Source organism: Mesoplodon mirus, assembly GCF_964341445.2.
Source record: "Mesoplodon mirus genome assembly, chromosome: 2".
NCBI lineage: Eukaryota > Metazoa > Chordata > Mammalia > Artiodactyla > Ziphiidae > Mesoplodon > Mesoplodon mirus.
This window is the reverse complement of record NC_138977.1, coordinates 112,200,213-112,261,160: the sequence shown is the minus strand read 5'-3', so window position 1 is coordinate 112,261,160 and position 60,948 is coordinate 112,200,213. Positions and strand designations below refer to the sequence as shown.

Genomic DNA, 60,948 nt, shown 5'->3' with positions numbered 1-60,948 from the left:
TCTCAGCTATTTCATTTTCATTGTCTCTGCCTTCTTCTCTCTTTCCTTCTGTAACTCTGATAACATACGTTAAACCTGTTTCATATTTTCCAATCTTTGTCTCTGTTACATTCTGGTAATTTATACAGAATTTTGTCCAAATGGATTTGGAAAAGAACCAAATAGAGCATCTAGAAATGAAAATGAATTTTTGAAATCCAATAGGTGGGTTTAACAGAATATTAGACACAGCTAAGGAGAGGCTTTTAAAACTAGAATATAGGTTAGAATGTTTGCTTCTGCTGAGTAACTTAGGGACAGTACCAGTTCAGGGCCATGTTAAACTAAATTCTCAGCTTTAAGTTTTTTTGACCAGTGTGATTTGTGCTGCAAAACTTTGTAAAACTCACTGACTTGTGGTTATAAATTATCAGGGGCAAATTTTCCCCATCTCCATTCAGTGCCAAGGTTCAAAACAGGCAATCTTCCTTAACCCCCTTGGTGGGGTTGGAGTAGGAGTGCTTTATTTCAAGTTCACTGTTACACTGAGGGGTGGCTTTTTGGGATGTCAGCTTTATGGGCTAGGGTCTCCTATTTGACCCTTCTTTTTGAGCAAGCTCAGGACTTCCTTCTCTATCCCCCTTGTGGATTGGAAAATGAAACTCTGGGTTTCTGCCTTCACTTGGATGTTAAAGTTTTGCATAAGTTTATTAGTCAATTTCAGTAGGCAAGCACTTAGTCTTTCATGCTGCCAGAAATGAACAGGTGCTTAACTTAAACGTTCTTATATTCTTGACAACACTGTTCCCTTAACATTGTTGCTGAAGATCCATATCTGAGAGTCCTGGGTATGCTGAGATAGAAGCGTGTGGGGTTTGGGCAGCAACCCTTCACCTTCCTCCTAGTATCATGAATGCCTTTTTGAGGCTAAAGATAGAAATTATGTTGGCATGATCTAAGGTTACCAGCCTATAGGTGGATAGTAAGTTTTTCATTTAGAAAGTAGTTTTGAATCCCAACTTCGCGTGCATTTCTTCTCCTATTTTTTTTTTAAGATTTTTAGTTTTGTTTTTTTTTAATTTATTTATTTTTATTTTTGGCTGTGTTGGGTCTTCACTGCTGTGCACGGGCTTTCTCTCTAGTTGTGGTGAGCAGGGGCTACTCTTTGTTGCGGTGCACGGGCTTCTCATTGTGGTGGCTTCTCTTGTCGTGGAGCACGGGCTTTAGGTGCGCGGGCTTCAGTAGCTGTGGCACAGAGGCTCAGTAGTTGTGGCTTGCGGGCTCTAGAGCTCAGGCTCAATAGTTGTGGCATAACGGGCTTAGTTGCTCTGCGGCATGTGGGATCTTCCTGGACCAGGCCTTGAATCCATGTCCCCTGCATTGGCAGGCAGATTCTCAACCACTGTGCCACCAGGGAAGCCCGCTTCTCATATATGTTTATATCTTGGTTATATTTGACACTTAAGTGATTCTTTGGTAATGTTAGAATATATTTGTATTGACCAGGACTTGAGTTGTTCCTTTGAGAAGGGCACTTAATAATCCTTTGCTTCACTTTTCCCAGAAGATTCCTCTCTCTGTGGGAGAAGTGGCGTTCAGTTTCATCAGGGGTGCCACTGCTGGTACACAGCTAACACTGACCACTTCTAATGCAGCAGGCATTGCACTTTCTGCCATAAACATTACAACAACCCATGAGATCAAGAGTATTGTAATTCCACTTTAATCATGGGGAAGTGGAGGCTTAAAAAGGCAGACAACTTGTCCAAGGGTACCCAGCTGGGAACTGGAAACTAGGACTCAAATCCAAAGAGTTTAGCTCTCGATTCCTTGCTCTTCCACTTACCCTGTCTTGCCTCCCTGAGGAACATGACCCACGTTTTACAAATGTGTAGGTGTGATAGGTGTATAAAAATCTTAGTTTTGTCACAGAAGTCTCTGTGGCCTTAGTAGAGATTCTTGGCTTATCTTCCTGTCACATCTGATGCTGTTAACAGGTTTGTCCCTGAAACGTGTGTGTAAAGTGAAAGGTGGTAACCCTCGGTCACCCCATGGAGTTAGGAGCTGCACACTGCGCTGGTCGCTGGCCACACAGCTACACGCCAAGAGGCTTCTACACAGAAAGAGCTGAGGCTCTAGTGCATGAGACGGATGCCAACAGTGTGGTGTGGATGGTGGGGCAAGGCCGGAGGAGCACGAGCGCTACTCACCAGGAAGACGTAAGGAGGCTCAGAGAACGTGTGTGGGAGAACGGGGTGGCAAGTGTACTGGAGAGGTGCACGTGCACAGCATGTGAGTCTAATGCCCGAGCAGCAGCGTGCCCCTGGGAGAGGTGGGCAGGAGCCAGGTCCCGCAGAACCCTGCCCACCAGGAGAGCTTCTCCAACTTGCCTGGGCTCCCCGCTCCCGTGTTTCCCATTCAGCAGGTCTGTGCAGGGGCCCTGAGAACATCTCAGACAAGTTCCCAGTGTTGCTGCTGCTGCCAGGCTGGGACCCACACCTTGAGCAGCACTGCCTGGAGGGACCACCCACGGGTGAAGGACAGGGCCGTGCCGAGCCAAGCCAGCTCGCGTCCTGCTCCCAGCTCCGTATCCAAGATGCAGGCTAGATGTGCTGCTCCTTCTTCAGCTGAGGTAGGTAGAAACTTCCAAAAGTAACTTTACCAAGAAAGTAAGGATGCCCTTAAATGGAAGGACCTAAAAAGTGTTGTCACTTACCCAAAAGTCACTTAGGCATCCTCACAGGGGTCCTCGTTTGCTCCACAAACACCTGAGCACCTACTGTGTGCTGTTACTCCGCGAGGCACATGGAGCGGCAGCAGGTGATGAGGCCCCGCCGGCCTCGCCTTCCGTCCACTAGCTATTTAAACGTACGTAAGGTTAGAAGTTCTGTTCTTCAGTCGCACTGGCCACATTTCAGGGCTCAGTCCCTCTGTGTATCTAGCAGCACTGTACTGGGTGATGCAGTACAGAATACCCCCTCAGCACAGGAAGTGTTCTGCTGGGCGCTGCTGCTCGAACGGGCTGAGTTGGCCCTGAAGGAGCAGGGTCAGGTCTGGCGAGCTGTCGCGGGCAGACCTCATCCAGCCTGGGCACTGCTGACAGGGTGGCAGTGGGCGACAGGCCAGAGAAGAGCAGCGTCTCAGTTCTTTTCCTTCAGTGCCACAAGCTCTCGTGTGCCCCTCAACAAATCCCTTTTATTTAGTGCTCCCGAGCGTGACCCATTGAAACAGAAGGAGAACCGCGCAGCAGGCACTCCCCAATGTCCCCAACCCCCAGAGAGACCCACAGCACCCATGGACACTGAAGGTTCTTGTTAGTCCTGCAGTAAAGGAACCTTGACAGTCGTTTAAGGTAGGGTTCCTGAACTGACATGACCATGTAATTCAAGCTGCTAGTGATATCCTTCTGGATCTTTCTTTGAGGAAAGCAGCATAGAACATGCCTCTTGTACAGCTTTGTTTTGTTTTGCAATATTTGAAAAGCCCTCTTTCAGAACGTGGAGGTGAGAGCTGCTTGCTCCATCTCTGAAAGGCCCTGGCAGTCTCGTCCTCCCCCCTGGCCTGGGCATCCCCGTGCCTCCTGCCAACACAGAACCGCGCATAGAGAACAGGCACACGAGGGGAGCAACATGTTCTTTTATTGATGCAAGTACGTCCAGTCACACCAACAGTTGACATCCTTTATTATTATAAAGTACAGCTTTATACGCAGAGTTCATCTCAAAATACCAAAACATCACAGGGTATGTATCAAATTGGGAAAATAAAGTAGCAAATGTAGCACTGTGTCAGGTCGGTACTAGAACTGATGACCAAGTGAAGCGCACACTGATGAAAGCTCCTTAACACACGGACAGAAAAGGGTCTAACGTTGTATTCCAAATATATATTCTCAAGTTTTAAACCTTTCTCTCAAATACATAAACAAAGCAATATGTACTGTCAATATACAATATGTACTATCTAGAACGTCTGAAAAGTGCAAAAACACTGTGACAATACAGTGTAAATATCCTTGCTCCACCCTGGGCTGAGGGCGACATCAGCATCGGATCATGGAACCACCTCCCCCTGAGGCCTCGCCTTCACATCTCCAGGCTCTCCTAGGAGTTTTGGGAATTAGCAACTAACTGTCCTTACCCAGGCCTGCCAGCTGGAGGCTCCGGCGGAAGCCAGCCATGTGGAGAGAAACAGGGTGAGTAGTTCCAAATCTGCTTGGATGGAATGACAGCCCTGCCATGAGGGATATACAGTCGGCATGAATTGCCCATTTCTGGCCTTGGAGGGAGCAGGGCTGTCACTGTCCCACGGCTGGGAAGTCGGAAAATGGAGAGTACTCCTCGAGTTCGGGTGTGGAAAATACCTCCAAATGTTGGGCAGCTTTACGTGAGTGGGCTCCAGCAGGTACTGGCCTGGCTAACCTTCCATGTTTCACATTCCATTAGGGGAGCCCAATCCCCCACCCAGAGGGAAGGAGGATACTGATTTGTAAGTTGCTTCTTTTGACTTTGTACTTGAGTTTCAAGATGGCTTTATACGTCCCCATCCTTAATTGTACTTTGTATTCGCTTCATTACAGCTAAGTGTGTCAAAGTTACAGGCTGGAAAACGGACAATTCCATGACTCCCTCCTTATGTTATTTTAGATTTTCTCTTTTCCTAAAATGTAGGTGAAGAACAATTTGCCAGACATCTTCCAACAGAAAATATGCTGCCAGGTGTCCCCCTGCCCTCCCCCCAACCCCCATAAATCCCTGATAAAGGAAAATGAAAATGTAAACTTCGGAAAGCCCGTATTCAAGGTTCACTTCTGGAAGTACGCAAATGAGACCTCCGGGCCACCCGAGCCCTTCTTGCCAGAACCTTGTGTGCCTGCGCTTTGAGGGCAGAGCTTCCCCGGCGCCTCCAGTGGCACTGGCTGCAGGCGAGAACGGGCCCGCCAGTACCCTCTAAGGCACTCACCCCGACATCAGAGACACTGGCTGGAAAGGAGGCAGGGCTCACGTTGGTTTTGGTTGGGTTTTTTAAAATATTTTTTTGTAAGATGTTTGTTAATAATCAAAAGTAGAAAATAAAAATCTACATTTCATTAGAATAAGATGTTATCATGGATGCCATCTCCCATGATACTCTTTCCCCACCCCTCCCCAAAGCAGGGCCCTGCCCTGTCATAAACAAAAAGCTTTAAGTGCCAAAGGTTGATGCATGAAATAATTACTTCTTTTTTTTTTCATAAAAGTTATGTACAAAATGGACCCCAACCAGTGAGGCCTCATCTCAACCCATTATCACTCAAGATTAAAACTCGGTACGTAGGTGTGCTTAATCCCAGCGTCTGCAGGCTGCATCCGTGCCTTCAGGCTCTGTTAAGGAGAGTGGTCCTAAAGGTGAGCAGGGAACGAGGAAGTGGTCAGGCGGCCACAGGCACTTCCCCTGAGCAAGCAGAGGGCAGGCTTGTGCTACTAGGGGAAGGCCCAGCTGCCTAGAACCGCCCATTGAGGGAGGGGTCAGGGACGTTCAAACACCAAGCCCTCAGCCTGCACCGGGGATGCCTTCCTCTCCCCGGTGTGTAGAGAGGTGCCCTCGGCCGCCTTTCAAAAGAGCAGACACATCATGCCTCCCCCCACCCTGTCCTTTCCGTTCCCTGTAGACTCTGGTATGGGGCTGGTCTTGGGGGCTCACCGGACTGCTGCTGGAGTTCTCCTACCTGAGGGTCTTCCAGCTGTCCTTTTCCATGTGGTTCTCAGGACCTTCACTTTCGAAGGAGGCGATGAAGAGAGCTGAGAGACGAGAAGCCCCGCAGAAGCCATGTCCACACCCGGTCAGTCTGCCTCCCACCTCAGTTATCCCTTCTCAAACTCTCCCTCCCAGGGTGGAGCGAGGCCCGGGAACGAACTCCTAAACCAAGGGGGCAGCGACTTTGGGCCTCGGCTGGTCCACAGGCCTCTGCTGCGTGGGGTTCCTGGCAACCTGCCTGGGGACTCTGAGACGTTTCCTGGTTCTGCAACGCTGGCCCGACCACGTACTGGCTCTCTCAAGTGGCCTCGGGAGCCTGATCTTTTCTTGTCGTTATCCTTGACCTGCCATCCACCCACGGCCCACCCTCATGCACTCACCCCTGCGAGCTGAGCTTCCCCAGCGTAGCATGGGAATAACAACCCTGGGAGGGCACCCTGCACGAGTCAGGGTGACCCCTACAGTTTGCAGAGGTGGACCTCACCTTCCTCGCTGTAGATGGGAGCCGTCAGCAGGTAACTCTGAATCTTCTTGTCCTTCTCGAAGGGACACTCCACCTGTGTCCATGTCATGAACTCATGGATCTGTCTGGAGATGTCCCAAAATTTCTGAAGGGGCAGAAGACCAACTGGATGTTCATTTGTCACCTGAAGCTTGGAAACCCTGGTTAGGACAGGGGACGTAGGCTCTGGCTTTGGTCGGCTCATCATTTCCCTGGTCCCAGAGAGACTGGACGGTAGCCCTACAAAGCTGACTTCGTAGCCATGGAAGCACTCTGTACAACAACAGAGCCAGCCGGTGTCTCCAAGGCCATTCAGTCCTGCCCTCCACCTGAGCCATCGGGCTGCAGCCAGGCCTGTGCTTCTGCTGTGCAGGAACCCCAAGAAGCCCCTCATTTGTGACTCTAGGCTGAGGCAGGTGTCCCAGCCACACCCAGCACAGCACCACCAACCGGAACACCCCAGGATCTCACTCTGGGGCCCTGTGGCTCCTAGCACTGTAACCAGATCATCCACCCAGAACTGGGGCCACCCTCACACCTTGAGGTCACAGGGCACCCATGACCCGCCCTGGAGCCTTCAGTCCTAAAAGGCCCTTCTGCCACAGGGCTACAGCCTGGCAGCTCTCATGGCACAGATGGATTCTGCCTGTCCTAGAGCAAGGCCAGGAAGTCTGCCCTACCCTGTGCTGGGACAGCCTGGCCCCCTCCCCTCAGACCACAAGGGGGCTGAGCTGACCTTGAAGTTAATGTGTCCATTGGGCAGGTGGTTGGTGTGGATTTTGTGCAGGAAGTAGATGTCCTTAACGAAGAGGTTGAACACAGGGATGACGATCTTCTCCCGGCTGCTGTTGGCCATCTGGGATCTCTGTGTGGCCCCCTGCAGGGCTGTGCGGTAGTTGCAGAAGTTGCTGGATGGGTCCATGTGGTGCTGTGGGCAGACAGGAGGATGTGGTGGGCACTGCTCCCCCTCAGAGCTGCTCAGGAGGCCCCTTTGCAGGAAACAGCTCGGGGTGGCCCTGTACCGTCACCAGAAGAGGCCTCTTCTCCAGGAGTGAGCACAGGGGAAGGAAGCCCAGAGGCACGTATCTGAGCACTGGGCTGGGGCTTTCTGGGTTTGGGTCCAGGCATCACGGGGAAAGCTGTTCAGAAATCTTGAAGCTCACACACACCTCCCTGCCCTGCTAAGTCTGGGTCTCACCTCCTTCCTTTCAAAACCTTCCTTTGCTCTTGTGCTTTCATGGACACCTCCCAAACCTGACCAGCTCCACAAGACACACACTTGCAAAAACCGGATTCTCTGATCAAACACATCTAGTCAAGGCTGTAGACTCGCCTGTCAGCCCCTGGCCCCCCCCAGACGGTCCGGGACCATGGAAGTCGAACGAGGAAAAAGCCAGTCTCTGCTTGGTCGGCACTGCCCAACCTGGGGCTGTCGGCCTGCTTTTGCCAACAAACTCCTTGCTGATCTTTCCCCCGAGCTTTGCTTTAGGCGATGCCAGTTGTGACTCAGGTCCCAAGGGCCGAGGAGAGCATAGGCTACCTGCCTTCTGGGGGCACCGCGGCCAGGTCAGCGAGCATGCCCAACATCAGACAGCACTCGAGGCGGCAGGCCCTCAGCAAGGGGCCAGAGCGTGGTGGGACGCCCGGGCCGACTCGGGACAAGACAGGGCGCCTACCTCTAAGACGTCGAACTTGGCCGTCTTGACTTTGGACCAGGTTTTCTTCAGCCTCGCCACAGGACTGAGGTTCATGCCAGCTGCAGGGGGCGACAGCTAGGGTCAGGACGGGGGTAGGCGGGCCACACCGTGCTGGAGGGGGAGCCCCGCACACTCACAGATGATGGCCATCATGGAGTTGAAGTTCCCGATGTTGAAGCACTCTCGGGCCACGTCGATGAAGAACTCCAGCATGCGAGTCCGATGCTTCTTCTTCACCACCTGGAGGGCGGCCAGACGGCTCAGCGCGGCCCCCACTGGAGGTCATCCCCTCCCGCACCAGCCCCCGAAGGGCATTGCCCTGGGCCCTCAGAGGTGTCAGGCCGGGGGTGGAGGGATTCTCGCAGGCTGCAGAGGCAGGAAATGCAGCCGTGGCATTTTCGATGCTGGGCAGAGGGGTGGGAGAGCAGGCTGAGAGGACCAAGGGAGACCCAGATGAGCTGACAGGCCATGCTGGGCACAGGATGCCTCCCCGGATGGGTCTCTGTTGTAATTTAAGGCATCACTGTTGGGGGCTGGCACTTCCAAGGCCCTGGCAATAAAAGCTTCCTGTCTCCACCTGCAAAGTCCCGTCCCCTGCGGGGTACAGGGATCAGAGCCCCAGGCGGCACGGTGGGGTCGGGAGGAGACAGGGCCGGCCCTGCTGCTGTGTGCGCCGCGCAGCATTTACCCGGCACACCTCGGTGGCCACCAGCATGCTGAGGCAGTTGAACCAGTTGTCGTAGGCCTCCAGGCTGTAGGTCTTAATCAGGTCCCCTCGGCACTGTGGGGACACAGCAGGTCACAGGGAGCCCGAGGACCCTGCCCGTGGCTGCCGCTCCAGCCCCACCCTCAGAACCCTCAGAAGGAGCTGTGGCCAGAGGAGGAGGGGGGACAGCTGCTGGACTGGCCCCCTGGGCCCTCCCGGGTCTCCCAGGATGCCCCCACCTGGCCCTGCAGGGCTCCCCAGCAGCATGCAGCACCCTGCGTGGCCGTCCACCGAGGCCTGGGGCAGGCGCTGGGAGGCCAGACCTACGTACGTCAGGTTGTGAGGCCCGACACTCTGGAGGCGCTCAGGCATCTGGGCGAGGCCCCCACACCCTCCCCCAGCCACCCTGGAGCACGCCGCAGCCCCTCACCCTATGCTTGTCCCGAGAGTCCATGTGGCTGACAATCTGCATCAGGTCCTCAGGGTGGATGCTGCTGACCCTCTCCTGGGTGGAACGGGGAGACAGCCGAGGAGAAGTGACAAGCCTGCCACCCTCAGGCAGGCCCCACACGCAGCATGGAGGGCGTGTCGAGAGCAGCAGTCACGACCTCCCTGCAGGCATGCCCCTCAGCCATGGCCCCTCCTCAATCAGAGCACCCAGACAGTAGGCAGGCCCCCCAGGTGTACCCCAGCGTCTGGAAGGCCCTCCCCTGGGAGGCGACAGCCTCAGCAGTGGCTGCTATGTGCAGGGCCCCTGCCCAGCCTGGGCACAGGTAGGATGAGGGGACGGGGCAGGGAGAGCCGTCCCCCTTGAAACCCTTCACCTCTTCCCGAGCCACTCCTCCATCCTGAGGCCACTGCAGTCCCCATCACCCCAGCCCCTCCCGTTAACATGGGGCTGCCCTGATCCTGGGGACCCAGGTACCAAGAAGCCCTCTGCTCAGGTGGACACACAGCCGCCAGAGGCAGCGCTTGGGGCTACCAAGCAGGCTTCCCCTAACACCCCGGTCCGACGGGCAGGGGAAGGCCCTGTGGCGCCATGTTGGGAAGGCGCCGGTGTGAGCGTCAGTGAACACACCCCAGCCCGTCCTGTGAAGGGTGCACTGCAGCACTGACCAGCTCGATGTGAGTCAGCTGCTGGGCCAACACCAGGGGGTCACAGCACACGCCCAGGATGTCCTTCTGCGCGGCTGGCGGCTTGGCCTTGAGGATGGGCCCTTTGTCCATGGCCGGTGAGCGGAGCTTCTCACGCAGCTCCTGAAGCTGGCTCCGGGCAGCCAGGGACAGCAGCAGGCTCTGCGTCATTTGGGCGATGGCCTTCTTCACCGTGCCATTCTCCTGGGAGGGGCGGGGGCAGAGAAGGTGCTGGCCTGGGCTGGCAGCAAGACCTGCACCGTGCCGGAGGAACCCATCTCGTCTCCAGGGATGTGTCTAACTTTGAGCCCACGTCCCCTAGCCAGACCTGCCATGAGCACTTGGGCCTCTGACAGCAGGGTGGGGCACAGTGTGGGCTCCGCTGAGGGCTGCAGGGGAGGGTGACTCCACAGCCGTCCCGAGGAGAAGGGAGCTGAAGGCCAGGGCTAGGCTTCTGGGTCTGAAAAGCATGGCTTTCTGGGTGGCGGCCGGCTGAGCTACTTCTCATGGCCTTTCCACCGTAGGAAGGGCCCACGGTAGGGACAAGGGACTCCAGAAGGGCTTCCTCCAGGGCTAGGAGCCTTCCTTCCCTGGGTGGGAGCAGCCCTGGCCCTGCCCCACTCTCCCTGGGCTTTGGGCCCTCAGGAAGGCAGAGGCGCTGAGCACACGGAGCCCAGGCTCCCGCGATGGGGGCCGGCAGGACCAAGCTGTCTGGAGGGCCTGTCTCAACGCTGCAGACCAAGCAGGAGCTGGGAGCTGGGAAAGGCGGACAAGGCCCTCGCTAGGACCCCACTCCACCCACCCAAAGAGAGGGAGAAGCTGGGGCCTGGGATCACCCCACTCGGGCCACAGGGTCTCCCGCGTGCGCAGGATGCCGAGGGCAAGTCTGGCCAGTTGCTGGCCAGCTGAGCGGCCCTCACAGGGCTGAGGGGCAAATGGAGCCACCCAGCAGTCCTCTTGGGAGAGTGACAGCAAAGGGGACCACATACAGAGCTGTCCCTGAAGACCCACCCCTCCCTCAGACAAGGAACTCTGCCAGGCTCCGAGGAGGACCTCACCTCGTCACACTGTGTGACCCGGTGGGTGATGGCTTTCAGTTCGGCCATGGCCTTCTCGTCCTGGAAGTCGTAGGGGAAGGCCTCTGTCCACTCCTTCAGTAGCTGCACGATCTTGGCTGAGAAGGACTTCAGCCTGGCCTGGGGCAGGGGGCGGGGGTCGGGGGATAAAGCAAGGTCTGACCCTCCAGAGTGGGCGACAAGATGACAAGCGGTACAAGCAGCCCCAGTTCTGCAACACCCTCCAACCCGTTCCCCCACGGGACCTGTGTCCCCTGCCCCGACGCTGGGGGGAGGGCTGCTGTGTAGGGACATCCTCCACCCTGTCCACCTGCGGTTTTGTCATTCCTGCTTTGCTTCACATTCCCCTTAAGCCGGCTCTCTTTTTCACTTGAATTCATTTTCAAAGAACCTGTCCTATCGCTACCATGACACAGAAAATTAGTTTCATTTGCTGTCATTAGAAGTTACCCATAAAAAAGGACACGATGAAAACCAAGCAAAATCATTAACGTTAAGCAAGAGACCCTAGCCACCTTCTCTCAGTAAAAAGCAGGTCGGCAAGTGCTGGGAAGGGCCGCAGACACACCAGGCATCGTCTCCCCAGTTCCCACTGGCCCAGGTCCACATGCACATACAGCCCAAGAAGGGGGTGTGGGATGCCCAGCCGTGCTCTCCCAGCCAGTCCTCTGTGCCCAGCCCCGCACTGGCTCACGTACGCTAAACCATTCCTATGCCCGCCTTGGCTCCTGCCTGGCCCTGACCAGCTCCCCGTGCCCACCTGGCCACCCTGGACCATTCCAGCCCTGACTGCCCTCAGGGCCCAGCTCCTTCATGACCCAACTCCCCACACCTACACCTACCTGCCCCCCTCCACCCACCTCTGCTCTGCTGCCTCCACCCAGCTGACATTCCCCCCAGGTGCCCGCTGCACCCCGCACTCAGCAGGAACTACAGCCCTGCATTCCCTTCTCAGAGGCCCCGCCCTGCCTGTCATCACAGACGAAGGCGGGAGGGCTCACCCCAGGCTCCTCTCAGGCTTCTACTGTCCCCTGCTGACCCTCAGCCGAGAATTTCATCTCCCACTCACCCTGTTCTGGCTTTTCCCCACCCACGCCTCAGGAGCCTTTCCTGATCCCCGGGCTGCAAAGGGTGCCTGTCTCTGTCCCTGCCCAGCACACCCGCGGACACACCCCTCTGGAGAGGATACTGAAGAGGGCACAGGTGTCACAGGCCTTTGCTGCAAACCTCCAGAGACAGGAGGCCCAGCCTGGTAGAGGGGAAGGTCATCAGGAACAGGCCCTGCCAGTGCCTTGACAGCACGCCCACCACCCCTGCTTCCACACCAGACCCCAGGCCTGCCCCAGGGCCTCAGGGATGAGCTGGGGTTTCTTACCCATCTTGACTGCCCGAAGCCTGACTCAATCAGAAGACATGACAGTGAAAAACAGCCCTATCTGAGTCTCTGAAAACTCTAGCCTGAGGGTGCTGCCCGCCACCCCCCTTTGGAGGGAGCAGTGACCCAGGCTGCATCTCCACCAGCTGGAGCCGGACTCTCCCTTCCGGAGTGCCTGGCCCTGAGCAGGAGAGCCGGCAGGGCTGTCTGCTGTGGCCCTTCCCCGGGAGTGGGTGTGAGCACCCGCCAGCGGCAGTTCCATCCAGCGCCCTGGGAGGTGGGCGCCCCTGCAGACCCCCGGGAGGCCTGCTTCAGGAACGTCAGGAGGCCAGACAAGCAGACCTGCCCCCAGCAGGGAGGGGCCCAGGCCGGGCTCGGCCGGGCCCTGTCCTGAGCAGCATTCTCTCCCAAGCGTGAGCGAGCGGGGAAGCCAGGGGCACAGAGACGGGCAGCAGCCCGGGGGCTCGTCTTTACCTTATCAGATCCGGCCTCCAGCTGCTGCCTCTGCTCCAGGCAGATCTGCCCCACGCGGGCCAGCAGGTCATGAGGGGGGATGAAGACCCGGGAGCTCAGGAGAAACGTGAAGATATACGTCCTCTGAGGGAAAGAGACAGAGGGTGAAGAGTGAGTCGGGCCCAGCGTGGCCCCCAGGTATAGCCGCGGCCTGCTCCTCCACCTGGTCCCTGCCTCCCGGGCCCAGCGTCACCTCCTGCGTGGTTTACCTCACCTCGAATGCCCTTCCTCCACTCTCGCTGCTCCCAAATCCTGCCCACCGTGCAAGGCACAGATCAAACCTCACTTCGCAGCAGCCCTCAGAGGAGTCCCTGACAAGCTCGGTTCCAGTGGTCTTACTCGGCTGGGATGCTCCCCTACCCCACGCCGGGAGCTAAACCCGGACCTGGATGTTGGCGGTATCTCCGGGCCTGTGTGGGCCTGTGGCCTGGCCCACGGTGCTCCCCTGGCCAGGCGCCCAGCCTGCTCTGGGCCAGATCCTCACTGCTCAGTGGGGCAGGGCCTGGCTGGGGGCGGTGGGGGCCTCCTTGGCCCCAGGACCCCACATCAGAAGCTGCTGCAGGCCGCTGTGTGGTCACCAGCCAGCTGTGGGCCCCGTCCCCACCTGACACACCAGGGACCCTAGTCCCAAGGCCGCATGTCCTCGTCCCCTGGCCGCGGTGCAGGCTGAGGGGTGCACCTGGTCCGGGCTGAACGGCGGCAGGGAGCAGAGCCCAGGGCTCTCGGAAGCTTTTGGCTGACGTGGTGTTTAGCCCCCGTCTGCAGACAGGGCGGACTCTGGGGTGGGGAGGCTGCTTGGGGTCTCCCGGGGACTCAACTCAGTGATCTACTGCCACATGGCTTGCTGCAGGCAGGGGGCCCAGGACCCTCGGACCCTCGGCCTCCACTCCAGGTCCAAAGGAGCAGGGCTTCCGTGCTCCAGCCTAACGCAGCCTCCCAGATCGGGACTCGGCCCTCAGGCCCTCCCTGCCCCGATGCAGCCCTCAGAGGCCGCTGGGGAGGCTCTCCCTGGAGCAGCAGGGTGTCCCTGGGCTGTGCAGCACGGGTGCTCCAGGGGCCCGGCCTGTCAGTGGTGGGACCTCCAGGGCCCCTCCTGAGCAGAAGGCTCAGAGCGTGAAGGAAGGCCGCAGCTATTACACCTCGGAGCTCTCAGCCAGGGGCAGAGGAGAGCCCAAGGCAGGAGCTGCGCGGCTCCCGGGAGGAGCAGGGAGACAGACGGAGCGCCGTGTCCCCAGCCACCCACGTCTGCAGGGCACGGGCCGTGAGGGAAAGGCGGGGAGCCCGGGTGCTCGGCAGCCGGGCTGATGCCTAGCTGGACCCCCGTTCGACCTCCGCCACCCCTTGGCTCTCTCCTGGGAAGCAGGCTGGGACCCCAGGGCACAGTATTCTGGGGACAACACTGGGTGAGCTGGCTGAGGCTCCCCGGGGACAGGCCTGAAGGAGGGGAGGCCCCTCCCCCCGCCACACAAGGCCACTGTTGCACAGACCAGCACTGGGGTTAGAGGTCCCAGCCCCTGGGGGGCCGCGGCCCTGCTCCGGACATCTTCAGGGCCTGGGGTCCCCTCTCCCCGGCTCTGCCGCCTGGCCCTCGGCTGCCACATCGGCACCACCAGCCCCAGCCAGGCCCTGAGAGGACTTCCGGGGTGGACGGAAGGACAGACAGGGGAGTGGACAGAGCCCCAGGAGGGAGGGAGGAGGCCTGACATGTCGCGGGGGGCGGCCTGGAGCCCCGGAAACCCAGCTGGTGGGCAGAGGGGGCAATTCCTCCCCACGCTCCCTCGCAGCCCTGTCTGTCGCCCAGAGGCCATGCGCAGGGCCCTGCCCTCAGGAGGGAGGGGGCACCCAGAGGGACAGCTTGGCTCTCGAAAGGGAGCAGGTAACAGCTCCACTGCCACTACGAGACGTCATCTACTGGAGGCGGAAGGGAAGACACACGTGACAAGGGAACTCTTTCTCACTCTTCCGAGAACGCGCCAATGTCACCTTGAGATGAAGAAGCAGGATTCAGGTTGGCAAAGGCCCGTCCTGCCCGCACACGCATGTGCCCAGGAGGGCGCGGAGGGGCCGACCTTCTTCGTTCTGAGCCACTGCAGTTCATGCACAAAACAAACTTCCCAGCTCAGAGACGGGACACTGATGGGTGGACCCTCACCAGGACTCTGAAGCCCTGGCCTTGCCCCTTAGACCCCTCTTGCTCCTCCAGGGCCACCTCCTACCTGCCTGGGGACAGCAGGGACGTCAGTGCCGGTTCCCCTCTCCTAGGCTGGGGGCCAGGGTGGGAGGGAGCAGGAAAGCACAGGAGGTAGGGCCGGGGCTCCCTGCTGCCCTGCGCCTCCCCTGCTGCTCCGTCCAGCTCTGACTAATGGGGGACCTCCCTCTCCATCCCAGCAGCAGCCTCCCTGGGAACCCAGGTCGATCCCACCAGTCACCGGGCACTCACATCAGGGTAATAGTCCACTGTGGGGACCAAGTGCTCCATCAGGGCCTCCAGGGACCCGGAGATGAGACGTCCGTCTTGGAAGACAAGGTCCCCGGAGCTGCCGGCCCCACCTCCTCGCTCCCCCATGCCGGGCTGCACCTGTCCACTACAGCTGGGCCCGAGGATGCTGGAGAAGACCACGGACGTCTGGGGCATAGTTTCCTGGGAGAAAAGAATGAGGCCGTGAGGCATCAAAGGCACCTCCGCCAGGCCCTCCTCCCAAGCCGCCTGCAGCCTGCGTGCGGGTGCAGAGCCTGAGCCCCGGCAGGGCCGGGAGGGGGGTCATTAGATGTCAGCACAGGTAGGCGGGCAGGCTCCTCAGTGGCCCCAAAGCCGCTGATCAATGTGTCTGATAAATGTTTCTTCAGCACCTGCTCTGTGCATACCAGGCCTCATTCCAGGCATCTGGACACAGAAGGCCCTGCCTCCTGGGGTTCCATCCCAGTGGGAAAAGAGAAACTGGAGAAAAGCAGCACCAGGAGAATACTGCGTGTGCGGGGGGTGATCAAGGCGGCCTCGGGGAGGGGCCCTGAGACAGACTGCTGCTGTTAGCTGTGCAGCTTCCCGGGATGAGAGAGGCAGGTTCGAGGCAAAAAGGACAGCAGGTGCCAAGGTCCTGAGGCCAGTGTAGGGGAAGGTGATCGGCAGGGGAGTGGTCTGGCCAGACCGTGCACACCTGGGGGCCCAGGGTGCCGGACAAAGGAGTGACCTAACTCAGGGTGAAGGTCACCGTGGCCGCCGTGTGGAGACCCGGCAAGGGAGAGATCTAAAACCCAATCAGTGGGTTTTGCCATGACAAAACCCTGGGAGACATTGCTCAGGTCAGGTGATGGCAGAGGAGGAGGGGAGGAGGGTCAACTCTGGACGCTGTGGAGAACAGTCTTCCGCCTGAGCGACTGACCAGCATGGGGAAGGGCTTTGAGGGTGGAGTTTGGGGAAAGACCTGGAACTTGCTTTTGCACACGTGGATTTGAAATGCCTATTAGACACAGATGCTGGGCAGCAGTCTGGGGGCTCAGTGTGACGGGGCCTGAGGGTCCCCACCTCACACTGCAGCCAGGCTTTGCTGCAGGCTCTCATGAGGCCCGGGAGGGTCTGCAGCCCTCTGGGCCTCAGTTTCCTCACTGCCCGGGGCAGCTGGCCGCGTCTGGAGGAGGCTCTGTGGCATCAGCTTGACGCACCCCTGCCAGCCCGAGGCCTCGGAAGCTAGTGCTGTGGGCGCACTGCCCCTCCTGCTGGCCAGGGGTGGCCTGCACCACCTGCTGGGCTAGTCCCACCCTTGGAGGGCAGGGAGGCTGAAGTCCGGGGGGAGGAGCTGGCCCTTCCTGCCTTGGTGGGGACCGTGGCCAGGTGTCACCCTCTCTGGTCACTGGCAGGCAGGCGCCGCTGCCCCACCCCTAGCTCCCCAGGCCGCCGCGCTGGCCTCCCTCTCCGGGCCGGGGCTGCTCCCCACGCCTCAGGGGGCAGAAAGAGCCCCCAGCTCTGAGCTTGCCATTGATGACACCTCCAACCAGCCCTGGCCTGCTCTCTTGCCCGGACCAGTGTTGGCCTCTGAGCCCTTCTGGCCTCAGTCTCCCCACTGGGCGGAGCAAACAGCAGCCATGAGCATTTTACTGCCATGAGGGGCCCCTCCAAGGGCTTTATAAGGAGAGCCAACTCCCACCCCAGCACATCAGCTGAGCCTCACACCAGGGCAAAAGGGGCCCGGCCCAAGACACTGGTTTCTCTGCCAAACGCCTGGAGGTCACCTTTGGATTCTCAGAAAATCCTCTGCAAGGAGAGCAAGCGCTCAAGGGAAGTCCCCAGGGACAGGCCTGGATTGCAACATCTGTGGCCCCCAGGCTCCGTGCTGCCCTCGTGTCAGGTTGGGTTCAGACTCACAGAACACTCCCCTCAACCCACATTAGAATGCACAGTCTCAGGCCCCACCGTGTCAGAACCCTGGGGTGGGTCCTCTTTGTCGCTCAAGTCAAAGAACCACTGACTCGAGCAAAACCTTCACTTTTCACATAGTGCAACAGACTCAGCAAGAAGGAACTCAACCGAGGAAATCCTAGGATTTCCAAGTCCAGCCCGGGTGTCACCACCCCTAGGAAGCCCCCTGGGTTAATCGCTAGACTGCTAACCCATGAGGCCAGAAGTGGCTGATTACCTGCCTTCACGTCTTCCTATCTGGCTGGAACCCGCCCCATGGCCGTGCTCAGTAGCCTTTTGTGGGAGGAAATAAGGAAGGTGGGCTCCCTGGGCACCTCAGCACTGGCAGCTGCTCTGCTGTGACATCACTGGGACCCGAGGGGACCCGACCCCCAGCACTTCAGCTGAGGGCCATGCGCTGTGGGGCAACTTTCCTGAGATCACACAGTTCTGGGTTCAAAAGGTGACCCAAGAGTGGTAACCTTGGCCAGTTGGACATCCTGACCCCAAGCTTCTTGGTCATCAGAAACGGCATTTTCAGAGCCTCTGGCCTCTCCCCCCGTGGAGAGAGCGGGCTGCTCTGGTCGGAGGGTGCTACGGGGGGAGCACACTGACCCCCCTCTAACTCACAGAGCCCCTACCAGATCCTCCACAGGGCAAGGCCGCCTTCAGGGACACCTGCCCCAGGGCTAGCCAGTGGGGAGCCAGCCTGGGGACTCAGACCCCCAGCTCTGCAGCCCCCTGTGGGGGAACAGGTGAGCCTAGCAGGAAGCCAGGGGGCTGAGTTCTACACTGCGCACCGGCCCACAGCTCCCTAGGGAGCCTCAGACGGCACTCACTGTCCCCCTCGACAGGGGAGGGGCGTGCGCCCAGGGTAGTCACCTACCCCGGGGGTGGGGCCCCAGTCCATGTGTCCTGCACAGCCACTGGGCGGCACATCCCTCATCACGCTGCTCCTCCCCCAGGGCTCCCCACCCGTGGGGGGTCTCGGTCCTCCAGAGACTGCCTCCCGCCTACACCATGCCCGTGCACCACCCAGGAGGCCACGGGAAGGAAGGGGCAGCCACGTGAGGCCCATCCCTTCAGCTTGGGGCAGTGACCCCTCTGACAGCAGCTGGGCCAAGGACCCCACCCCTGGACTCCCCAGCTGCACAAGATCCCGCACCAGTCACTTTTAAATGACATAAACAGATGTGTACATGACATGTAAATAAAGGCACAGAAAACATCTGGCCACCCGTGGCCACACTCATTACAGACTTTACTGCAAGGAAGCAGAGGGGGGAAGAGACTTTCGCTTTCCGTTCTACACATTTGTCAGCTATTTGGTAACTTTTCTAAATGGCGGATCTGTTTTGTCATATTCTAAATAACTTTGTTTTTTAGTGCAAAGAAGCTGAGTTTTGAAATCAGCTCTTTTTATAAAGGCGTAATAAAGAGGCTGCAACCCCAGAGCTGGGTCTGCACACAGAGGCATGGCCACCACCTAGCGGGTCGTAATGTGAGGCTGGGCTTTGAGGCGGAGGCCCAAAACTCCCTCGGGGAATGGACGGAGTCCCCAGGGGCTGTGCAGAACCACCCAGCCTCTCCCCTACCCTGGGACTCTGCCTGGGGCCAGGTCTCTCTGACCACGTCTCTCCCTGATCCTCTGTACACTGAGCCCTGTGGATCCTGGGGACCCCCCCCAACAGAGGCCCTTCCCTTCCCACCCAGTCCCTAGCAGAGCCCACCCCCACCAGGCCATGAGCACCTTGGGGAGGGTTTCCAGGCTCAGTGCCAAGTGGTAGGAGACAGGTTCCCCAAGTGGGTCTTCCTGAACAGGAATTTAGAGCCCCCTTGGGTTCGAATCCCAGCCCTGCAACGGGCCAACTCCTTGTTCCTAGACAAGTCTAACCAACCTCGATTTCCTCAGCGGTCAAGTGGGGATGATGGCAGGACTACCCATTAAGACCTCTGCTTGGCATCTCTGCTGGCCACCCCACCCCACTCTGTGGTCCCTTCTGCTCTTGCACGTGGGGTCCTCCTCTCCTGTCCCAGCAAGAGCAGGGACTGAGGCTTCTGGCCACACACCTGTGTGTCCATCACCCCCAACTGGACCCTTTCTCAAGGAAGGGCCACTCAGAGCAGAGGACCCAGGAAATCTGGGCTCCTGTCCTGGGAGGGAGCACATGGCCAGAGCAATCAGAGTCAGAAATGCAGTAGCTACCAGGAGGGGCTTCCACTAGAGCAGGCCCGTGTGTCCCAGTCACTCACCGCCTCTGCCCCCTCCCGCCTGGGCGGGCACCTGTGCTCCGGGGCAGCCTCAGGAGCAGACACTCGTGGGTGACCCACATGCAGAGGTGGGGCTGAAGTCACAGCTGAGCCCCAGGGGCCATGCAACTAAGGAAGAAGAGCTGAAATCTCTCCTCGCGGCTGTGTGAAGCACAGATTTATACCCCTGTGACCGGCTTTGTAAACTCAGAGCTGCAGAACAATGAGTGCTCCCACCGCTGAGATAGGTCTAGTTTTAGCAGCTGTGGACTTTGTGGGCACATACACACAGGGGTTGGGCCAGGCCAGAGTCTGAGCTGCCCCCATAGCGCCCACAGAGGGGTCAGATGCATGATTACTGCAGTCCTGGGACATGTCTTCAGTGGATCTACGCTGGTGGCCTGGTGAAAACAATACCTGAGAGACACCAGGGCCAACTGCAGGCATATTCACGGTTAAGGTGGGGCTGAAAGCAGTACCAACAACAGTGTAATTTGTGAGCCCGCACAACAGGTGAAAGGTGACACAACAGAGCACACTCACAGGTGAACATCTCCAGAGAAGGAATACTCAGTGGCTTCTCTCCCAGTGGGAGTGCTCCAATCCTGCCTACCTTGCACTGCAGATCAGAAACACAGCTAAGAAACAGATCTGGGGGCCTCTACAACAACAACCAGGGAGCAGACTCTGCCCCTGACATGGCGGTGACAACCACAGACCAAAGGGGAGGCCCCGCTCAATACCCAGTGCAGGCTCTGGTCACAACACCAGTCAAACCTCCTATAAAGGGGATAACGGCCAGCATACACTGAGGAAAGAGGTGGCAGACACCCATACTGAAAACAGCCCTTGCACTAAAAAATATTAAAATCACACAGGCTATATATGGACATAAAAATAGCCCTCCAAGACAGTCTGAGGGTCTGGCATTGGGGGGAAGAACCCCCAGAGCTCTCAGCCCTGAAGGTCAGCGGGGCTTGAGAGCAGGAGCTCCATAGGGCTGGGGGAAACACTCTTGGAGGGTGCATACAAGAGTGCACTGGGACACAGCACAAAACAGTACCTCCACAGGAACCTGGGCTAGACCTACCTAGGGATCTTGGAGGGTCTCCTGGGGAGGCAGGGGTTGGCTGTAGATCACTGTGGGGGACAAGGACACTTGTGGGGGGAAGGATCAATAGTCCCCAAGGAATACTGATCAGCGTGAGCTCTCCTGGAGGTCCCCCTTTCGGCACCAAGACCCGGCCCCACCCAACAGCCTGCAGGATCCGGTGCTGGGAAGCCTCAGGCCAAACAACCAGCACATAGGAACACAGCCCCACCCATCAGCAGACAGGCTGCCTAAAGTCCTACTGAGCTCACAGCCACCTCAAAACACACCACTTGGCACAGCCCTGCCCACCAGAGGGACAAGACCCAGCTCCACCTACCAGAGGGTAGGCACCAGTCCCTCCCACCAGGAAGCCTGCATAAGCCCCTGGACCAACCTCACCCACCAGGGTGCAGACACCAGAAGCAAGAGGAACTGTGATCCTGCAGCCTGTGGAAAGGAGACCACAAACACAGAAAGTTAGACAAAATGAGACAACAGAGAAATATGATGCAGATGAAGGAACAAGATAGAAAACCCACAAGGACAACTAAATGAAGAGGAGACAGGCAATCTACCTGAAAAATAATTCAAAATAATGATAGTAAAAATGATCCAAAACCTTGGAAAAAGAATGGAGGCACAAACCGAGAAGACACAAGAAATGTTTAACAAAGAGAAGATTTAAAGAACAACAATAGGGCTCCCTGGTGGTGCAGTGGTTGAGAGTCCGCCTGCCGATGCAAGGGACACGGGTTCGTGCCCCAGGCTGGGAAGATCCCCCATGCCGCGGAGCGGCTGGGCCCGTGAGCCATAGATGCTGATCCTGCGCGTCCGGAGCCTGTGCTCTGCAACGGGAGAGACCATAGCAGTGAGGGGCCCGCATACCGCAAAAAAAAAAAAAAAAAAAAAGAACAACAATTAAAAAAAAAGAGAGATAAACACCACAATAACTGAAGTGAAAAATACACAAGAAGGAATCAATAGCAGAATAACAGAGGCAGAAGAATGGATAAGTGAGTTGGAAGACAGAGTGGTGGAAATCACTGCCATGGAAAAGAAAAAAGAAGGAAAAGAAATCAGGACAGTCAGGGACTTCCCTCGTGGTCCAGTGGTTAAGACTCCACGCTCCCAATGTGGGGGCCTGGGTTCAATCCCTAGTCAGGGAACTAGATCCCACATGCATGCCACAACTAAGAGCCCACATGCTGCAACTAAAGATCTCACGGGCTCCCCTGGTGGCGCAGAGGCTGAGAGTCTGCCTGCCGATGCAGGGGACACGGGTTCGTGCCCCGGTCCAGGAAGATCCCACATGCCGCGGAGCGGCTAGGCCCGTGAGCCATGGCCGCTGGGCCTGCGCGTCCAGAGCCTGTGCTCCGCAACGGGAGAGGCCACAGCAGTGAGAGGCCCGCGTATAGCAAAAAATAAAAATTAAAAAAAATAAAGATCTCACATGCCGCAACTAAAAAAGATACCGCATGCTGCAACTAAAGATCCCAAATGCCGCAACTGAAGACCCCACATGCAGGACTTCCCCGGTGGCGCAGTGGTTAAGAATCCACCTGCCAATGCAGGGGACATGGGTTCAAGCCCTCGTCCAGGAAGACCCCACATGCTGCAGAGCAACTAAGCCCGTGTGCCACAACTACTGAGGCTGTGCTCTATAGCCCATGAGCCACAACTACTGAGGCTGTGTGCCACAACTACTGAAGCCCATGCGCGTAGAGCCCGTGCTCCGCAACTAGAGAAGCCACCACAATGAGAAGCCCACGTACCGCAACGAAGAGTAACCCCTGCTCGCTGAAACTAGAGAAAGCCCGTGTACAGCAACGAAGACCCAACACAGCCAAATAAATAATTAATTCATTTAAAAAAAAAAGATCTCACATGCCACAACTAAAGATCCCACATGACACAACTAAAAAACCCCACATGCCACAGCTAAGACCTGGTGCATCCCAATAAATAAATGAATATTAAAAAAAGAAAAAAGAAATGAGAACAGTCTCAGAGACCTCTGGGACAACATTAAGCACACCAACATTTGCATTAGATGGATCCCAGAAGAAGAAGAGAAAGAGAAAGGGCCTGAGAAGATTTCAAATAGAAATCTCTTCTATTTGAAGAGATTATACCCAAAAACTTCCCTAACATGGGAAAGGAAAGAAGTCACCCAAGCCCAGGAGGTGCAGAGAGTCCCATCCAGGATACAATCAAAGAGGAGGCCGAAACACATATTAATCAAACTGACAAAAATTAAATACAAAGAAAAAATATTAAAAGCAACAAGGGAAAAGCAACAAACAACATACAAGGGAATCCCCATAAGGTTATCAGCTGATTTTTCAGCAGAAACTCTGCAGGCCAGAGGGAATGGCACGATATATTTAAAGTGATGAAAGGGGAAAAACCTACAACCAAGAATACTCTATCCAGGAGGGCTCTCATTCAGATGCGACAGAGAAATAAAAAGCTTTACAGACAAGCAAAATCTAAGAGAATTCGGTGCCACCAAACAGCTTTACAACAAACGGTAAAGGAAGTTCTCTAGGCAGGAAATGCAAACCAAAAAACTACAATAGATACACACACAAAAAAGAAAAAGCAACCAAACACAACACTAAAGATAGTCATCAAATCACAAGAGAAGAGAAAAAAAGAGGAAGGGTAGAAAAAAGACCTACAAAAACAAATCCAAAACAAGAAAATGGCAATAGGAACATACATATCAATAATCACCTAAATGTAAGTGGATTAAATGCTCCAATCAAAAAACACTGGGTGGGGCTTCCCTGGTGGTGCAGTGGTTGAGAGTCCGCCTGCCGATGTAGGGGACACGAGTTCGTGCCCCGGTCCGGGAAGATCCCACATGCCGCGGAGCGGCTAGGCCAGTGAGCCATGGCCACTGAGCCTGCACGTCTGGAGACTGTGCACCACAACGAGAGGGGCCACAACAGTGAGAGGCCCACATACCGCAAAAAAAAAAAAAAAAAAAAAACCACTGGGTGAATGGATACAAAAACAAGACCCATATATATGCTGTCTACAAGAGACCCACTTCAGACCTAGGGACACATAACAGACTGAAAGTGAGGGGATGGAAAAAGATATTCCATGCAACTGGAAGTCAAAAGAAAGCTGGAGTAAAAATACACATTATCAGACAAAATAGACTTTAAAATAAAGACTGTTACAAGAGACAAGGAAGGACACTACACATTGATCAAGGGATCAATCCAAGAAGATGATATAACAACTGTAAATATATATGCACCCAACACAGGAGCACCTCAATACATAAGGCAAATGCTAACAGCCATAAAAGGGGAAATCAACAGTAACACAGTAATAGTGAGGGACGTTCACACCCTGCTTACACCAATTGACAGATCATCCAAACAGAAAATGATAAGGAAATATAAGCCTTAAATGACATATTAGACCAGACGGATTTAACTGATATTTATAGGGCATTCCATCCAAAAGCAGCAGAATAAACTTTCTTCTCAAGTGCACATGGAACATCCTCCAGGATAGATTACATCTTGGGCCACAAATCAAGCCTTGGTAAATCTAAGGAAACTAAAATCATATCAAGTATATTTTCTGACCACAACACTATGAGATTAGAAATAAATTACAGGGAAAAAACAAACACATGGAGGCTAAATAATATGTTACTGAACAACCAATGGATCACTGAAGAAATCAAAGAGGAAATCAAATAATACCTAGAGACAAATGACAACAAAAACACAACGATCCAAAACCTATGGGACACGCCAAAAGCAGTTCTAAGAGGGAAGTTTATAGCAATACAATCTTACCTCAGGAAATAAGAAAAATCTCAAATAAACAACCTAAGCTTATACCTAAAGCAACTAGAGAAAGAAGAACAAACAAAACCCAAAGTTAGTAGAAGGAAAGAAATCATAAAGATCTGAGCAGAAATAAATGAAACAGAGACGAAGAAAACAACAGAAAATATCAATGAAACTAAAAGCTGGTTCTGTGAAAAGGTAAACAAATGGATAAACCTTTATCCAGACTCATCAAGAAAAGAAGGGAGAGGGCTCAAATCAATAAAATTAGAAATGAAAAAGAGAAGTTACAATGGACACGACAGAAATACAAAGGATCATAAGAGACTACTATGAGCAACTCTACACCAATAAAATGGACAACCTAGAAAATATGGACAAATTTTTAGAAAGGTACAACCTTCCAAGACTGAACCAGGAAGAAACAGAAAATATGAACAGACCAATCACAAGTACTAAAATTGAAAAAGTGATTTAAAAACTTCCATCAAAGCCCAGGACCAGATGGCTTCAAAGGTGAATTCTATCAAACATTTACAGAAGAGTTAACACCTATCCTTCTGAAACTCTTCCAAAAAACTGCAGAGGAAGGAACACTCCCATGCTCATTCTACGAGGCTACTATCACCCTGATACCAAAACCAGACAAAGATAGGACAAGAAAAGAAAATTACAGGCCAGTATCACTGATGAACATAGACGCAAAAATCCTCAACAAAATACTAGCAAACAGAATCCAACAACACATTAAAAGGATGATACACCATGATCAAGTGGGATTTATCCCAGGAACGCAAGGATTCTTCAATATATGCAAATCAATCAATGTGATACACCATATTAACAAATTGAAGGATAAAAATCATCTGATCATCTCAATAGATGCAGAGAAAGCTTTTGACAAAATTCAACCCCCACTTATCATAAAAGCTCTCCAGAAAGTGGGCACAGAGGGAACCTACCTCAACATAATAAATGCCATATATGACAAACCCACAGCCAACATCATTTTCAACAGTGAAAAACTGAAAGCATCTCCTCTAAGATCAGGAACAAGACAAGGATGTCCACTCCCAGCACTTTTATTCAACATAGTTTTGGAAGTTCTAGCCATGGCAATCAGAGAAAAAAAAGAAATAAAAGGAATCCAAATTGGAAAAGAAGTAAAGCTGTCACTGTTTGCAGATGACATGATACTATACATAGAAAATCCTAAAGACGCTACCAGAAAACTACTAGAGCTCATTAATGAATTTGGTAAAGTTGCAAGATGCAAAATTAATACACAGAAATCTCTTGCATTCCTATACACTAACAATGAAAGATCAGAAAGAGATATTAAGGAAACAATCCCATTTACCATCACATCAAAAAGAATAAAATATCTAGGAATAAACCTACCTAAGGAGGCAAAAGACTTGTACTCAGAAAACTATAAGACGCTGATGAAAGAAATCAAAGATGACACAAACAGATGGAGAGATATACCATGCTCTTGGATTGGAAGAATCAATATTGTGAAAATGACTATACTACCCAAAGCAATTTACAGATGCAATGCCATCCCTATCAAATTACCAATGGCATTTTTCACAGAATTAGAACAAAAAATTTCACAATTTGTATGGAAACACAAAAGACCCCGAATAGCCAAAGCAATCCTGAGAAAGAAAAATGGAGCTGGACGAATTAGGCTCCCTGACTTCCAACTATACTACAAAGCAACAGTAATCAAAACAAAAACAGAAATACAGATCAATGGAACAGGATAGAAAGTCCAGAGATAAACCCACACACCTATGGTCAACTAATCTATGACAAAGGAGGCAAGGATATACAATGGAGAAAAGACAGTCTCTTCAGTAAGTGGTGCTGGGAGAACTGTATAGTACGTGTAAACAAATGAAATTATAACGTTCTCTAACACAAAACACAAAAACAAACTCAAAATGGATCAAACACCTAAAATGTAAGACTCTTTGACATAAATCGCAGCAAGACCTTTTTGGATCTACCTCCTAGAGTAATGAAAATAAAAACAAAAATAAATAATGGGACCTAATTAAACTTAAAAGCTTTTGCACAGCAAAGGAAACCATAAACAAAATGAAAAGACAACCCACAGAACGGGAGAAAATATCTGCAAACAAAGCAACCAACAAGGGATTAATCTCCAAAGTATACAAACAGCTCATGCAGCTCAATATCAAACAACCCAGTCAAAAAATGGGCGGAAGATCTAAATAGACATTTCTCCAAAGAAGACATACAGATGGCCAAAAAGCACATGAAAAGATGCTCAATATCACTAATTATTAGAGAAATAGAAATCAACAATGAAGTATTGCTTCTTACTGGTCAGAATGGCCATCATCAAAAAATCTACAAACAATAAATGCTTGATAGGGTGTGGAGAAAAGGGAACCCTCCTGCACTGTTGGTGGGAATGTAAATTGGTACAGCCACTATGGAGAACAGTATGGAGGTTCCTTAAAAAACTAAATGTAGAACTGCCATATAATCTAGCAATCCCACTCCTGGGCATATATCTGGAGAAAACCATAATTCAAAAAGATACATGTACCCCAATGTTCATTGCAGCACTACTTACAAGAGCCAAGACATGGAAGTCCATCCACAGAGGAGTGGATAAAGAAGATGTGGTACATATACACAATGGAGTATTACTCAGCCATAAAAAAGAACAAAATAATGCCATTTGCAGCAACATGGATGGACCTAGAGATTGGCATACTGAGTGAAGTCAGACAGAGAAAGACAGATATATTGCTAACATGTGGAATCTTAAAAAATGGTACAAATGAACTTACTTACAAAACAGAAATTGAGTCTCAGATGTAGAAAACAAACTTATGGTTATCGGTGGGGGACGGGGGAGGGATAAACTGGGAGACTGGGATTGACACATACAGGCTGCTATATATAAAACAGATAACTAATAAGGACCTACTGTATGGCACAGGGAACTCTATCACTACCTGTAATGACCTATATGTGAAAACAATCTAAAAAAGAGTGGATATATGTATAACCGATTCACTTTGTTGTGCACCTGAAACTAACACAACATGGTAAATCAACTGCACTCCAATAAAAATTGTTTTAAAAAATGAAATACAGGAGCTAAGACTCTAAGTACTTCACGTGCCAGCAGTGACAGTAATGCTAGAGCTGAATCATCTCATTAATCCTCACAATAACCCCCCGAGAGAAACCCTTACTCTCTGCATGCTGCAGGTGATGACAAGGCACAGAGAGGCCAAGTAACTGCCCCAGGTCACAAAGCAGATCATCAGAGGAAGGGGATGCAAGGAGGGCTTCAGAGCTGCCACTGACAAGTTTTACGATAAACCTTCAGTAGGTGACGATGAAGGCTTAGAGACGTTGGAAGAAGACACAGAAGAAAGTTCAAGATCGCGGAGATTGCAGCAGGGCCAGGACGGAAACAAAGGCAGTCAGGCAGGCCTGAGTTCGACCCTGGCTCAGCCACTTGTGGCTTTATCAGGATCCTCAACCTCTTGGAGCCATAATTTCCTCATCTGTAAAATGGGCACAGGGAGCACTAATTCAGAGGTTTGCTGGGAGGAATGAATGCACTCACTTGGGTAAAGCACTGCACACTAGACATGGTAGCACCTCCCAACTGAGGTGCTGACTCCCACAGGTGTGCCTGCTCAGAGCCCCACACAGGCCATTCCAGACACACAGGTCCCCAAGGTTCCTAGGGAGTCAGACCCTGCGGGGACGCCCTAAAGCAAATGCAGTGCTGGAGCCGCAGCATCAGCATCACCAGGAACTTGTCGGCAGCGCCAGCGCACCTTCCCCTGAGTCAGAACTCAGCCTGCTCTGGAGTTTCAGACCCTCTCCTAATATAGAGCTTCGCTGGCCCCTCTGTGGCCCAACCAGCAGTGCCATCACCTGGTCGATCACTGAAACGCAGGACCTCGAGTCCGAGCCCAGGCCTGCTGGGTCACGTCCTCACCTTTCCTGGACGTGCTTATCCCTTGGAGAGTTTCATCCTCCAGGTGACAAGGGCAGCTTCACCTAGGTCAGTACCTCTGGCTGTGGCTGCACAACAGAATCACCTGGGGAGTTTCAGACATCGGTGGAGAGCTCTGGAAGCCTCCAGAAGCCAGCCCGAGGGAGGGGGAAGATGCGGCTGGGGTGAGCCCGAGGATGGAGCCCCCAAGGACCCACACCACTGCCCCAGGTCAGCTGGCGCTGGCCTGGACAAGGCAGCAGCCCTTTTGGGGGCGGTGGGGGGCGGACTTGTACCCAGCCTGCCCCCTCTGATTTCTTACAGCTGCGCCTCTGTTCCCACAGGAGGAAGGCCAGCACCTTATAATTATAGATGCAGTTGACTCACAGCCAGGCGGGTGAAAGTGATTCACCGGCTCCTAGAAGCCAGGCCCTGCGAGTTTCCCACCTTTCCCACCTCATGCGCAGGCCCTGGTGGGCGTGAGGGCATCCCAGGCGCAGGGGGGAAAGGGGCGCTCCTGCCAGCTCGGGAGAGAGCTAGCTCTGAATTCAGTGTCAGCGCTTGCCCGTCTCTTCCCTGGGTTTACTTGGCTTTCTGGGGGCACCATGGAGGAAGAGGGTCCTCCCTGCATCTGGGCCCAGGGTCCCCATGGCCAAGCCTCGAAGGGTGCCGGGGTGCCAGGCGAGAAGGCTACAGCCACTGCCCCTGCACAGGCGGAGTGGCACGGTGGCGGCAGGGGGTGGGCAGGGAAGACTGGCCGGGCAAAAGCTGAGCCCGAGGGACCCTTTGCTGCCTGTCTGGATGAGCCGCCACCAGCGGTGTCCAGCGGTCTGGCCGTGGGTCAGGCGGGCCAGGTGGGCGAAGCAAGGAGGCGTACGAGTTTCCTGTGGCTGCACTGTCGCCCTCTCCTTCTTGCCGCCCCTCCCGGGGCTCCGCCACCACTCTGCATGACACAGGCTGTCCCGGCACCCCCAGGCTCGGCCGAGGCGCTCCATCCGACTAACTCCTGCTGCCGCCCTGAGCGTGACACGGCTGCAGCTACCCCTACACCACGGTCCAGCCCAGCCCCCAGGCTCCTGAAACACCATTCCTTCAGCGCTCCCTGTCTGCACCCTCGCCCATGACCCTCACGTGCACACCTGCCGAGTCCTTTCTGGTGGTTTCAGGCCTGGGTCTGGGACCTGGCGACAGAGTCCAGGCTGGAGTCAGGAGACACTGTCTCGACGACAATGGGGAAGCCTCTGAGCTGCTCTGAGCCTCCATTTTCTCCGCTGTAAAGTGGGCGTAGAGGTTCTTGCCCCTCCTCCCTCGCAGGGTTGCGATGAGGGTTCGACGAGAAAACATGCCCCTGGGAGAGGGAGCAGCGCTGTTCTGTGCCACCCGCCTCTGTGCCTTGCCTCGATGGCACCCTAGTGGCCCGGCACGGCCTCTGACCTCGGGCCTCACAGCCATCCGCAGGCCACTGGTCTGCTGCGCGGGCTGTGGGTTCTGCTCAGGTGCGAGACCCTGTGGCTCCACCCCAGCCCGTGCGTGCGTGCGCGTGCGTGCGCGTGCGTACAACCCAGGCGTGGCGGGGGCGGGGAGGTCGGGTAATACCCTGGGGTAAACTCGGATCAATGAGGCACAAAAGCTTCCCATCCCCACTATCTATTATTTGCTCTCCCTCCCTCCCTCCCTCCTGCTTCCCCAGGACCAGCTCCCCCGTAAAGTGGTGGCACGTTAGCTTTGCCTCGATCTCTAGGGAGGCTGGGCTCAGAGAAGGGCAGCCATTCTTCTTGCTTCCACAGCCCCTCCCATGTCGAGATGAGGCACAGCTGAAGGCTCCCAAGCGCCCCGAGCGCCAGAGCTTAGGAGCCCACACACCCAGTCCCGGGCCCAGGCCCTCTCCAGCTGTTGGTTTGGGGCAAGTTACTCCATCCGTGTGAGCCCCAGCTGTTTGTCAGACTAAGACACTGGTCCCCAGACTTCCCAGCCTGGGTGTGGGGATACAGGAGGGGAGAAGGCAAGGAGGGTGGCTTCAGCCCAAAACAAGTGCTCACACACCTGGCGTGTCGTAGTTCAGAAAGTAAACAGCGTCCTCTGGGTTCCGCTCAGCCCGGCTAAGGCCTGCATGAACATGGGATTCCTTCCTGCGGGTACAGCCCAGAGCTCTGCGTCCACACAACTCAGGCTGGAGGCCCCGTTGAGGCACTCGGTGAAAACCTTTAGCTTCTAAGTACGTGCAGCTGCCCTGCGCACACAGTGCACACCTTCTAAGGAACACACTGCTCCAAAGCATCAAGGACATGGAAGCTGCTGGACTGAGGGCCCAGGAGGAGAGGGAAGCACAGTGGGGAAGTAAGAGGAGATCTTAGGCAGCCCCACTGCTGCGAGAGATGCCGGCAAAGATGGGAAAAGAGGGTTTTCACACACAGAAGATTATGAATGAAATTCCCTTCTGCAGTCTCTTCAAGAGACTCCGCCACGCCACACAGCTTGTGGGATCTTAGTTCCCCATCAGGGATCGAACCCGCACCCCCCTGCAGTGGAAGCGCGGAGCCTTAATCACTAGACCGCCAGGGAAGTCCCTCTTCAAGAGACTTTGGCTAGAGATCTGGGTGCCGCTCACTGCTGCAGTGCTTTCTAATGTGGCCCTAGCGAAGGGGAGCCTGCAGGCAGCAAAATCGGGAGGAGAGTATCTGTTCCTGGCCACACGCGTGCAAAAGCCGGACACCCGCCGGGAGGGGCGGCCACACAGGCATGTGTGTATGGCTTTTGTGACCTGGGGCACAGTCCTTCGGCTCACAAACTCCAGCTGTGCCCAAGACGGCCTTCAGAGACCCTGCACTCCACTCCCATCACACAGGAGCCCCCTGGACCCCTGGGAGCCACAGCTATGACAGTGGTCCAGATGGTGCTGAGCAAGGGCTGCTGGCCTCACTACGACAGCCAGAGCCCACCGTGTGCACCCGGATGCATCCATGGCTACACCGTCATGTATCTTCATGTCCTCCACTCACACACTCATCCAGGCCTGGGTACAGGCCTTTCCCAAGTGCTTTTTCTGCTTCCTGTACTGAGAGGCTCAACAAGGCCTGGGGAGGCCTGACACTGCCCAATGGTCTCGTAAAAGGTTCCCACAGCTGACGCTGTCACAAACAGTTTACTTAAACATACTTGGGTAAGGAATGCACGTGACACTGACTCTAGACAAACATCCAATTACTGCAGCATCCGCGTGCAGGGTTGTCCGTGCTCACAACTGTCCGGGGCAGCACTGCACAGCTTCCTGGAGATGTTTGCATGCCCGGGGCTGCTCCTGCCTCATCTCTTGCCTCCTGGCCCTTGAAGGGGAGGGTCTCTGCCCAGGAGCAGGGCCCAGGAGCCTCCGGTTCAATGCCCCAGCTCTGGGCAGGAAGGTGGGCTGGGAGGGGACGGCAGGAAGGGACTTGGGGCTACAGGTGGGGCAGGGACCTCATCCTTCAGGAGCCACTTGGGAGGCTCCCCACCCGTGGGCTCTCCGGGGTCCGCAGGCATCCTGGCCTCTGATGCTCAGCTACCTGCTCCCAACACTACCTCTGCCCTCGGGGCACATCCTGGGAAAGGGGTGGCAGTGCTCAACAAGCATTCACTGCGCCCCACCCCCCGGGGCAGCCTCAGACACAGCCAGCTCTGCCCCAGCTGAGAATGGGGACAGCAGCCCAGGGAGGGGACAGCCTGCTGCACAGCTGGACGGGAGCAGTGTCAGGCCCCCACTCAACTCTGAAAGGGAGGAGCTGTCTGGGGCAGGTTCCCAGGGCACAGTCAGAATTCAGGACCCCTTCCAATCCTGGAGTCTGCAATTCCGGAAATTTCTAAGAAATGGAGAAGCAGGGAGAAGCTTTCTTTGACTAACCTTTGTACTCTCAATGTTTATCATCAGGAGTTGGGAGCCCAGCCGTGTGCTGGGCTTTACATCTCTCATCTCAACGCAATCCCTCCAACCCACGGGGGGCGGTGTGGAGATGCCCATTTCTTAGATGAGGATGCCAAGCGCCCACGACTTGCACTAGGTTGCTTAGGCAGGCAGTGGTGAGTAGGTCTGTCCAGGCCTGCCTGCCCCACTGCCCTGCTCCTTCTGGGGACTGTCATTTCTCCTCATCATTGTGCCTGGCCGGGGTATAACCTTCGGAGCATCAGATGAAGGCTGAGGCCCTCGCCCTGGGCACATGGATTAGTGTACATTCCCACGGCATTCTGCATATGATTTCAGGGATTGACGGGCTCCCAGAAGCTCATCCATGGATGTCAAGTTAAGCAACCCAGCTTTCTGGAAAACTGGGACAAAAATGGCCCTGAGGGCCCATCTTGCATGAGCCCCCAGGGATCTTCTGGGAGGTGGAGGAAGGGCACGAATCAGCCCCCCTGCCTCTGCCAGGCTTTGCAAGTGGTGCTTCTTTCGGAGGCAGCACATGGACTTCTATTTTTTAACCTACTCAACAAAATGGAGACTATTTTTAGCTCAGCAAGCTGCAGGGCATCACAATTAGCAACTGAAAATTACACATCTTGCCAGTCTCCCCTCTGTTGGCTGGAGGAGAGAGAGAGAAAGTGCTCCTGGGGTGAGCTGGGTGCCATCCCTGGCCCATACCCTGGTGGGCCACTTAACCAGGAGGGCAGCCTTTGGCCGAGATTTCAGAATGAGTGCGTTCAGGGGGCTGTCTCTGGTTTCATCCCAGTTCCAGAAAAATCCAGAGCGGGTAGGAGCCAGGCAGGAGCTCCATCAGCACTCAGAGGCCACAGTTAGGGAGAGACCCATGCTGGCTGCTTGAACCAGGGCCAGCAGCACTGGAACCCAGCTCGGCTGGGGACCTTGGGCAGCTGAGGCCAGGCCTCCTGCCCCGTCTGCACAATGGACCTAACCACCCTTCTAGGGCTGACTGTCTGGTTCTCTGATGTCATTTGCACTGGGGTGGGGTAGGAGGTGGGGCCCTTACTCTTTGACCGACAGACTAACCAATCATTCCTTCATTCATTCACAAATGGCACCAAGGACCTGCCTACACACTGGAGACCTACCAGTGAAGGAAACAGGGTCTCTGTCCCCACTGAGACCCCCGGAGCCGGCTGTGGCTGTCACGCGTGATGACCACACAGATGAGGATGTGATATTAGGGGTTAGAAGGAGAGCAGTGCTCGGGAAGAAGAAGAGGAGAAGGGGGTCAGGAGAGCAGCTGCCAGCCTGAACTCAGACACTCCTAAGGCGGAAAGCTCCCTCCTGGGGGCTCTTCTTCCCCTCCCCAAACTCCAGCTTTCAGAGCTTCCTAACTTTGAGCTGAAATGTGTGTCTCTTAAGCTCCAGAAGCCCTGGTCCTATCTGCTGGGACCATATGCTGCAGATCTGGCTGTACACGGGCTTGGGGGAGGCCCGGCCACCCCATGAGCTGGGAGCCACAGCCCTCTCTGTAAAATGGCACCTGCGGCAGCAACTTCACAGGCAGTAGTGAGCACGGCCGGAGGCCACCATGCTCCAGACATGCTTAGTACCTGCTGGTTTCGGTGGAGTCAGAACTGAAGGACACTGACAGGCACTTGGGATACCTGTCCTCCAGGTTACCCACCGCCTTCCTAGACACAGTTATGGCAGCTGGTGCTGCCCCTCTCCTGATCCCGCCTCTGAGGCCCTCTCCCCTCTCCACAGCCCGGGCAGCCACGGGGCCCTGGTGCGGCCAGGAAGAAAGTGGGGAGAAGCTGCCTCCTCTGTCCAGGCATACAGATCCACTGGCCTGGCTGCACTGCCCTGTCCTGGCAGGTGGCGCTCAGAACTGGCTCTGGGGACTTCCCTGGCAGTCCGGTGGTTAGGACTCCGCTTTCACTGCTGAGGGCACAGGTTCGATCCCTGGCTGGGGAACTAAGATGCCGCAAGCCTTGCAGTATGGCCAAAAGTTTTCTAAAAAATTTTTTTAAATAGAAAAACTGGCTCTGCCTTAGAGGTGGCTGCTCTGCCCGGGGTGGGGAGTGGTAGGGGTGACATGCCCTCTTTAGTCCTCACCCCTGTGCTCCTGTGGCCTTGCCAGCAGGGAAGAAGTCCTCCGGAGGGCACGGCCGGCCCCATCCTTGCAGGCGGGGCCGCGGGAGCACCCTGCAGCTGCCATCCTCCCAGCCTGATGGGCCTCGGGGGCAGGAGGGGCGAGGGGTGACGTTTTTCACATAAACCAAGCTTCAAGAAATCGTACTCGCAAATGCCGAGAGGAAGAGCATTTACCTTCTTGTACCCTCGGGGCCGGCCAGGGCAGGCCCGGGCCCGGTGGAGGGCTACAGGCCGGACTCCATCCAGGAGGTGGCTGGCATGGGAGCCAGAGCCACGCAGCACTTTGGCGCCTTCTCCACAAAGGCCCGGCCTCCAAGAGATGCCAACAATTAAAGCTTTGTTACAGATGCATGATTCATTTTCTTTTTTCCTTCTGAATTCCCTCCTATTACCAAATCCTATTTGAATTGACTACAGGAATCTTGCCATCCCCTCTTCACACTCCTAAATACAGATTCTGCCGCGTCGGGGTTTTCTCCTCCCTCTGTTCTGCCTTTCTGTCCAGTCAGCTTCTTCTGGTGGCTGCTCAAGGGACAAAATGTCATTGTCCGCCAATAACCATCCCATTATTAAGCCTTGAGAGGCCCGGGGAGGAGCAGGTAGGATTTCAGAGAATCCCTGCCCTCTCCCCACAGGGCGGGCTGCTGGCAAGCCGGCCTCCCACTCAGGGCCCTCAGGGCAGGGGGAGGGTGCCCGGGGCCTCCCCTTCCCCCCTGGCCTCAGATTCCACAGGGGTCACCCTGCGCTCCTGCATGTGGACGGGTGACGCTCAGACTCCGTGTGGAAACTGACATAACCTTGGAAAGCACTCCTGTCATTTCTGGGGGTTCCGGCAAGATGCCACGGAGGAGGGCGGGCTGGAAGGCAGGGCGCAGACCCCCACCTCAACTGGAACTGCACCTCTGGGATCCCCTTCCTGTATGGGGCATCCACTTAAGGCTGCTGCTCATAAGTGTGCTAAGCAGAATCTGGGGCAGCCAGAGCTCCCACCCACCAGAACCCCAGGTTCCAGGCGGGAGCATCTGACCCAGGTTCCCCCTGCTCCGGCCACAGGAGCCAGGCAGGACCCCAAGGAGCAGCAAGGCGTGGCTGTGAATGAGCAGGATAACAGGGGACCGTGTCAGAGCTCAGGGTCCTTCGGAGGCAGGGAGGCTGGGCTCCTAGGGAGGGAGGGGGGTGGGGTCCGAGCCACGCTCAAGCTTTTCCAGGAGTGAGTAGCAGCCTCTACTCCACCCGCCAGGCTGCGTCGAGGGGCTGCCAGGGTACAGAAAAAAGAACGTATGGTCCTTTTATTTTTAAATGACATCTAATTAGGCTGAGCAACGATTTTCCTTTGTGTTTAAAAACAAATAAAAATCAATTTCCTTCGCTTGAATTGTCATCCTCCTGGCAGACACCCAGAGTGGCAGCCCACTCTGGGATCCCGCTGCACTGCAGGAGCTGGAGACTTCTGTACGCTAACCTGCGGGTGGAGAGCAGCAGGCGCCCAGCTCCCTGCTGGGCCTGGACAGTCACAGCCTGTCTGGCGGCCACAGCCTCTCAGAAACAGGACCAGGACGTGCGTCTTGACCCTCCAGCAGAAACATCTCCCGCTCCCTGTGCATGTTCTCTGTACACAAGCAGCTTTCCTGCCACATGCCCTATGTCCCCTGGCCCTGGGGGCTGGTAACCAAGTGTCTAGCCCAGCCCCCAGGAATGCCAGCAGCACAGCTGCCTGCATCCCTCCCCAGGGCAGTGCACTTCCCCGCACACCGCCCTGCACACACTGCCGGCAAGGCAGCTGTCACCCCATTTTCCAGACAAGGAACAAAGCCCCAAGGGTTTAAGTCATTAGCCTTAGGCCTTACAGCTCCAAAGTCGGGGAGCTGAGATTTGAACCCTGGTGTGTGTAACCACCACGATCTGATAGGAAACCCAGGACCATCAGCGCAGGCTCAGGAGAAGGAAGGGCAGGTGCGAGGCGAAGGCAGGTGGAGCCGGCCAGGGTCCCCACGAGATGGGCAAGGCCTGGCCCAGAAGGAGCCACCTGCTTGCAGCGTGCAAGGTGAGGCCAGTGAGAACAGCATTGTGGGGAGCAGGGCAGGGTCCAAAGGCCAGCTGTGCACGTGCCCGCACGGGGCCCCTTGCTGGACAGCCCGATCCAAACCCTCCCCTGAAACAGCTCAGCAGCCTCACTGCCAATGAGTGACACTCACAGGGGTTTCCACCTACTGGGCTGTCCTACACATCTCCACAGTGCCCTCCAAGGCATTATTGACCATTGTCCAGATGAGGTGCAGCCCAGGAGGCAAAGGACAGCCTAAGGCCACACTGTCTGGCTGGGCAGAGCCAGGAACAGCCCACGGCTCCTGCCTACAGGCTGGTTCTTTCTGCCAAGAGTTGAAAGTGAAAGGCAAACTGCCAAGAATACGCCTGCCCCGCTATGCCCAGGAAATGGGGCCGGTGCCCAAGCACAGAGCAGGGAGCTCCTCTTTGTGGACCAGAGACAGGCAGGATGACAACTAGAACTTTCTACAATTCCTGACACGTGGTTCAGACCCAAAGAGACGAGTGGTAGAAAGGAATGAAAATACTGCAGGGCATTCTCTCAAGATGTGGGAATGGAAACATAAAGAGAAAAATGCATGAAATCCCATGGCCTAACGACAGCACGGCATATTCTTCTTTCCGAGAGTACTCATCCACATTGTTCATACATCATATCACCAATGAAACCCTGATGGAGTACCCAAACAGAAATGTACAGGTGACAGAATGATGTGTCTGGGTATTAATAAACAAACGATGAACCAAAAAAATTCACCCATTTGATTAAAAAAACTTCCCTAAATCATGTTTGTGTTCAAGTAGCAATCAAAACTCCAATTACAGACACATCGGAAAAATAACCCTTATAAGAAATCTCATGAAGTTCGACATGGCCAAAGCTGTACTCAGAGAAAGATTCATGGACTTCAATATATTTTAAGTAAACAGGAGGCAATGAAAACAAACTAAGCACTTGACTTAAAAGGCTAAAAAGAGCTTCTAAACAAAACAGACATACAGCAAAGCAAACTAGAGGAAGGAATTACTAAAAGGTAAATTAGTGGATTTAAGGAAAGAAAGACAGTAGAACTTGCTGATTACATTCAAGAGCTGATTTTCTTTTGGAAACACAAATTAAAAAGATAAACCTCTGGCAATTCTAATCATCAAAAGGATGGAAGAAAGGAAGGAAGCTGGCAGGGAAAGAGGGAGGGAAGGAATGAAGAGAGGGAGAAATGCAAAAACAGAGGAATGAAAAAGAGACTCTAACCACAGATGTGGAGAAGAAACTTTAAAAGAATAGATGATGTAAATCTGTGCTAAAAGGTCTGAAAGCATTTTGAACTAGGATATTACCTAGAAAATATGAATAACCGAAATAGACTAAAAATGTTTAGAACGCAAGAAGACCAATAACCATAGTACAAATTAAGTAAGCTGACAGCCAACTAAACCTCAGAGAGAAATAAAAGCAAGCCCCGGCTGAGCCAGTTTCCAAAATGAATTATTTCAACCCCTGAAGAATAAGATAATTTTATATGATATTTAAACTATTTCAACTACACAATTCATATTGAAAACCTTTCCTATTCATTTTATGAAGCTAACATAACCATGATTTATAAATGTGACAAATATCTCCCCTAATAGAGAAGTAGGTATAAATTCTTACCTATGAATATAGATGAAAAATACCCCAAGCAACATATCGGCAGAATGAACCAAGCAGCATTTCAAAGCACAATCGAGCCTGACCCAGTGGGATTTATTCCAGAAACAGGATGATTTAGCTCAGAAAAGCTAATAAGTCAACACATTAATAGGTCCAAGGAGGAAAGGAATTTGATGATTCTGCTATATACAGGAAAGCCTCATATGATATCCATTCTTGGTGTACACTCTCGGCAATTAATGTAGGAATGAAATGTACTTCATGATGAAGATTATGTATTTGAAATTTAGGGCCAATTTCAGACTTAACAGTAAAACATTAGAGGCCTCCTCATTAAAATGAAGATCAAGCCAAGGACAACTGCTAGAGATATGGGGATACATGTATATGTATAGCTGATTGAATTTGGTGTAAAGCAGGAACTAACACACCATTGTAAAGCAATTATACTCCAAAAAAGATGTTAAAAAATAAATTAAAAAAATAAAGTTGCTTTGTACCTTTCAGAAAACACACTAAGATAAGAAAATGTTAACAAGATACATTAGAAATGAATTAAATTCATTTCTGGATTTTCCAGGGAGCCCAACTGAAAAATCTGTTCAAAATACTGAGAGTTTAATTACCAATTACCTAACATACATTTTTTAAAGATCTCTGTCTTACCTATCAACCTCGCCTGGAGACAGGTATTCCCATCCCCAAAGACATCCCGACTCAGTCCATGTGGAGCGTGTGCTTTCACCCCAGCGGCAGAAGGGAGGAGGGTGTGTGTGAGCCAGTGCCTGTGTGCGTGCGTGCGTGCGTGCGTGCGTGCGTGCCCTGGGGCCTCCCAGCTCTGCAGGTCTCCCAGCCTCTGGGCAGGGACATGTTGCTCCCACTGGGCCTGCTCTGCCTGCCACCCAGGTCAGCCACCTGGCCCACAGCCCCCTTACTGGCCACACACCCTTGACACCACAGCTTTCCGCCCTCTGGGCGGGGCACCTCTAGGGGCCTGCCACCCCTCTTCTAAGGATGTTGCACGGGGCCCTGCTGTGTGCAGGGTGGCCAGGCTCTGGGGTCGGCCAGCCCCAGAATGAATGTCGCCTCTTCCTGCTCTGCTTATGGGGCTGCCTTACACCTCAGAGCCTCAGCTTCCTCTCGTGTCACTGGAGCAGCGACCTCGTGAGGGTTAAAGGAGACGCGAGAGCTGGCTCCAAGTCCTCTGACTCACACTCGCCACAGGCAGGGGGCGGCTCGTGCAGCAGCCACACTGACCTTTGGGAAATGCCGTGGGCTTGGCCCCAGCCAGGCAGGCCGGTGTGAGCGGGACAGTGAGGGTGGGGTTCTTCCACTGGAGGCTGAGACACAGGGCAGTGGGTTTGCCAGAGAAACCCCACCGGCTGGCCAGCGACCATGAGGCCACAGGGCCAGAGCTCTTGGGGGTGGGGGGGGCTGCAGGTCTCCAGGGAGTGAGAAGCGAAGAACCACGGTGGAAGTCCCTGGCTGCTTTCCTCTGGAGACCCCGGGGCCACTGTCCACATGCTCCCACCTGACTGATAACCTAGGGCCCTCCAATCTGTCTGCCTCTGGGCTCCCCTTGTCCTGGAACCCACAGGGCTCCAGCCAGCCCAGAACCTGGCATAGTGGACATCCTGGGCAAGGGGCCAGCTGTGACCCCTGACATCCTGGCTGAACTCAGGCAAGCCGCAGCACCTGTGGGCCTCAGCTTCCCCACGTGTAACCCATGGAAGCAGAACTAGGCAGTCTCCGTGGGCCATTCCAGCCCTCGTGTCTGTTTCTTCCTTCCCTCACTTATTCAGTCAACAAACATCCCTGAGGTCCTACTGATCTGTGCTGCACACTTGGAAATGGAAGAACCCATGGAGCTCAGTGTGAGCCACTAGGGGTAGAAGTAACACCGCAGTGCAGTATGAGAGGCTCGGGATTAGAGGTCTGTGCTGGCTGGGTTTTGAGGGGGCATAGGGTGGAGGGACTATCGCTGTAGGGAGAAGTCAAGGAGGGCATCCTGGAGGAGGTGATTTGGAGGTGGGCTTCCAAGGATGAGCAGGGGGTTTCCAGTGGGTTAGGAGAAGGAAGAGCAGGGAGATAAAACAGGTCTCCTGGCTGACCTGTTCTTATCAGGACTGTTTGTCAGGACTGTGACACCAGAGTCCTGACAGACCAGCCCTCTTCTGGTCACTCAACAGCAGCTCCCCAGAGGGTGAGGGCCAAGGAGCCCAGCGCTGTGGAGGGTGCAGGCAGCTTCCATGGGTACCTCAGCTCCATCTCTCAAGTCAAACCCTACCCATCCCAAAGCCAGTGTGTGACTCCCCACCCCCAAGCAGCTTTCCCAGATGGCCTTGCCCGCAAAGCCCCTGCACCACTGTGGTCCCTGTGCTTGGTGGGTGCGTGACCTACAAGTGGTACTGCCCCCAGTGCTCCTGAACCTCGGAGGGGGACAGCAGCCAGATCGACACAAGATGCTGTGGCCCCCCACCTCACCTTGCCTCCCCCGGTGGAGCTCACACGAAGCTCCTCCAACCCCAGCAGGAGGCAGGCCCAGCAAGATGAGGGCGTGGTGCCTGGACCAAACGGTCCTGCGCCAGCAGGTACAGGTGTAGGCGGCGTGGCCAGGAGGCAGCAAGGGCTTGCAGGATGGAGCAAGCTGGGGCTCCAAATTAGCACCCCAGGCCAGACCCTCCCCTAACTCCATATGCCCAGCCAGTGCCAGGTGACAGTGCCCCGGGGTGTCAACCTGTCCCACCTCCTCCCCGACGCCCCCTGCTCCACCTGCATCCTTTCTCGTCTCTCTTTCCTGGAGTCGGCTGTCTCCTCTCCATCTCTACACCACAGCAAGGCTCCACCGTCAGCAAGGCCACCTGCTTTACCTTCAGAGTAAATCGGCCCTTCTCCTCCGCTGCTACCTCCCTGGGCTGAGCCCCTGGGCCCCTGCGCCCACGCTCACCAGCTCTGCTCCTGACACCGGCCTCCGGTCTGGTCCCCTCCGAAGCCTCGCCTGCCCTCTTCCTGCTGTGCTCCTGTGCTCCCACTGTCACGTATCTCCCTCCCTCCTCCAGCAGGTCCTCAGGCTGAGGCTTCCCCTGACTGCCCCACCCAAGGCACAAACAGCTGCCCCACACTGGTGGTCAGTGCGCTGGGCACCAAACGTGTTGGACCCCTGCTCGCCAGGCTGAGCAGAAATGTCATTACTGGTCCTAGTGAGATTGAGTGGGGCCCTGTGACTCATCTGGCTCAAGAGCAGTGAGTAGAAGTGACGTGTGGCACTCTGAACTGGGGCACTGAAAGGTTAGTGCAAGGGCCTCTCTCCCCCTCTGCCACGGGACCTGTCAGCCCAGGTCCTTGAGTGAGGAAGGCTTGGAGCAGGGCCCCGCCAAACCATGAAGAACTCGCCGATAAGTGAAAATTACAACGTGTTGTTATAAGCTCATGGCTTTGGGGGTTGTTTGGTTACTGCTGATAACCTAAACTACCATGCCCTTGATATGCACCCTTGATATGTTCTATTCCTCTTTCCTGCTTTACTTTTTCTCTTTAGCACTTATCACCACATAACATTCCATATTCCATTTCTTGATTGTGCTTTTCTTTTCCCTGTCTCTCTTGCTAAAAGGTGAGCCATGAGGACAGGGACCGGGGTGTCTCTGGTTCCCTGCTGAATCCATGGTGCCTGCACACAGCAAGTGCTCAGTAAATGTGCACTGAATAAGTGAAAGAGTGAAGGAATAAATGAGTCCTGCTTCTTGGGCACAGCCAGGCCCAGTCAGCCCAGGTGTGGCCCCCTTCTGTGCCCCACCTGCACTGAGCATGAGGTCTCGGGTCTACACCGGTCAGCTCCAGGCTGAAGCCTTAGAACAGTGGCACCTGAATCACATTGCCTGATTGCCTCAAAGGAAGGGTTTGAGCCATGGAAATGCGACACTGCCTCATGCTCGGGATTAATTCCAGGACAGGTCCTCAGCCTCCCTTCCTGTAGAAAGGAAGCTGCCCCTCACCTTGGGGTCCACACCCCTGGAAGCCCCAGGCTGGGCCTCACTCTCCTTAAATACACAGGTGTCTGTGGGCCCACACAGGCACATTCCTGCCCGCCCTGCCTCTCCCTCTCTCTCACACACACACTCCATATATAAACATGCCCACATTTTCACATACTCTCACTCTCGCCCACACATCGCACATACACACCTCCCACGTGCCCACCTCATCACAGACCTCCTCTCTCCACACCTCCTCCAGGGCAAACAGGTGGTTCTGTGTTCAAGTCCAGAAAAGGATCCACTGTTGTCTTGGCGCTTAAAAGCCTGCCTGTGCCAGTCCCAGGGCAGCCACCCTCCTGCCGACCCTGTCACTGGGGCTGCTGTCTCCTGCCTCTCCGGCCCTGTCCACCCCACATGGGTCCCTACCAGGTGTGCAGGTGCCGCGCGGCCATAGACTATCACCGGCGTCCGCAGGCCGTGCCAGGAAAGGCAGTGGCAGCCTGGGCTGCCCATCCGTTCTGAGCCCTGGGCGCAGCCCACCTGACAGCTGGTGCCCCAGTGGGGACCCACAGAGAGAGTGGTTCCCAAGGGCAGGCTTCCTCCGGGCCTGGCCAAAGATGTTCTGGGGATGGCCACACTCCTTGTCCGGAGGTCAGGACCGCTTCCCGAACTCGGCGGCGCAGGAACCCCTGACCCCCGCAGTCCGACTGCAACCAAGGGGTTGCCCTGCGAGCTCGTCTACGTCACCGCCTCCGCGACCCGCCGCCCCGCACCTGCCACACGCCGCAGCCCTACCTGGGGGTCCAGAAACATCCTGGCTGCCTGCTCCCAGCGCTGTCTCACGGCGCCCCGGGCGTCCCGCGTGCGGCCGCTTCTCTCCCCGCGCGCCACGGCAGCCCCAACCCTCCGCCCCGCCCGCGGACTACCCCACGCCCCCCTCCTCCCGGGAGGCGGGGCCGGGCCAGGGCCGGGAACGCTAGGGTTCTGGATGGGGCGGAGGTGAGGGGCCCAGGGGTAGCGAGGGACGGGGTGGAGCCGAGGTACCTGGAGGCAGGGCCAGGGGCGGGGCCGGGGCATCGTGGAGTTCGAGGGGGCGTGACAAGGACCGGAGGGGCGGGGCGCTGCTTGGAGGGCGGTGGCGAAGGTGCAGGGGTTGGGGCGCCGGGAGGGGCGCGGCGTGGGCAGGGCGCACAGGCCTGGCGCTGGATTTGGGGGCGCTGGGAGTGCAGGCGGAGCGGGCCGTGGCGTCAGGACGGAGGCCATGGCAGGGTGTCGGTGCTGGGTGCGCCGGGTGGACTTGCGAAGGGGCGCAGTGTGGGTCGGCGCTTAGCGCGCGGTAGGAGCGGTGGTGCTGGTGAGATCCAGCTAACGGAGAGCCTCCTGCATCCCCATATCCTCCCTCGAGCCTCTCTTCCCCCTCCCCGACCTCACCTCATCGTAGAGGTCCACTACAGAGCTACGGCAGGTGCTTGGCCAGCGTCTGGCTTGAATGCCTCCCCTCACGGGGCTCTCACTCCACACAGCCCTGGCCTCGAGCGTCCCACGGAACTCTCTGTCCTTACGTTTCCTTGAGTGAACACAGGGGACACGGCAGCTGCTTTTGTGGGAGGACTACTCTAAGACACGGCGTGGGTCGGACCTGGCACATGGCACAGCGAGGCGTCCTCCCGCCCCCAGGAGCCCCAGCGCTCAGAAAGAATCCTGTCCGGTGACGGATCTTTCCCTCCCCCGCGTTCCTGCGTTGCCCCCAACCCGGGCTCTGAGAATCTGAAAGGAAAAGGTGGACTGAGGGAAGAGCGCCCTCTCTGGGAGATCTAGAACCGGAGGGCCTAGAGGCTGAGTAGGGAGCGGGAGCCGGGTGGGATCTGGGAGAGCTCAGGAACAAGCCCTGGGGCTGGGATGGGGAGAGGAGATGCTGTCAGTGTCCAGGCAAGTCCCAGGACGCCGGCCCCCTGCAGCCCGTGAGACAGCCATCTCTCTTCCCAGCTACCCGTTCTCCTCTGCCTGTTTCCTCACCAGTAGCAAGACTGGCCCTGAGGCTGAGTCCTGCTGGACAGCTATTTCCGTCTTGAGGAATTAGGGGCTGTGCTGAGTCCATTCACCAGCCTCCTCCAAGAGAATGCAGGAGTTTGGAGACAGCTGTCCTTCTCTTGGAGGTGTGCCCCCACCCCACTTTCTCTACTAAGACTGGAACCCAGATCTCACTGCTCCAGCACCTGCTCCTGTGGGTGGGAAGTCGGGAAGAGGGGGGCAACATCAGCAGAAATGGCCAGGGCTGCAGACTGCTGGCACATCAGCCCCCCAAGCTTTCACACTGTCCTTCTCCCCCTGCTGCTTCTGCATCTCATTTCAGGCCAGTCAGAGGATGCAAAGCTAACACTGGCCTCTGCAGGAGACTTGTGGAACCAGGACCAGCCTGGGCCCTTGGTCCTGAGCCCGCCTGGCCACTCTACGCCTTCAGACAGCTCCACAGTGCCAAGAGGGGTGAGGGGTTTTGCCCTGAGGGAGCCTGCCAGGCACCTACCCCTGCAGTCCTCAGCCCTACCCCACAGCCCTGCAGGACATCTGGGCCCTCAGGCAGCCACAGTATTTCCTCAGGAAGTCCATGTGAGCAGTTAACACCCTCTGCACCCCGAGCAAGCCCTCCCCTCTGCTCCTCTAGATGTTATGTCCCAGAGGAGGTGGCTAGGCCAATATGCAGCACCACTGCACCTTTCTGTACATGCCCACTCACAGATTCACAAGCATCTCTAAGAACCCTGATAAGGTAGATGCTTCCCCAGGAGGAAGGAGCACCCTCTGCCAGTGGTCTCTGCAATGGGAATGTCCTCGCAGACACAGGTGGTGCTCTCTCGCCTTTGCTCACAGGTGTGACCTCAGCATTCATGTGTGTACATGGACTACATCCACATCCCAAGGCAGCAGGGAGATGGGCGTGCCAGGGCTGTCCCCTGCCAGGGTGCTCCCCTGCTTGAACCTGTGGGTGGGGCTGGGCGTAGAGAGCAAGGTGCTGCAGGGAGGACTTGTGGGGACCGGCACAGGAACACAATGACCTTGCCAGAGCTGGCTTTAGAAAGTGGAGAAGGAACCAGCTGTGGTGCGGCCAGCAGACATGTGCTGGGGGCTTCTGGAAAGATGAGGCACCCAGATGATGTGGGCTGGCCATGAGGCCAGGAACAGTGCATCCATCCCGTGACCATGAGAGGATGTTCTGAGCAAAGAGCAAGGAAGCCTGGTTCCAGAATGACAGTGACCCTGGACATCCTCACAAGTACGGACACCTGGGACAGATGGGAAACTGGGACAGGAGGCTGGACTCACTGCTACAAGCTCCTAATTAGTGTCCTTGCTTCCACCTGTCCTGCCTCAACACGGCAGCTGGACTGGCCCTGTTAAAACCTGAGTCAGGTCCTGCCCCTCCTCTGCCCAGACCCTCAGTGAAATGAAAGCCAGGGTCCTAGTGGCCCTGCAGGCCCCATTGGCCTGCCCCCATTTGAAACCTCCCACCTTCCACTCACCCCTGCCCCCACCGGCCCTGCATGTCTGCATGGCTCTCCTGCTTGGGTCTTTACTGACGTGTCACCTTCTCGGTGACATATTTACAGTGTTAACCTCCACTCCCACACTTCCTCTCCCACTGAACTTTCCTTCTCATGGCTACTTCAGTCTGACATATTCTTTCTACTTCCTTATTTGTTAGTCTCCTCTACGGAGAATTCGAGCTCCATGAGTGCAGGGCCTTTGTCTGTTTTGTTCACTGCTGTGCCCCAGTGACTGTGACATGTTTGCATACGGTGGCACTTGACACCTATCTGTTGAATGAATATGTGTGTATGTATGTCTGTGTATAACTGTGCAGATATAGATATAGGTGTATGTATCTAGTATAGGCTTCATATCCAGAATATATAAAGAACTCATAAAAATCAAAGAAGTCAGGAGACCCAACTTTTTAAAAATAGGCGAAAGACTTGAAGAGGTACTTTACCAAAAAGGATATCCAAAAGGGTGATACACATAAGAAAAAGCATTCATTAGTCATCAGAGGAAGGAAAATTAACACCACAGTGTGATACCGCTGTACACCCACCAGGATGGCTAAAATGAAAAGGCAGAAATATCCAAGTGCTGACAAGGATGTGGCACAACAGAAACTCCCAGCCGCTGGTGGTGGGAGCTGAACTGGTAAAGCCACGTGAGAAGATGGACCCATAGTGCCTACAAAAGTCGAGCATATACAGTCCCAGAAACTCCTCCCTGGGTGTAGACCCACCAGAAATGCTTACATACTCACACCCAAAGACCCATCCACGAGTGTTTATAGCAGCACTCTTCACAATGGTTCTAAACTGGGAACCACCCAGCTGCCCTCCACAGCCAGGAGGTGTAGTCACTCAGGGAGCACCCCACAGCAATGAGAATGAACGAAGACAGCCACACACAAGGAGCAGTCTCCACCACCATCACGTGGAGCAAAAGAAGTCAGGTGTGGGCTTCCCTGGTGGCGCAGTGGTCGAGAGTCCGCCTGCCGATGCAGAGGACACGGGTTCGTGCCCCGTTCTGGGAAGATCCCACATGCCGCGGAGCAGCTGGGCCCGTGAGCCGTGGCCGCTGAGCCTGCGCGTCCGGAGCCTGTGCTCCGCAACGGGAGAGGCCGCAACAGTGAGAGGCCCGCGTACCGCAAAAAAAAAAAAGAAACCAGGCGCAAAAGAACATCTAATCAGGATCCTACGGGGCTGCTGGGGATGTGGCTGGGTGCTGGTCACCCACGTGCTCACCCCGTGAAAAGTCACTGAGCTGCAATATTTATGACTCATGCACTTAGCTGTATGTACATTGCACTTCAAAACAGTTTATGTTTTAAAAAAAGAAATAACTTCCCAAGCAGAGCAGGCAAAGCTGTCTGAGCCCCAAGGCCCTTCCAAGTCTGCTGTGAGCCACAACTCAGAGAAGCCAAACTGGGGGAAGGAGCATCTAAATGACACTGGTGGTCTCTGCCTCCCTCTCCTCATTCCCTTCAAGACCAAAGGCCCCTCTGGTAAAATAAAACAAAAACAAAAAACAAACAAACAAAAAAACCCCGCCAGCTCCTTCCTTTAAAAAGGTACAGCCTGCAAGGTTTTAGTTTTGGAAGATGGAAGGTGGCCTAATGTGGGGTGACCAACTTTGAAGAACAGAGGAAGCAGGAACCCAAGTGCCCACACAGGTGGTGCCCACATCAGCATCACGACGAAGACCCTGCAGAGGCTAAAACCTCGGAAGCCAGGGTTCCAGGGCAGGGGGGTGGGGGGCAGGCTGCCAGAAGGCGCAGGTGAAAGTTTGATGGTATCTGCGGGACCACGCAGGGGTGAGCACCAAGGGCGAGGGAGCAGGTTACGTGCAGCCTCTGCTTCCTGCACGGACTCCCCTCCCCATGCTGCCCAGCTGGGTCCACCCTTCTCCAACCCCACCAGCCACTTATCACCTAGGGCAGCCGTGCAGGCAGAGCTTCGGCTCCAACTCTGAGTGTGATGGATGAGGTGGGCGCCTCTCTGAGTTATCATTTCCTGGGTATAAAGCAGGGTTCATGACACCCAACTCACAGGATGGCTGGCAAAACATGAAGCCAAATGAATCAAGCACTTGGTGAGCCCTAGAGACTTCTCAGTTTCTAGTTCCGAGGGCTTGAGCTGTCCAGAGGCTCTACGCCTGCCCTGAGAAACAGCCTGGGCCACCTGCACTCAGCAACTGTCCACTGAGAGGCCCTCTCCTGTTGCCTCCACGCCCCACCAAGAGTGCTCAACAGGACCCGGCTGGGACACGGTGTGGCCTCAGGGCCAGTCAGCACTCTGGGTGGTCAGGGTCGCCCTGCGGCAATCACACCCGTGCAAACCCATGAGCTTCAGGGCACGCATGGCCGACACCCTGGGGAAGGGCGAAGTGCCCATTCTACTCAGCTGCTGACCCTGTCCCCGGGTGACCTGGAGCAGTTGAGGAACACAAACAGGTCTCTGCATTTCCCTAACCCTGTCTGAGTAATACTCCCTTTTGGAGAATAATGTTGGAAGCAAACAAATCATTACGGTTTTAGGTACCACTGAAGCACAAGATATGGAGGAGGGCAAATGGGGGGACAACGGACCGTTCTGATGCACCACTCCTACCACAGAGGTTATTGCTCTGCCTTAAGAAACAGCCCCCAGCAGGGCAGCATCCTCCACGAGCCTCTCCCCATAGCCTCTGCTTGTCCCCCACTGTAGGTAGAACTGCCCGCTCACCCCGGGTGTGTCACTTGCTGCATGCGTGTAACCGGGCGTGTAGCTAACCGTGACTAACAGCACGGACTGCTTGGGCCAGCGGCCACTTGCTGCACCCGGGCCCTGTCATCACTCTCCCGTCAACAAGCTGGGAAAGGAGCAGGTGGAGATGGGACTTCAACTGGCCACAGGGCTGTGTGGTCCCTGCAGCACGGCCCTCTCCACTGTCCCAGCTCTCACGCCTCCCCCACCAGGCGCAGGGACCAGTGGGTGAGGTAGGGGTACCGCGGAGCCAGGTGGGCTGGGCGGGGACAGTTCCCCAGGGGCCTGGCCAGACCCAGAGGGTCCTGGGGGCTAGGGAAGGGCCTGGGTGGCCCTGGCGAACAGGGCTGGGAGGATGCAGAGATTTGGTGCGGGGGCAGGGGAGGGCCATGCTCCCACAGAGGGCGCCGGGAGGTGCCGGATGTTAGAGAAGCAGCCCTTTGGAAGGGGAATTGGGCACATCGGGAGAGTAGTCCCTCCCTACTAGGTGCCAGAGGCCTGACCTCCGCTTCCAGAGGAGGAGGAAACACAGGTGGGAGGAGGGTCTTCCCTCATGCAGGTGGGGTCCCTCGGTGGACGGAGGGAGGGAAGTGGGGGGCCTGGGCATGAGCACGTCTGGGTCCTGTCCGCCCAGTGAAGGGGGCAGTTCCTAGCAGCGCCCCTCCCTGACCACACTCCCAAGTCCCGCTGACCCTTCACACTGAGTGCCCACCGATCTCGGCTGGCAGTGGTGGGAAGAGCACGGACCCGAGCCCACTGCACGGAGATCACCAGGCAGAGGTGGAGCGACCTGCCCAGGGCAGCCTGCAGGAGCCCCTGGGCTGGTGCCCTGGTGCCTATGTGGGGAGTGGGCCAGGATGGGGGGCGGGGACGTGCCAGCACCAGGAGGGCTGCCCAAGGCCACACTGCAGCCCTTTCCACAGCCCACCCCGAGGCCTCAGAGAGGCCACACTCAGGTTCCTGCTCTCAGAGAAATAAATTAATTTCTCCTAAGCAAGGTTTCCTTTCAGGCGACACCCCCTAGCCAGTCCAGCTTCCGGAGTGAGGCTGTTTTCTTGTCTGTGTGTGGGACCAGCCACCAGCATTTATCTCCTGAGAGCAGAGGAGGGGAGAGAATGTTCTCCCGGGGAAAGGTGGGAAGAGGAAACCCCTCCTTCCCCCAAGGAAGCCCAGACCTGCCTCCCTGGACGGTGCCAGCGGTGGGAGCTGCAGAGGAAGCTGCCTGCTCACCTGGGCAGATTCCCCCTGGACTGGAATGGCAAGGCCCCGCCTGCCACTGCACCCCGAAAGTTTCCATTCCTCTGACTCCAACGTTTGGCCGATAGACAACCCTGACATTGAAGGGCCTGGTCCTTTCCAGTGCTGGTCATCGTCAGAGAACATTCCTCTTGCCAAGAGGACATGACCTCCCCGTTTGGAGGCCCTGCCGCAGGGAAGCTGACCCTGGAGGGGTCACATGGAGGTCAGGGCTGAGGTGAGACTTGTGGGTCTTGCAGGGTCCCAAAGCTGGGAGGACGAAGATCCTGAGGCTGGGTTCTTTGGAAGGCCCATGACCTCAGGCTGGGCAGCCCTGTGGCCTTGGAGCCCCGCAGGCCACTCTGTCCAGGACAGTGGTTGGTCTCTGGGTGGCGGTGAACTAGGACACACACGGGACTCTCAGCGAGCTGCCCCCTGAACTGTGATGTCATCAGCAGACAGTCCTGGACGAGGTCACAGCTTCTGTGAGCCTCAGTCCCCCACCCAAAACCAGGACTCACTACTTGAGATGAAGCAGGTCACGATGTAAGCCAGGCGCCCATAAAGAGCCTGATGAGAGTATCTGCAGGGGCAGCGAAGGCAGGAGATATAAAGGGGAAGACGGAGGGAGACCCTTCCCCGCACAAAGCTCCCACCCAAGCGGAGGACTGCCTGGGGAACAGGCCAGCAAGTGGGACAGGAACAAGGTATGAATTTCCTTGTGGAACCCTGCAGAGCTTCAACCTCAGAGCCAGAAAGAGGCGGAGGGCATGCAAATGAAGAAGCAGGAAAGGCCCATCCACAAGGAGCAAACTGCTTCATGGCAACCAAAAGCCCGAGTCATCAATTTTCACCTGTGCAATCTGCAAAAATAACTTTAAACGTAACACAGGGTGTTTGTGCAAGTGTCAGGGTCACTGGTGGGAAAAAGGGGAGAAATGGGTTGCCGAGATGGGTTCCCTCAAGGCACCTCACGGGAGAACAGCCCCTCCTTGGCAGCAGACCTGGCTGAAAGCATAACTTGTCCATGCACACACACGTGATCTGGTGCATGTGCACGTATATGTGTGTGCATGTGTTTGCACGTGTGTGCTTTGTGTGTGAATGTGCATGTGTATGGTGCGAGTACGTGTGTGTGTGCATGCACGTGCCTGTGCTCTCCATGTGCATGTGTATGTGCCTATAACACAGACCAGCCTACACCCTCTGGAAGGTTAATCGGGGTGCCTGCCCGTCTTGGCCATCTCTCCGATGGCCTCTTTTGCTCCCTTCTCTCCATTTGTCCTCACTGAATGCTTTCCAAGTTTTCTCCAATGAACGTGAAGGGCTGTCAGTGGCATAACGCAGTGCATGTTCTTTCGCTAAAACCAGGACATGAGGCTACAGCGCTCCTCTGGAGGATGCCGGGCGGGAGGCGGGGCTGGCTTGGCAGTAGCCCACGGGGTGGGGGGGCCTGCCCTTGAGCACCCTCACCGGCTCCTAGAGAAGGGAGACCCGTTCCCGCCAGCCGGGGTATAACCAAGGGAGGAAGGGTGCCCAGGGCAGACAGGTGGTATGGAGAGTCAGCGGAGCCTGAGGACCCTGATGGTTGGGTGTCAGGAAAGGCTGCATCAGGCAGCACGGCTGCATGGGAGCAGCACCCTCCAGACAAGGGACGGGGCCCTGTTCCGTCTCACCCACCGAGAGTGTGATCTGGTGCGTGTGCTCAGCAGCGCTCATCGCTTCTCTCCTTACGTCCCGCTAGCTTCTCCCTCCAGCTGGCAGGCCAGAAGGCTCTGCTTGGTACTGGGCAGGGCAAGCTGTGGGAGTCAGCCTGACAGGCGCCCTCCTCTCCACACAGGCTGGTTTTCACCGTCTCGGGGATGTGTCCACTTGATTCTTACCTCCAAGACTTATGTTATCACCCACACTCCACACTGTCCTTCTCCTTCCCCCTCTGTCCCAATGCCTTTCAGGTTCACCCTGTCCCCTCCTCCAGGAAGCCTTCCTGACTCTTAGAACATGCTTGAGGGCCTTGCCCTTGGACTGCCAGCCCGTTCACGAGGTGCACCGTATACCCTAGTCTTCTTCCCGCCACCTCTTAAGGAGAGTTAGTGCCTCCTTGGAGGGCTCCCCGAGGACCAGAGCGCCTGCCTGGGCTCCATAAATCCAATGTGCTTTGTTGTATTAGTGACGTCTGCCTCAGGTGAGGCCGTGGAGGAAGAGGGTACCAGGGCCTTGGATCTGCATCCCTCCTCCAGCTCCTCATTGGTGGGCTCCTCAACCACTGGGTGGCATTTTGCATTCCTAACTAGACTATTCACTTATTCGTTTTTTAAAAGTTAATGGACATTTACTACGTGCTAAGTTCTCAGAGACACAGTCCCTGCTCTCAGGGTTTACTCTCAGGGCTGTGGGAGGGGAGAATGGTAAACACATTAGAGCTGGTGATGAGAAGGGCGATGGCCCAGCGTCTGTGGGTCAGAGGCCGCCTCCCTGGGGAGGTGAGCCTGGAGCGGAGGCTGGGCTGCTGAGTGGGAGTGTCCTGGTAAAGGTACCAGGAAAGGTGTGCCAGGCAGAGGGCACAGTAAGTGCAAAGGTCCCCAAGAATGGAAGGAGCTTGGTGCATTCAAGGCACAGAAAGACCAACGTGGGGACCTGTAGTGAGAGACACCTGGACACTATGGCTGTCCTGGGAATTCTCCAGAAGCTCAACTGAGTGGCCAAGTTGGGAGGGGGCAGGGAGGAAGAGAGACCCAAGCTACCTGGGAGGATTTCCCCAGCAGAAGGTGTGAAACAGAAGGTGCAGGGTTTGACACCCCTCTTGAGGCCCTGAGCAGTCCCAGTGCATTTGGGCACCAGCTTTAAGCCCTCGGGGGCTGACCCAGCAGCGAGCTCCTAGGGATGCTCAGAGAAGGCGTGGTGGGGCTGGGTCAGTGACCACCACCCACAGGGTCATCTGGCTTCAGTTCTCAGAGGAGACTGCCAGAGGACTCACACCTGAGGCCCCCTGTTGAGCATGTGTGTGTTGGGAGGTGGGGATGGATGCTTTGGGCCTGCTGCTGCGGGTAGGGAATGGGGGCAGAGAGTCAGTACCAGCCTGGTTTGGTGGAGCAAGGGTGTTGGAATTTGGAGCTGCCAGAAAGTGAGGGGAGGGACTTCTGTCTCACTGGGTTCCCCTTACCCGTGCCCAGCTCCCAAACTCCCTCCCAACCCCCCTCATGCTTCTGGAGCTTCTTCTGCCCCTCCCCCTGCCCGGTCCCTGGGGGCTCCCCGTCTGCTCTCCCACTTCATCCTCCCCTTGGGATGGAGCCCCAGCCAGCAGGTGGGCCAGTCCTTGGAGCCCCCCGGGGGCCTGTCCTCCCTCCCACCCCCTTCTCCCCTTCAGCCTGTCTCTCTGCCTCCCCTTCATCTCAGCTCTGCACTTCTCCAGACTCACAGTCTCCCTGACCTCCCACCCCTTTTAGCTGCCTTCCAATTTCTTCTTTCATCCACATTTCTAGAAAAAGCAGACGGCATCTGCCACTTTTATTTCTCCTGGTTCCACGCACACTCCCCAGCCTGGGCCTCCTCCCCTTCCTCGGCTTCTGGAACAGTCTTCCCGCCTCTTCCCTCCCTGTGGCTGCCTGACCAATCCTGGGGCACCTGGCTGACCCAGGCCCTGGATTTCAACGAGACATAACTGCTCACAGCCGAGCCTCAGCCTGGTGCCAAGCCCAGGCACCCGATGCCAGGAAGGTCCACAGGGGCTCCATGCAGGATGCTGGGCTGGCCTGGGCTTCCCTCCTCCTGAGCTGCTCCTCCGCAGGGCCCAGCCCCACCGGCCGGCAGGAGTCCCCAGGGACCCGCTCACACGCACAGCCAGGCCCACAGCCACCAAGACACATGTCCCGGGACCACCACAAGCCTCCCTCTTCATGATTGAGAGCAGAAGCTTGTCCTGCGATCTCTTGGGCACTGGCAGCAGGGGACCCACCCCTTGCACACCTTGGACAGCGACCTAGGCCCCGTGAGGCCCTGACCCCAGCGGGGGAGCGGCGGCCAGCCGTGCAGGTGGAGATATGCCGGGCCTGACACAAGTATGTTTGAATTCCACCTTCGGGAAAAGGTTTTAACCGGAGCAGAACATATGGTCTCCTACACTTGAGCTTCTCTATTTGCTTGGCTGACTTCAATATTTTGGAGAGTCACATTACACTTTTTGACAGTTTACTTATATTTTGAAGGAGAGTTTGGGTTCCTCCTCCGATTTCCTTGATCATTGTCCCATTCTCATACCCACATATAGTCCTGCCAAGATCCTGCAACCCGGACAAGGCACCAGGGCCATTGCGAGGGTCCCTGGGCTCTCCCCCAGCCCTCTCTCCTGTGGCAGGAAGAGGCCGTCTGTGGTGGACAGAGAGGCATCTGAGCAGGGGAGGGGCACTGGGGGACCGTGACGAGCATCCAGAGGGGAGGCTGGTGGGGCTGACTGGGGAGTGAGCAGGTGGTGGCCCCCTGGGAGTTCTGCCCTCCTTCCTAGGGATGGACTGCAGCTGTCTGCCCATGAGAATCCGTTCAGCCCCAGCCTGTCTTGAGCCAGAGAGAACGATGCTCCAGGCTGGTAGGAAGGGACCTGATGCCAAATGGACACGAGGTGACCTGTGTGTGCTTCTGTGTACATGCCTGTCCCTAGAGCAGACACAAATGTTCCCAGGAGGGGTCTTTCACAGTCAGTCCCAGAATCACGGGCTCTTGAGGGATGCCACCACCGTACCCTCTCCTCTCACCCCAGAGAGCTGCGGCTGTCCTGAGGGCACCCAGTAAAGGCACAGAGCTGAGAGCAGAGCATGTGCCCTTCCCCTTCAGGGTCCCAGCCCTGTCCTGGACCCTATAGGAGGGAGAGTTGTAGGCACGGCCTGCAGAGAAGTATTCTTCATTCTCCCAGCCTCCCAGCCGGAACCAGGGCCCCGGGGGAGGGGACGAGACCAGAGCTTACCTGGGCAGGGCCTTCCCGTGCAGTCACATGTTTGTTTGCCTAGTCTGCTTGTTTATTTTACCCAATTTAAAATTGAAAATGCAATATATGCTCATAAGAAAACACTCAACAGTACAAAAGATCATACAAGAAAAGGTAAATGCCTTGCTGCCCCAGGCCCCAGCCCCTCCACAAAGACACCCACAATTAATTAATCTTGTGTGCAACCACCCAGAACTTTCTGTGTTCATGAGATGATTTACATGTGCATGCGGGGTTCTTTTTCTGAACTAAAGGGCTCACACTTCACACATTATTTTCAACTTGCTCTTTTCTCTGGGCAACTCCTCATGTTCTCTGTACCCGCTGCAGGGCATTCTGCTGGGTGGCTGGGCTGCCCCCTAGCACAAGGCACTCAGGTGTGGCATGACGTGGTGACCACAAACATACCTCAATGACCATCTTGACCAAGTGTCTTTACTCAAATGTGTGACCATATATGAAGAATAAACTTCTAAAATTAGATGTGTTAGATCAAAGATTATATGCATTATAAGTTTAAAGAGACATCACAGACCCACTCTCAAAAGAGGATGGACAGATGTCAGCAAAATGGTATAGTAAGGACCTCTGAAAAGCCTTTCCTCATAAAAGCAACAAGAAAACTGGCAAAAATGATTAGAATCAACTTTTTTAGAGCTTCGAAAATTAATCAGAGATGTGGAGCAAAGCAGGGAGCATTTATTCACAAAAAGCAGCTAAGTACAACTAAGAACTGTAAGCTTTGTGGTGTGCTAACTTGCCTCAGTCTCATCCCCAGTGCCTTGAAAAACAAGACCCTTGCCATGGAAACCAGTAGCCTGGGAGCCACTGGGGGGAAGCCGAACAGGACTGAAACTCTTTCAAGGGCTCATTTCCAGAAAATTGTCATTGTTCAGCCTGTCTGGTGGTTTCCCGGAAGACCCATTTGCAAGGATGTCTCTCTGACTCAGAGCTCACCCCGTACAAAAAGCCTATTCCCGAGGGTTGATTGTCAGAGATAATTACAGGCATTTAACTTCACAGCTGCCTGAGGCAGTGGATAACATTTGGAGCAAACATCTGACGAACCAAAAAGCTTAAAAAGACAAAGCTCAGCAATGAGATGTCCATAGGGGCTTTTAAAAGTTGCAGTGTATTCCTGGGAATCCAGAAGGCCACATGCATGCCCAGGCATGTGCACATGCTTAGGTAAGCCTTGGGAAGGCCCTCAGCTCTCACTCTGGCTGACTTTGAAGCTCTGTGCAAACAGGAAGTGAAGGCTAAGGCAGAGTTGTTAACTGCCTGGCTGAGAGTTGAAGATGCGCCCCAACATGTATACAGAGCCCGTGGGCCGAGACTTGGAGACTGGTTCCAGGCACTTAAGGAAACCTCTGTCCAATCATTAAATGGCAACTAAGATAACCAAACAGAAAGTACAGTGGCCATACAAAACGAAAGAATAGACTTTGCAGCATTAACTCAGAAAAGTCACTAAACAAACAAATCACAGTGACTTCAACAAACAGCAACAGCAACAAACCCTGAAGAGGAGTGAGCATCTGACTTCCAGAGCTGTCACATTAAATTATTTAAAATGTCCAGTTTTCAACAAAAAAATTACAAGACATGCAGGGAAAAAATATATATGTTCCACAAGCAAAAAAGCAATCACCACCTGTCCCTGAGGAAGTCCAGACATTTGACTTTGTTTTAAACAAAAATTTTAAATCAGTTATTTTAAATATATTAAAAGAAAATAAGTAAGGTAACTTACAGGTTGGGTGAAAATATTTGCAAAGCACACATCTGATAAGGGGTTAATATCCAAAATATATAAGGAACTCACACAACTCAAGAGCAAAAATAAAAACCCAAACAATCCAATTTTTTAATGAGCAAAGGACCTGAATAGACATTTTTCCAAAGAAGATATTCAAATGGCCAACAGGTATATGAAAAGTAACTCAACATCTCTAATCATCAGGGAAATGCAAATCAAATCCACAATGAGACATTACCTCACACCTGTTCTAATTGCTGTCATCAAAAAGACAACAGATAACAAACACTGGCAAGGATGTGGAGAAAAGGTGAGAATGTAAACTGGTGCAGCCACTATGGAAAACAGTATGGAGGCTCCTCAAGAAATTAAAAATAGAACTACTATGTGATCTAGCAACCCCACTTCTGGACATGTATTCCAACAAAATACAAAATCACTATCCCAAAGCGATATCTGCACTCCCATGTTCACTGCAGCATTATTTACAATAGCCAAGACATGGAAACAACTTAAATATCCATCATGGGATGAATGAGTGCAGACAATGTCACACACACACACACACACACACACACACACACACACAATACTATTCAGCCATGAAGAAGGAAATCTTACCATTTGTGACAACATGGATGGATCCTGAGGGTGTTATGCTAAGTGAAATAAGTCAGGCAAAGAAAGACAAATACTATACGATCTCACTTATATGTGGAATCTCAAAAAACCAAACTCATAGAAACAGAGATAAGATTTGGGGTTGCCAGAGGTAGGAGGTGGAGGTGAGGGAATAAGGTGAAAGTGGTCAAAAGGTAAAAACTCACAGAAAGATAAATAAGTTCTGAGAATGTAATGTACAGCATGATAACTATAGTTAACAATACATACAGTATGTTTAAGAGTGGCTAAGAGAGTAAATCTTCAGTTATCATCATAAAGAAACTAAATTTGTAACTATGTGGGTTGATGGATGTTAACTAAACTTATTGTGCTAATCATTTTGCAAAATATACGTATATCAAATCATTATGTTTTATACCTTAAACTTACACAATGTTATATGTGAATTATATATCAATAAAACTGGAAAAAAGGAATTAAAGAAAAAGAAATTAAGGAAACTACGTCAGAACAATTAAAACATGGAAACAATGTTTCACAAAATAAAGAGTATCAATAAAGGGGTATAAATTATTTGAAAAAATAGAAATTCCAGTGTTGAAAACTACAATAACTGCAATGAAAATTTAACTGGAGGGACTCAACAGCAGATTTGCACAGGCAGAAAAAAAGAATCAGTAAACTTGAAGAGAGGTCAATTACTGTCATCCAGTCTGAGGAATAGAAACTAAAAAGAATGAAGGAAAATAAACAGAGCCTCAGGTACTACCATGCATACCAACATATTTATAATGGAAGTCCCAGAAAGAAAAGAGAGAAAGGAGCAACAAGAATATTGGAAGCAGTAATGGCTGAAATGTCCCAAATTTGATGAAAAACATTAATCTACACATCCAAAAAGATCAACAAACTCCAAGTAGATTCCCCATCAGAAACCAGAGAAGGGAAGGGCAGAAAGCAGTGGGATAACATATACAAAGTACTGAAAGAAAAAAGATGTCAACAAACAATTCTTTATGCAACAAAACTGTCCTTCAAAAATGAAGGAGAAATTTCCCAGCAAATAAAAACAGAACTCATTATTAGGAGATTTACCCTACAATAACTACTAAATAGAGTCCTTCAGGCTGAAATTAAAGGACATTAGCCAGGGTGTTCCCTGGTGGTCTAGTGGTATGGATTCCGGGCTTTCACTGCTGTGGCCCAGGTTCAATCCCTGCTCAGGGAACTGAAATCCTGCAAGCTGCATGGCAAGGCCAAAAACAAACAAACAAACAAACAAATAAATAAATAAAAAGGACATAAGCCAGGACCTCAAATCCAGATGAAAAAATAAAAATTATCAGTAAAAGTAACGATATAGGTAACTACAAGAGACAGTACAAATGTATTTTATGCTTGTAACTCTTTTTTCTCCTATCTGAATTAAAAGACAACTGCATAAAGCAATAATTATAAGTGTGTGTTGATGAGTACACAATGTATAAAAATGAATATTTTATGACAATAAAAGCACAAAGGAGAGGGGAGGTAACAGAACAACAGAGGAGCAAAGTTTTTGTACACTACTGAAATTAAGTTGGTATTAATCTGAACTATACTGTTATAAATTAAGATGTTAATGTTAATCTGACAAGCAAAAACTAAGGAAATAACTTAAAAATATATAGTAAAAGAAATTACAAGGAAATTAAAATGGTACTACCAAATATCTATTCAACACAAAAGAAGGCAATAATGGAGGAATAGAGGAACAAAAATGACATAACAATTGAAAAACAAATAGCAAGCCCTATCTTACCAATAATTGCATTAAATGTAAATAAATTAAACACTCCAATTAAAAGTCAGAGATTGGCAAAATGAATTTAAAAACATGATCCAGGGCTTCCCTGGTGGCACAGTGGTTAAGAATCCACCTGCCAATGCAGGGGATATGGGTTCAAGCCCTGGTCTGGGAAGATCCCACAGGCCGCGGAGCAACTAAGCCTGTGCACCACAACTACTGAGCCTGCGAGCCACAACTACTGAGTCCGCATGCCACAACTACTGAAGCTTGCATGTCTAGAGCCTGTGTTCCACAACAAGAGAAGCCACTGCAATGAGAAGCCTGTGCACCACGATGAAGAGTAGCCCCCACTCGCCGCAACTAGAGAAAGTCCGCATGCAGCAACAACACAGCCAAAAATAAATAAAATAAATTTTAAGAAAAGAAAAAACATGATCCAACTATATGCTTTCTACAAGAGACACACTTTAGATTCAAAGACAAATAGGTTGAAAGTGAAAGGATGGAAAATATATCTCATGTAAACAGTAACCAAAAAAGAGCTAGAATGGCTAGATCAGTCAAAACAGACTTTAATATCAGATGACATAGACTTTATCAGATAAAAAAGACTTTAAGAAAAAAACGGTACTAGAGACAAAGAAGGACATTTTACAATGATAAAAGAGTCAATCCACCAAGAGGATAAAACAATTATAAACATAGGCACCTAACAACAGAGCCCCCAAGTTTAAGAGCAAGAACTGATAGAATTGAGGGGTGAAATAGACAATTCAACAGAAATAGTTTGAGACTTCAATACCCTACTCTCAATAATGGATAAAACGACTAGAGAGTAGATCAGTAAGGAAATAGAAGACTTGAACAATACAATAAACCAACTAGACCTAACAGACATGTATAGAACACTTAACAATAACAGAATACATATTCTCCTCTAGTGCACATGTAACATTCTCCAAGATACATGAGTTAGGCCATAAAACACATTTTAATAAATTTAAAAGAACTAACATCATACAAAGTGTGTTCTGTGGCCACAAAGGAATAGCAGAAATCAACAACAGAAAGAAATCTAGGAAATTCACAAATATGTGGAAATTATACAACCCACTCCTAAATAACCACAAGGAAAAGAAGAAATTACAAGGGAAATTTTAAAATGACTTAAGATAAATGGAAATAAAAATACAACATACCAAAACTTATGGAATGCAGCTAAAACAGTGCTTAGAATGAAATTTATAGATGTAAACATATGTATTTAAAAAGAACAAAGATCTCAACTTCTATTCGATATTGTACTAGAGGTCCTAACCAGGACAATTAGGAAAGATATAAGCCATAAAAGACATCCATACTGGAAGGAAGAGGTAAAACAATCTCGTGCAGGTGACATGATCTTGTATATGGAAAATCCTTAAAAATACACACACACACACACACAAACACACACAATTAGAACTAATAATATACAAAGAGCTCATGCAGCTCAATAACAAAAAGACAAACAACCCAATCAAAAAATGGGCAGAAGATCTAAATAGACATTTCTCCAAAGAAGACATACAGATGGGCAAAAAGCACATGAAAAGATGCTCAGCAACACTAATTATTAGATAAATGCAAATCAAAACTACAATGAGGTATCACCTCACACCAGTTGGAATGGCCATTATAAAAAAATCTATGAACTACTGCAGAGCAGAATAAAGAAAAAAGAATGAAAAGAATTGAGGACAGTCTCAGAGACATCTGGGACAACATTAAATGCACCAACATTCGAATTATAGGGGTCCCAGAAGGAGAAGAGAAAAAGAAAGGGACTGAGAAAATATTTGAAGAGATTATAGTTAAAAACTTCCCTAATATGGGAAAGGAAATAGTTAATCAATGCCAGGAAGCACAGAGAGTCCCATACAGGATAAATCCAAGGAGAAACATGCCAAAACACATACTAATCAAACTATCAAAAATTAAATACAAAGAACAAATATTAAAAGCAGCAAGGCAAAAAACAACAAATAACACATACGGGAATCCCCATAAGGTTAACAGATGATCTCTCAGCAGAAACTCTGCAAGCCAGAAGGGAGTGGCAGGACATATTAAAGTGATGAAGGAGAAAAACCTACAACCAAGATTACTCTACCCGGCAAGGATCTCATTCAGATTTGACGGAGAAATTAAAAGCTTTACAGACAAGCAAAAGCTAAGAGAATTCAGCACCACCAATCCAGCTTTACAACAAATGCTAAAGGAACTTCTCTAGGCAGGAAACACAAG

General features: G+C 53.7%; 1 protein-coding gene across 1 annotated transcript; it reads right to left on the bottom strand.

Moving 5' to 3' along the window:
* Positions 1–5,316: 5,316 nt before the first annotated feature.
* RASGEF1A (RasGEF domain family member 1A) lies at positions 5,317–42,844 on the bottom strand. Its single transcript, XM_082640689.1, has 13 exons — positions 42,794–42,844; positions 15,159–15,359; positions 12,680–12,802; positions 10,813–10,950; positions 9,737–9,958; positions 9,051–9,125; positions 8,603–8,695; positions 8,052–8,154; positions 7,894–7,973; positions 6,954–7,145; positions 6,200–6,323; positions 5,687–5,759; positions 5,317–5,360 (listed from the first exon to the last, which is right to left on the bottom strand). The coding sequence occupies exons 1-13, from the start codon at positions 42,809–42,811 to the stop codon at positions 5,336–5,338; spliced, it is 1,467 nt and encodes a 488-aa protein (XP_082496815.1). The 5' UTR covers positions 42,812–42,844; the 3' UTR covers positions 5,317–5,335.
* Positions 42,845–60,948: the final 18,104 nt, after the last annotated feature.

What these genes read in the sequence shown, in the direction of transcription:
- RASGEF1A (XM_082640689.1), bottom strand. An exon ending in TGGAGGCCGGATCTGATAAG is followed by an intron (nt 10,951 to 12,679) that starts GTAAAGACGAGC and finishes CCCCTGCCCCAG; the next exon opens with GCCAGGCTGAAGTCCTTCTC. An exon ending in TCCCATCTACAGCGAGGAAG is followed by an intron (nt 5,760 to 6,199) that starts GTGAGGTCCACC and finishes CTCGTCTCTCAG; the next exon opens with CTCTCTTCATCGCCTCCTTC.